This window comes from Salmo salar, chromosome 17, assembly GCF_965601325.2.
Source record: "Salmo salar chromosome 17, fSalSal1, whole genome shotgun sequence".
In the NCBI taxonomy this organism is placed as follows: domain Eukaryota; kingdom Metazoa; phylum Chordata; class Actinopteri; order Salmoniformes; family Salmonidae; genus Salmo; species Salmo salar.
The window spans coordinates 86,009,812-86,081,900 of record NC_138307.1 but is presented as its reverse complement, the minus strand read 5'-3'; the positions used below and the strand labels follow the sequence as shown (position 1 = coordinate 86,081,900).

Genomic DNA, 72,089 nt, shown 5'->3' with positions numbered 1-72,089 from the left:
AGCATATAATGTCACAAAAACCAAAACCACAGCTAAATGCAGCACTAACCTTTGATCTTCATCAGATGACAAACCTAGGACATTATGTTATACAATACATGCATGTTTTGTTCAATCAAGTTCATATTTATATCAAAAACCAGCTTTTTACATTAGCATGTGACTAGCATGTGACTAGCATTCCCACCGAACACTGCCGGTGAATTTACTAAATTACTCACGATAAACGTTCACAAAAAGCATAACAATTATTTTAAGAATTATAGATACAGAACTCCTCTATGCACTCGATATGTCCGATTTTAAAATAGCTTTTCGGTGAAAGCACATTTTGCAATATTCTCAGTAGATAGCCCGGCATCACAGGGCTAGCTATTTAGACACCTAGCAGGTTTAGCACTCATCAAAGTCAGATTTACTATAAGAAAAATGTTATTACCTTTGTTGTCTTCGTCAGAATGCACTCCCAGGACTTCTACTTCAATAACAAATGTTGGTTTGGTTCAAAATAATCCATCGTTATATCCAAACAGCGGCGTTTTGTTCGTGCGTTCTAGACACTATCCTAAAGGGTAACTAAGGGTGACCAGCATTGCGCAATTCGTGACAAAAGAATTCTAAATATTACATTACCGTACTTCGAAGCATGTCAACCGCTGTTTAAAATAAATTTTTATGCCATTTTTCTCATAAAAAAGCGATAATATTCTGACCGGGAATCTGCGTTTAAATAAACAGACAAAAGAAAAGAAAGCATTCGGTCGACGCGGGCGCGCGCCTAAGCCCATAGTACTCTGAGTGGCCACTTGCCAAAAGCGATAAAGTGTTTCAGCCAGAGCCTGCCTCGATATCGTTCAACTTTTTCCCGGGCTCTGAGACCCTATGGAAGACGTAGGAAGTGTCACGTTATTGCACAGATCCTGAGTCTTCAATAAAAAGAGCCAAGATGAAACACTACTTCTCAGACAGGCCACTTCCTGCTTGAAATCTTCTCAGGTTTTGGCCTGCCATAGGAGTTCTGTTATACTCACAGACACCATTCAAACAGTTTTAGAAACTTTAGGGTGTTTTCTATGCAAAGCCAATAATTATATGCATATTCTAGTTACTGGGCAGGAGTAGTAACCAGATTAAATCGGGTACGTTTTTTTATCCAGCTGTGTCAATACTGCCCCCTAGCCCTAACAGGTTTTAACTGCCTTGTTCAGGGGCAGATTTTTACCTTGTCAACAGATTTTTAACCTTGTCAGCTCAGGGACTTGATCCACCAACCTTTCGGTTACTGGCCCAACACTCTAACCACTAGGTTACCTGCCGCCCAACTTTAGCCAGTTAGCCTGGGTGCTTGGTTGGGACAAGCATGCATTGGCAGGCAAGCAGCAGAAGGACGAGGAGGCTACAATTCCCCGTTGCTTATCAGTGCAGGTTTGACGACCAACTCGCTGAAACAGTTTGAGAGGGTTTATCTAATGTTCCTCCATTAGATTTGAGATAATCTTGCTCTGACTAGCATTAGTTGTTGATCTTGTTGTCGATGTGCATATAGGAAAAGATAGCCTACTTTGTCATGATTGTTTGATCAACAGGACTATAAAAGTTCCCAAATGTAAGAGGACTCCCATGGTATTTACATATTTACAGAAATCCATTCAGGTGTATTTTGTGGCTTTTGGTGAATGTGTTCTATTGACCTAAAGTCGCTCTGTTGCTACTTCCTGTAAACACACAGTCCAGTTCATAGTGAATGATGACAGATCCTACTTCCTGTAAACACACAGTCCAGTTCATAGTGAATGATGGCAGGCCCTACTGCCTGTAAACACAGTCCAGTTCATAGTGAATGATGACAGGCCTGTGTGCAAATGGCATGTTTGTATATAGTCCTACTGTAGTTCTGATTGGCTATGGTGCACCAGTCTGCATAGACTCTGGTCCTGGACAAGAAATATGGTTTATTTACTGCAGTGTCTAATAAATTGTCCAAACGCAAGTCCACTTTCCCACTCTATATTGCTATGGAATTTTCACAAATGACTTACTATACATAATTCCCAAACATTCTATGAATTTATGAAACCGTGAAAATTACCAAATCTAAGTGCTCTCTTGTCAGAAATTCCTGGGTTGTAAATGAACAGATTTTAATATGATTTCATGTTTCTAAAACGCAGTCAGTTCCACTTTAAACCCAGGAAGCAGCCTTTCAATTTGACATTCACCAGCTTTTCAAGCTTAATACTGTCAAAATATATTTGGGAATTAGCTACCAAAGAATGGAGTTTCTCTGAGCAACTATCGTCATTACTGCCGTCACGACCTTTATGTACTTCCAAATAAGGTCTGAATAAAAAGATGCAAGCAACTGAAAAAATGCCTTGTCTGGAAAGAATCTATATTACGTTCTGGGTAGAGCAGGTGGAATATTATTACATTCTGGGTAGAGCAGGTGGAATATTATTTCGTTCTGGGTAGAGCAGGTGGAATATTATTTCGTTCTGGGTAGAGCAGGTGGAATATTATTTCATTCTGGGTAGAGCAGGTGGAATATTATTTCGTTCTGGGTAGAGCAGGTGGAATATTATTTCGTTCTGGGTAGGGCAGGTGGAATATTATTACGTTCTGGGTAGAGCAGGTGGAATATTATTACGTTCTGGGTAGGGCAGGTGGAATATTATTACGTTCTGGGTAGGGCAGGTGGAATATTACGCTCTGGGTAGAGCAGGTGGAATATTATTACGTTCTGGGTAGAGCAGGTGGAATATTATTACGTTCTGGGTAGAGCAGGTGGAATATTATTACGTTCTGGGTAGAGCAGGTGGAATATTATTACGTTCTGGGTAGACCTGGTGAATTAACTGATTAGATGTTATGTTCCTACACTGTTGTAGGTGATAAAACCGAGATCTTCTTTAATTACGAGATGCTCATGCCTCTGCTCTACCATTGGGAATCGTTGTCACAAAGGCGACAAGCTTAGGTCCAATATAAGCCAATAGAAACGATATCTGGCCATCCAGAAATACGACAATACAGATTTATTTCCCCATTGAAGCGAGCGTGTGGTTTTCGTGACGTTGTCAACTAACCCTAACTATTTGACCGATGTTTGCTGCTCCTCTTTCCTCTTTTATTTCAGCTAGCTATGGCCAGCCTGTCCAACTATGCTGTGCGTATGACACGTCTCAGCGCTCATATGTGATAAAGGAATTTATATGTTTAAAGAAAATGACTAAAGTATTCCACCCTGAAACCATATAACTGTTGTGTAAATGTATGTGAGACTGTTTCTGCTTGGAACAGATTAGCACGTTGTGAAAAAAGTGCCCAAAGGTGGCAGGAACTAAAATATTTATTGATTATTATGTCCACGATAATACATTTAACCTGTTATGGCTAGGGGGCAGTATTTTCACGGCTGGATAAAAAACGTACCCGATTTAATCTGGTTACTACTCCTGCCCAGTAACTAGAATATGCATATAATTATTGGCTTTGGATAGAAAACACTCCAAAGTTTCTAAAACTGTTTGAATGGTGTCTGAGTATAACAGAACTCAAATGGCAGGTCAAAACCTGAGAGATTCCTTTACAGGAAGTGGCCTGTCTGACCATTTCTTGAACTTCTTTGCCATCTCTATCTTTTACAAAGGATCTCTGCTCTAACGTGACACTTCCTACGTCTTCCATGGGCGCTCAGAGCCCGGGAAAAACCTGAATGTCGTCATCCCAGCCCCAGGCTGAAACACATTATCGCCTTTCTCAAGTGGCCGATCAAGGGACTGTGGGCTTAGGCGCGTGCCCTGGCCCCGTCTTTGTGATTTTTTCCTCTGTTTGCCGAAAAGGAGATTCCCGGTCGGAATATTATCGCTTTTTTGCGAGATAAATTGCATAAACATTTATTTTAAACAGCGGTTGACATGCTTCGAAGTACGGTAATGGAATATTTAGAATTTTTTTGTCACGAATTGCGCCATGCGCCCGACCCTGATTTACCATTTCGGATAGTGTCTGGTACGCACGAACAAAACGCCGCTATTCGGATATAACGATGGATTATTTTGGACCAAACCAACATTTGTTATTGAAGTAGCAGTCCTGGGAGTGCATTCTGACGAAGACAACAAAAGGTAATCAAACTTTTATAATAGTAAATCTGATTTTGGTGAAGGCTAAACTTGCCGGGTGTCTAAATAGCTAGCCCGTGATGGCTGGGCTATGTACTTAGAATATTGCAAAATGTGCTTTCACCAAAAAGCTATTTTAAAATCGGACATATCGAGTGCATAGAGGAGTTCTGTATCTATAATTCTTAAAATAATTGTTATGCTTTTTGTGAACGTTTATTGTGAGTAATTTAGTAAATTGTTAGCAAATTCCCCGGAAGTTTGCGGGGGGTATGCTAGTTCTGAACGTCACATGCTAATGTAAAAAGCTGTTTTTTGATATAAATATGAACTTGATTGAACAAAACATGCATGTATTGTATAACATAATGTCCTAGGTGTGTCATCTGATGAAGATCATCAAAGGTTAGTGCTGCATTTAGCTGTCTTCTGGGTTTTTGTGACATTATATGCTAGCTTGAAAAATGGGTGTCTGATTATTTCTGGCTTGGTACTCTGCTGACATAATCTAATGTTTTGCTTTCGCTGTACAGCCTTTTTGAAATCGGACAGTGTGCTTAGATAAAGGAGAGTCTTGTCTTTAAAATGCTGTGAAATAGTCATATGTTTGAAAAATTGAAGTTTTTGTATTTTTGAGGAATTTGTAATTCGCGCCACGCCTATCATTGGATATTGGAGCAGGTGTTCCGCTAGCGGAACGTCTAGATGTAAGAGGTTAACATAACCCCAATGATAGGTTTCAGTCCGTGAATGTAGGACTTGTAAGATGTGTTGTTTTTGACTATGTCCCCCCCTGGTGTGCACTCAGAATGGTGTGTCGTAGGCTCAAAGGAGAGATGAGGAGATGCAGCCCTTGTACACTGAACAAAAATATAAACACAACATGTAAGGTGTTGGTTCCATGAGCTGAAATAAAAGATCCCAGAAATGTTCTATACGCACAAAAAGCTACCTCCGCCTTTGTGCAAGGAGGAGCAGGAGGAGCACTGCAAGAGCCCTGCAAAATGACCTCCAGCAGGCCACAAATGTGCACGTGTCTGCTCAAACGGTCAGAAACAGACTCCATGAGGGTGGTATGAGGGCCCGACGTCCACAGGTGGGGGTTGTGCTTACAGCCCAACACCGTGCAGGACGTTTGGCATTTGCCAGAGAACACCAAGATTGGCAAATTCGCCACTGGCGCCCTGTGCTCTTCACCGATGAAAGCAGGTTCACACTGAGCACGTGACAGATGTGACAGAGTCTGGAGACGCCGTGGAGAACTTTCTGCTGCCTGCAACATCCTCCAGCATGACCTGTTTGGCGGTGGGTCAGTCATGGTGTGGGGTGGCATTTTTTGGGGGGCCGCACAGCCCTCCATGTGCTCGCCAGAGGTAGCCTGACTGCCATTAGGTACCGAGATGAGATCCTCAGACCCCTTGTGAGACCATATGCTGGTGTGGTTGGCCCTGGGTTCCTCCTAATGCAAGACAATGCTAGACCTCATGTGGCTGGAGTGTGTCAGCAGTTCCTGCAAGAGGAAGGCATTGATGCTATGGACTGGCCCGCCCGTTCCCCAGACCAGAATCCAATTGAGCACATCTGGGACATCATGTCTCGCTCCATCCACCAACGCCACGTTGCACCACAGACTGTCCAGGAGTTGGCGGATGCTTTAGTCCAGGTCTGGGAGGAGATCCCTCAGGAGACCATCCGCCACCTCATCAGGAGCATGCCCAGGCGTTGTAGGGAGGTCATACAGGCACGTGGAGGCCACACACACTACTGAGCCTCATTTTGACTTGTTTTAAGGACATTACATCAAAGTTGGATCAGCCTGTAGTGTGGTTTTCCACTTTAATTTTGAGTGTGACTCCAAATCCAGACCTCCATGGGTTGATAAATTGGATTTCCATTGATTATTTTTGTGTGATTTTGTTGTCAGCACATTCAACTATGTAAAGAAAAAAGTATTTAATAAGATTATTTCATTCATTCAGATCTAGGATGTTATTTTAGTGTTCCCTTTATTTTTTTGAACAGTATACTTCCCAAATGCACTGTACTGCTCTGTTCTGTGCTAGCTCTGGTCCTGGGCAAAGCTAGCTAGGTTTGGCTCACACTAGCTCTGGTCCTGGGCATAGCTAGCTGGGTCTGGCTCACACTAGCTCTGGTCCTGTGCATCGCTATCTAGGTTTGGCTCACACTAGCTCTGGTCCTGGGCGTAGCTAGCTGGGTCTGGCTCGCACTAGCTCTGGTCCTGGGTGTAGCTAGCTAGGTCTGGCTCACACTAGCTCTAGTCTGCGCTATAAATTATAAGTTCATAAATGTGCATAAATCAGCATATATTACCTACCAACAATAATTGTAACTCTTGAACTGTTCAAGTTAGATACACTAAAACAACGTTCACAGGTTCAGGCTATCCTAACTTTAAATTCTTTAAAACTTGTATCAAACATAACTATATACATTACCAATCAAGTTTGGACACACCTACTCAAATCAAATCAAAACCTAGGAAGAAACCAAGAGAGGAACCAGGCTATGAGGGGTGGCCAGTCTTCTTCTGGCTGTATGAATGAATGTATACTCATTCAAGGGTTTTTCCCCTGTCAAGAGTGAGCAAAGCTGTCATCAAGGCAAACTACTGGTGGCTAAGGTGGCTACTTTGAAGAATCTCAAATATAAAATCTATTTGTTTAATTACTACATGATTCCATATGTGTTATTTCATAGTTTTGATGTCTTCACTACTATTCTACAAAGAAGATAATAGTAAAAATAAAAAATGTACCTGGAATGAGTAGGTCTGTCCAAATGGTTTGATTGGTACTGTATATGTGCATACATTTCCATGAAATAACTCACCAGCAGGAAGTCTTAAACTGTTCAAGCTAGAAACACCGAAACAGCTTTCATATGTTCCGGCTATTTTAACTTTTCATCTACCTACTTTTTCAACTATAGCCAGTCACCAGAATTACTACTGCAGACACTAATACTACTATAATGTTAATCTACCTACCTTTTCAACTATAACCAGTCACCAGCATTAATACTGCAGACACAAAACCAAACATACTTAAAACTGCTTCGCTTTAAATAGTTATTTAAAACATTTTAAAAACTTCTACCATTACCACGAAATACTTTTAGAGTTAAAGCAAGTCTCATAAATTGTACCTCATGTACATTTTACCATCTATTTATTATTATTATTATTATTACTGCTGTTGAACAAATGTCCAAAAGGTTTTGTCTTTGAGAAGTTAGGAGGGATGTGATGTTCATGTTAAATGGGTGTCTGCCCCCTTTAAGAGCCCCTGAGACTGGGATAAGGGAGAGATGACCAGATAGAGAAACCTGTATTTGCAAACAAAGGACAGAATGTACATTTGATATCTGACTTTTTAACTTACAACAAATAACTTTAACTAGGACCTAAGTTCTCGCCAAGGATTTACTTACTGGTGAAAGAGTTATTTAATATTACACTTGTTGCCAATCCATGGGAGCATCTGCTAAATGACTACATTGTAATGTAAATTTAGTGCTATGTATATTATGTAGGTTATGTATTTGTTGTGTTGTTTCCTGTTTGGTCCCCGAGAAGAGTAGATCATTAGGAATCCTAATTAATGCTAAATATGAGGCCTTATTTGACCTTATTTGGTCATATTTGACCTTATTTGACTCTACTTTCTTATTTGGATGGATACTACATGTACAAGTGGTTAGGGTTGGTTGGTAAAGGACTCTATTTTCAGGTTATTTCTGGTTTGGGTGTGGGTTACCGTGGTGATGTGTGTATATGTCCATGGAGGTACAGTTCAAAGGACTGAGGCTCCTCCTCCTCATTTGACTAGGCGTGCTGATTAGATCCACTAGTTTCATTTGAGATATCTTCATTTGATTGGACATTGCTTCTAGTGTAGCATAAGCTAAATATTTGCTGTCACTATTGGAGGAACAATGCGTTTCAGTTCAAATGTAAAGCAGTTTGTTCTCCTTATCATTGTTGGAATCTTCTTGCTTCTGGGGTATGTGTTTTTCTATATTTTATGTAATTACTATGCATGTGCTATGTGTGTATGTAAATGGTGTTATTTTGGAACAGCTAAATCTGTACTAAATAAATTGAAGTTGAATTAAAGTGATGTTATAGTACAATTTCATGTCAACTAAGTGTACTGAGTAAAGTATACTGACCCACCTAAAAGTGTTTGTAATACCCACCTTATCTACCCACCTTAAACTGTACTTGAAAGATTTTATTTGAGTGTTCTCTATATACAGTCGGTGAATTTGTAGTGGCACTGAAAGATAATTGCAAATAGTAATGTTGCTAGCATATCCCATGTATACTAAAGGTGCACTTTATCTAGCTTTGGTGTACTATGTCAGTATACTTTTCATGGTTGTATTTTTATATACTATGCATGTATTTAATGTTACTTAAATGGTGTTACTTTGGGACACCTACATTTAAAGTAGAATTCAAGTAGTGTTTTTGTACTATTTCATGTCAACTAAGTGTACTTTGCGTGCTAATTTGTCCCACCTTAAAGTATACTTGCAATACCCACCTCATAGAGGATCTGAACCAGAAAAACAACTTCACTGGTTGAAATCATCCTGTGGCATCAATATTAGTCAAACACTGATTCAAGGGCCAAAGTTGACTACAAAGTGTAAATAGCATAATTCTGGTCTTAATAAAGATAGTATCTTCCAAAGATTTGCAATATTTAGGGAAAACTATGATGTTCCTAAATCCTTGCATAATGTCAGTCTCTGTAATAGCGTGTGGTTTCATAGCGTAGTGGGCTGAAATGCTTCCATGACAGACTTGAACTGATTCTCTCCTCTCTCCCCAAAGGTATGTGGTCTTCAACCACTTCAATGAAAGGCAAAACATGTAAGCTCAAGTTTCTGTTAATTTATTACACCCTAATGAAGCTATAATGTGATGTGGATTTTCTGATTGATTCTTATTCACAGGGTTTGGTTTGACACTTCCAAAATACATATCCCAGTTGATGAGGACCAGAGGAACACCAGGTTAGTTGATGTCTGTGCCTCGATCTAGGTTGGGCAAAATTAAAAATGTCGGTGTTCGCTTTAGCAATCTCACTAGTATAAAGACCTCCTCCATTCCTGCCATTATTGAAAGAGATTGTGATACCTCACATCTCAAAATTGGGTTACTTAATGTTAGATCCCTCACTTCCAAGGCAGTTATAGTCAATGAACTAATCACTGATCATAATCTTGATGTGATTGGCCTGACTGAAACATGGCTTAAGCCTGATGAATTTACTGTGTTAAATGAGGCCTCACCCCCTGGTTACACTAGTGACCATACCCCCCGTGCATCCGGCAAAGGCGGAGGTGTTGCTAACATTTACGATAGCAAATTTCAATTTACCAAAAAAAAAACAATGACGTTTTCATCTTTTGAGCTTCTAGTCATGAAATCTATGCAGCCTACTCACTCACTTTTTATAGCTACTGTTTACAGGCCTCCTGGGCCATATGCAGTGTTCCTCACTGAGTTCCCTGAATTCCTATCAGATCTTGTAGTCACAGCAGATAATATTCAAATTTTTGGTGACTTTAACATTCACATGGAAAAGTCCACAGACCCACTCCAAAAGGCTTTCGGAGCCATCATCGACTCAGTGGGTTTTGTCCAACATGTCTCTGGACCTACTCACTGCCACAGTCATACTCTGGACCTAGTTTTGTCCCATGGAATAAATGTTGTGGATCTTAATGTTTTTCCTCATAATCCTGGACTATCGGACCACCATTTTATTGCGTTTGCAATCGCAACAAATAATCTGCTCAGACCCCAACCAAGGAGCATTAAAAGTCATGCTATAAATTCTCAGACTGCCTACCCAAGGACGTCAGAGGACAAAAATCAGTTAACCACCTAACTGAGGAACTCAATTTAACCTTGCGCAATACCCTAGATGCAGTTGCACCCCTAAACTAAAAACATCTGTCATAAGAAACTAGCTCCCTGGTATACAGAAAATACACGAGCTCTGAAGCAAGCTTCCAGAAAATTGGAACGGAAATGGCGCCACACCAAACTGGAAGTCTTCCGACTAGCTTGGAAAGACAGTACCGTGCAGTATCGAAGAGCCCTCACTGCTGCTCGATCATCCTATTTTTCCAACTTAATTGAGGAAAATAAGAACAATCCGAAATTTCTTTTTGATACTGTCGCAAAGCTAACTAAAAAGCAGCCTTCGCAAATGGAGGATGGCTTTCACTTCAGCAGTAATACATTTATGAACTTCTTTGAGGAAAAGATCATGATCATTAGAAAGCAAATTACAGACTCCTCTTTAAATCTGGGTATTCCTCCAAAGCTCCATTGTCCTGAGTCTACACAACTCTGCCAGGACCTAGGATCAAGGGAGATACTAAAGTGTTTTAGTGCTATATCTCTTGACACAATGATGAAAATAATCATGGCCTCCAAACCCTCAAGCTGCATACTGGACCCAATTCCAACTAAACTACTGAAAAAGCTGCTTCCTGTGCTTGGCCCTCCTATGTTGAACATAATAAACGGCTCTCTATCCACCGGATGTGTACCAAGCTCACTAAAAGTGGCAGTAATAAAGCCTCTCTTGAAAAAGCCGAATCTTGATCCATAAATTATAAAAAACTATCGGCCTATATCGAATCTTCCATTCCTCTCAAATTTTTCTGAAAAAGCTGTTGCACAGCAACTCACTGCCTTCCTGAAGACAAACAATGTATACGAAACGCTTCAGTCTGGTTTTAGACCCCATCATAGCACTGAGACTGCACTTGTGAAGGTGGTAAATTACCTTTTAATGACGTCAGACCGAGGCTCTGCATCTGTCCTCGTGCTCCTAGATCTTAGTGCCGCTTTTGATACCATCGATCACCACATTCTTTTGGAGAGATTGGAAACCCAAATTGGTCTACATGGACAAGTTCTGGCCTGGTTTAGATCTTATCTGTCGGAAAGATATCAGTTTGTCTCTGTGAATGGTTTGTCCTCTGACAAATCAATTGTAAATTTCGGTGTTCCTCAAGGTTCCGTTTTAGGACCACTATTATTTTCACTATATATTTTACCTCTTGGGGATGTCATTCGAAAACATAATGTTAAATTTCACTGCTATGCGGACGACACACAGCTGTACATTTCAATGAAACATGGTGAAGCCCCAAAATTGCCCTCGCTAGAAGCCTGTGTTTCAGACATAAAGAAGTGGATGGCTGCAAACTTTCTACTTTTAAACTCGGACAAAACAGAGATGCTTGTTCTAGGTCCCAAGAAACAAAGAGATCTTCTGTTGAATCTGACAATTAATCTGGATGGTTGTACAGTCGTCTCAAATAAAACTGTGAAGGACCTCGGCGTTACTCTGGACCCTGATCTCTCTTTTGAAGAACATATCAAGACTGTTTCAAGGACAGCTTTTTTCCATCTACGTAACATTGCAAAAATCAGAAACTTTCTGTCCAAAAATGACACAGAAAAATGTATCCATGCTTTTGTTACTTCTAGGCTGGACTACTGCAATGCTCTACTTTCCGGCTACCCGGATAAAGCACTAAATAAACTTCAGTTAGTGCTAAATACGGCTGCTAGAATCCTGACTAGAACCAAAAAATTTGATCATATTACTCCAGTGCTAGCCTCCCTACACTGGCTTCCTGTTAAGGCAAGGGCTGATTTCAAGGTTTTACTGCTAACCTACAAAGCATTACATGGGCTTGCTCCTACCTATCTTTCCAATTTGGTCCTGCCGTACATACCTACACGTACGCTACGGTCACAAGACGCAGGCCTCCTAATTGTCCCTAGAATTTCTAAGCAAACGGCTGGAGGTAGGGCTTTCTCCTATAGAGCTCCATTTTTATGGAATGGTCTGCCTACCAATGTGAGAGACGCAGACTCAGTCTCAACCTTTAAGTCTTTACTGAAGACTTATCTCTTCAGTAGGTCCTATGATTAAGTATAGTCTGGCCCAGGAGTGTGAAGGTGAACGGAAAGGCTGGAGCAACGAACCGCCCTTGCTGTCTCTGCCTTGCCGGTTCCCCTCTTTCCACTGGGATTCTCTGCCTCTAACCCTTTTACAGGGGCTGAGTCACTGGCTTACTGGTGTTCTTCCATGCCGTCCATGGGAGGGGTGCGTCACTTGAGTGGGTGTAGTCACTGACGTGGTCTTCCTGTCTTGGGTTGTGCCATGGCGGAGATCGTTGTGGGCTATACTCGGCCTTGTCTTAGGACGGTAAGTTGGTGGTTGGAGACATCCCTCTAGTGGTGTGGGGGCTGTGCTTTGGCAAAGTGGGTGGGGTTATATCCTGCCTGTTTGGCCCTGTCCGGGGGTATCATCGGATGGGGCCACAGTGTCTTCTGATCCCTCCTGTCTCAGCCTCCAGTATTTATGCTGCAGTAGTTTATGTGTCGGGGGGCTAGGGTCAGTCTGTTACATCTGGAGTATTTCTCTTGTCTTATCCGGTGTCCTGAGTGAATTTAAATATGCTCTCTCTAATTCTATCTTTCTCTCTTTCTGTCTTTCTCTCAGAGGACCTGAGCCCTAGGACCATGCCTCAGGACTACCTGGTATGATGACTCCTTGCTGTCCCCAGTCCACCTGGCTGTGCTGCTGCTCCAGTTTCAACTGTTCTGCCTGCGGCTATGGAACCCTGACCCGTTCACCGGACGTGCTTGTTGCACCCTCGACAACTACTATGATTATTATTATTTGACCATGCTGGTCATTTATGAACATTTTAACGTCTTGACCATGTTCTGTTATAATATCCACCCTGCACAGCCAGAAGAGGACTGGCCACCCCTCATAGCCTGGTTCCTCTCTAGGTTTCTTCCTAGGTTTTTGGCCTTCCTAGGGAGTTTTTCCTAGGGAGTTTTTCCTAGCCACCGTGCTTCTTTCACATGCTTTGCTTGCTGTTTGGGGTTTTAGGCTGGGTTTCTGTACAGCACTTGGAGATATCAGCTGATGTACGAAGGGCTATATAAATAAATTTGATTTGATATAAACTGAGAAATTCTCGCAACAAGTCATGGTACTTGATACTTTTAATAAACACTCCTTTCTATTTCCTTAATGTTACCCGTTAGATCATTTTCAGAGATGACATCACTTCTATGGGCTAGGTGGGACGGTAGCGTCCCACTTGCGGGACACAGCCAGTGAAATATCAGGGCGGCAAATTGAAAAACAACAAAATGTAATAATTCAGCTTTCTCAAACATACGACTATTTTAAACCATTTTAAAGATACACGTCTCCTTGATGTAACCACATTGTCCGATTTCAAAAAGGCTTTACAGCGAAAGCAAAACATTAGATTATGTTAGGAGAGTACATAGACAAAAATAATCACAGCCATTTTCCAAGCAAGGACATGTGTCAATAAAACCCAAAACACAGTGAAATGAAGCACTAACCTTTGACGATCCTCATCAGATGACACTCCTAGGACATTATGTTACACAATACATGTATGTTTTGTTCCATAAAGTTCATATTTATATAAAAAAACAGCATTTTGCATTGGCGCGTGACATTCAGAAAATATTTTGCCTCCAATACTGCCTGTGAATCAGCACAGCAATTTACAAAAATTCTTATCATAAACGTTGATAAAATATTAAACTGTTATTCAAAGAATTATAGATGAACATCTCCTTTATGCAACCGCTGTGACAGATTTCAAAAAGGCTTCACGGGGAAAGCACACTTTGCAATAATCTGAGTACTGCGCTCAGAAAAATACACCAGGCTATACAGATACCCGCCATTTTGGAGTCATTTAAAATCATAAATAGCATTAGAAATATTCACTTACCTTTGATCTTCATCAGAAGGCACTTCCAGGAATCCCAGGTCCACAATAAATGTTGTTTTGTTCGATAAAGTCCATAATTTATGTCCAAATAACTCCTTGTTGTTTGTGCGTTCAGTAAGCTATTCCAAATGTAGGAAGCGCACCGAAAATTTCACGACAAAAAGTTATATTTACGTTCGTTGAAACATGTCAAACGTTGTAAAACATCAATCTTTAGGGCCTTTTTAACCTGTTAGGGCTAGGGGGCAGTATTGACACGGCTGGATAAAAAAACGTACCCGATTTAATCTGGTTACTACTCCTGCCCAGTAACTAGAATATGCATATAATTATTGGCTTTGGATAGAAAACACTCCAAAGTTTCTAAAACTGTTTGAATGGTGTCTGTGAGTATAACAGAACTCAAATGGCAGGTCAAAACCTGAGAGATTCCTTCACAGGAAGTGGCCTGTCTGACCATTTATTGTCTTTCTTTGACATCTCATTCCATTACAAAGGATCTCTGCGGTAACGTGACACTTCCCACGGCTCCAATAGGCTCTCAGAGCCCGGGAAAAACCTGAATGTCGTCATTCCAGCCCCAGGCTGAAACACATTATCGCCTTTCTCAAGTGGCCGATCAAGGGACTGTGGGCTTAGGCGCGTGCACTGGCCGCCCCCGTCTTTGTGTTTTTTCCTCTGTTTGCCGAAAAGGAGATTCCCGGTCGGAATATTATCGCTTTTTTACGAGATAAATTGCATAAAAATTGATTTTAAACAGCGGTTGACATGCTTCGAAGTACGGTAATGGAATATTTAGAATTTTTTTGTCACGAAATGCGCCATGCGCACGACCCTGATTTACCATTTCGGATAGTTTCTGGAACGCACGAACAAAACGCCGCTATTCGGATATAACGATGGATTATTTTGGACCAAACCAACATTTGCTATTGAAGTAGAAGTCCTGGGAGTGCATTCTGACGAAGACAACAAAAGGTAATCAAACTTTTGTAATAGTAAATCTGATTTTGGTGAAGGCTAAACTTACCGGGTGTCTAAATAGCTAGCCCGTGATGGCTGGGCTATGTACTTAGAATATTGCAAAATGTGCTTTCACCAAAAAGCTATTTCAAAATCGGACATATCGAGTGCATAGAGGAGTTCTGTATCTATAATACTTAAAATAATTGTTATGCTTTTTGTGAACGTTTATCGTGAGTAATTTAGTAAATTGTTAGTAAATTCCCCGGAAGTTTGCGGGGGGTATGCTAGTTCTGAACGTCACATGCTAATGTAAAAAGCTGTTTTTTGATATAAATATGAACTTGATTGAACAAAACATGCATGTATTGTATAACATAATGTCCTAGGGTTGTCATCTGATGAAGATCATCAAAGGTTAGTGCTGCATTTAGCTGTCTTCTGGGTTTTTGTGACATTAAATGCTTGCTTGAAAAATGGGTGTCTGATTATTTCTGGCTGGGTACTCTGCTGACATAATCTAATGTTTTGCTTTCGTTGTAAAGCCTTTTTGAAATCGGACAGTGTGGTTAGATTAAAGAGAGTCTTGTCTTTAAAATGCTGTAAAATAGTCATATGTTTGAGAAATTGAAGTAATAGGATTTTTAAGGTATTTGAAAATCTCACACTGGCTGTTACGTAGGTGGGACGATTACGTCCCGCCTAGCCCATAGAGGTTAACTTAGAACTTCAATAATATTCCAACCGGACGATTCCAGTGTCTTGAAAAACGTTTTGGAACACAGCTACCTCCTCACGTGAATGAGCGTAATTGTGGCCTGTCATTCTCTCGGTCATCAGACTCCAGGAGGTCTTGATCGCTCTCTGTTGACTGCAAAAGCCTGAAACACGTTCTAAAGACTGTTGACATCTAGTGGAAGCCTTAGGAAGTGCAAACTGAACCCTAAGTCACTGTATACTGAATAGGCCCAGTCTTGAAAAACTACAATCCACTTCCTGGTTGGATTTTTTTTCAGGTTTTTGCCTGCCATATGAGTTCTGTTATACTCACAGACACCATTCAAACAGTATAAGAAACTTCAGAGTGTTTTCTATCCAAATCTACTAATAATATGCATATTCTAGTCTCTGAGCCAGAGTAGTAACCTGTTTAAATTGGGTACGTTTTTCATCCGGCCGTGAAAATACTGCCCCCTAGCCCAGACAGGATAACAGAGATGTACTGTACACAGTTACTAATGGTGAGCACCAATAAGGATGTGAACAAGTCACATTGTGATATTGGTTCATAGTTGCTGTTACCCTACACTATTATGAAAGAGAGCATACATGACTGTTCCTGGAGGAACAAAACCATCTCATAGGCCTTCAACGTAGCATACTTAACGGCCTGCTGATGGGCCATCAACAAGCTTCCCATTGCTTTCAAACTGGTTCAGAGGTTCAACTGGATAAAACCAACAAATTATAGTCCCACTAAGAGCAAACCAACAACCATTAGCTTTGGTTCCAACAAACCCAGACCCATCAGAAAATCCCAACCCCATGACCCAACTAGCAATTTGGATCAGTCTGTTGTTATCACAATGGCATGCATAAAAAAGGGGCATTTTCTTACAGTTTGTTTGCTATAGTGAAATCAAGGTTTGATTATTTGTTCCATAGTATTTTTTCCATTTGTTTTGGTTGTTTTCACTTTGTGAAAAAATGGTTTAACAAACTACAATACTTAATCAAAACCATATGTGTGTATCGGACGTCACACTACTTGCTTAGTGAGTACCAGTTCTTCCTGACTTGGCTCACACTTGGAGCCTGTTGGACGTACTACCAAATTCTTTAAAACAACATTGGAGGCGGCTTATGTTAGAGAAATGAACATTCAATTCTCTGGCAGTAGCTCTGGTGGAGTCAGCATGCCAATTGCACACTCCCTCAAAACATGAGACATCTGTAGCATTGTGTTGTGTGACAAAACTACACATTTTAGAGTGGCCTTTTATTGTCCCCAGCAGAAGGTGCACCTGTGTAATGATCTTTAATCAGCTTCTTGATATGACACACCTGTCAGGTGGATGGATATCTTGGCAAATGAGAAATGCTCACCAACAGGGATGTAAACACATTTGTGCACAACATTTGAGAGAAATAACATTTCTGAGATGTTTTATTTCAGCTCATGAAACATGGGACCAACACTTTACATGCTGCGTTTACTCACTGAGTGTACAAAACATTAAGGACACTGTCTTTCCATGACATAAACTGACAGGTGAATCCAGGTGAAAGCTATGATCCCTTACTGATGTCACTTACTACATCCACTTCAATCAGTGTAGATGAAAGGGAGGAGACAGGTTAAAGAAGGATTTATGACTCGAGAGAATTGAGACATGGATTGCATATGTGTGCCATTCAAAGGGTGAATGGAAAAAACAAAAGATTTAAGTGTCTTTGAACGGGGTTTGGTAGTAGGTGAGAGGCTCACCGGTTTGTGTCAAGAATTGCAACGTTGCTGGGTTTTTCATGCTCAACAGTTTCCAATGTGTATTAAGGTTAAACCATCATGTATTGGTTCTCTCATTGTGTCTGTGAGTAGGCTATCCATGAACTATCCATTAACAATTATGTTTGTTGAAATAAAGTTATGCCGACAGAAAATTCCCAGTTGTCCTAATGGGAAATCAGCATGCAGTTGTCTGGACTTCATAAAATCGATATGACATTGATATCAGTTTGAAAAAAATGCAACTGACATCGATATAGAGTTTCCATATCGGTGCCCATCACTAAGAGCTACACAGATACTGTATGTGTATTATGTATACTGTACAGCCATAGCTGTCATTAATCATTGTACTATGTCTTTCTACTCATACAGCCTGAGTAAGCCCATATTCAGGAGCAGAGTACAGAACATCGTCTCTCCAGAAAGGTGTGTATCAGTATTTTACTGTCCCATCATTCACCATTTGGCTGGCAACCCAAACTCCATGCTCCTGGCCAAACTCTACGCCACGCCCATGGGCGTTAGTTTCTTCACCGCAATGAATCTGGCTCTGAGTACATCAGCAACAATTTCTAGAACAAAACAATTAGTGGAATTTAAATGTAGTTTTTTTTATCCACATGGATGAAAATCTCTTGCACATTTAACTGCCAACCCAGACCCAACCCCTTCCCCTCCCCGAACACAAGGACACAGACAAACAGTTAAATATTCCACCAGACCAGCCATCAAACCGCAGACTCCAATCTCAAGCAGACAAAATCCATTTATCAACAAACAACATGCAAAAAAAAAAACTCTAGATCACCGCTATTCTACACACAGAGACACATACAAAGCTCTTCCTCACCTTGCATTTGGCAAATCTGGCCATAACACCATCCTCTTAATTTCTGTTTATAAGCAAAAACTCAAACAGGATGTACCAGCGATACGGAAGTTGTCCATAGCAAACAGTAAGTTTCAGGACTGTTTTGCACTGATTGGATTATGCATCGACAACGTCGTCCCCACAGTGACCGTACGTACATATCCTAAACAACAGTCATGGATTAAAGGCAACATCTGCAGTAAGCTAAAGGCTAGAGCTACTGCTTTCAAAGAGTGGGACACTAATCCGTAAATCTCACAAAGCCCTCAGACGAACCATCAAACAGGCAAAGCATCAATACAGGATTAAGATTGAATCGTACTACACCGGCTCTGTTGCTCGTCAGATGTGTCAGGGCTTGGAAACTATTACGGATTACAAAGGGAAACCCAGACGCAAGCTGCACCAGTGACGCGAGCCTAACAACCAAGCTAAATGCCTTCTATGCTCGCTTCGAGGCAAGCAACACTGAACCATGAATGAGAGCACCAGCTGTTACGGACAACTGTGTGATTACACTCTCCATAGCCAATGTGAGTAAGACCTTTAAACAGGTTAACATTCACAAGGCTGCAGGACCGGGATGGATAACCACGACATGTACTCAGAGCATGCGCTGACCAGCTGGCAAGTATCTTCACTGACATTTTCAACCTCTCCATATTTATGTGTTCCCTGATGTGGAAGAGCCTGGAGGTCACTGTTAAGATCCTCTTTTTCCACAATGACTTTGACTTTGACTTTGGTTGCCATTTACTTCAAATTCCTTTTTCATGTTACACTTCGTCAATCTTGGAAAGATACATACATTTTGTGGCGACAGGTAGTGGTTAGAGCGTTGGGCCAGTAACCGAAAATGTTGCTAGATCTAATCCCTGAGCTGACAATGTAAAGTTTAGTCATTCTGCCCCTGAACAAGGCAGTTCCTAGGCTGTTCCTAGGCTGTTATTGTAAATAACAATTTGTTCTTAACTGACTTGCCCAGTTAAATAAAGGTTAAATAAAAAAATAAAAAAAATTGTCTTATGTGACATTAGATAGTGTGACAGCCATTTGCTCTGATCTGTCTATTCTGTCGAGATACATAATACAAATGTTGAGTTACGTAGAGTACCAGTTTGGACACACCTACTCATTCCAGGATTTTTCTTTATTTTTACTATTTTCTACATTGTAGAATAATAGTGAAGACATCACAACTATGAAATAACACATATGGAATCAGTTAAGAACAAATGATTATTTACAAGGACATCCTACTCCTTCTTCCCCGTCAGGGAATTGAACCCCGGTCTCCTGTCCGCACTACACAGGGTTTCTTTAGCTAAATAGCCCAGTACTGTACTGCCGACCGTCACGTTGTACAGCGCCACATTTTCCGTTCCATCCTAACAGAAACCCAGAGGTTTTTTCATTTTTCATGGAATAGAAAACACCGTAATATTAATCAAATGAATTACTAATTCAAAAGTTACCAACCCCAAGTCAGTCCTCCACAAACATTTCATCGTTTAATCGTCAAATGATTATAAATGACGTGGCACACGCCGTAGTGTAGACTTTTTGTCTTCCACCAAAACCAATACCAAACCAATCAGGTGGTTGTTTTCGAAGCTTTGGACGTCATTGAACACATGTTTACGATAAAGCGATACAAGCATCGGCACACTGCTTCAAAATAAACTGCTTAGCGATTTCGATGCAGGTGTAACGGTCGTCGTATGAAAGGGACCAAGGCGCAGTGGGTTGAGTGCTCATGTTAACTTTACAAACCTCAATCACTCTAACTTAAAGGGTCTTAACGTAACTAAATCTCACAGCCTCTGGAGAACACACCACTACCTAATTACCAACCCCCCAAATCAGTTCTCCACAAACCTCATGTTTACATCCAAGGGTGAAACCACGTGGATTAAAAAACTACACGGAAATTATACAAATGTTATTATCGCAACCACCCTTATACATTTTTTTTAAAAGCAACCTAGATTAGACTGGGTTGACTGGAACGAACTACAAAAATCTCTGAAACTGGAAACACTTATCTCCCTCACTGGCTTTAAGCACCAGCTGTCAGAGCAGCTCACAGATCACTGAACCTGTACATAGCCCATCTATAATTTAGCCCAAACAACTACCCCTTCCCCTACTGTAATTATTTATTTTATTTATTTTATTTTGCTCCTTTGCACCCAATTATTTATATTTCTACTTTGCACTTTCTTCTACTACAAATCTACCATTCCAGTGTTTTACTTGCTATATTGTATTTACTTTGCCACCATGGCCTTTTTTGCCTTTACCTCCCTTATCTCACCTCATTTTCTCACATTGTATATAGACTTATTTTCCTACTGTATTATTGACTGTATGTTTGTTTTACTCCATGTGTAACTCTGTGTTGTTGTATGTTGTCGAACTGCTTTGCTTTATCTTGGCCAGGTCGCAATTGTAAATGAGAACTTGTTCTCAACTTGCCTACCTGGTTAAATAAAGGTGAAACAAAATAAAATAAAAAAAATGGGCCTTTAATTGCAAAACTATTGAGATCATAATCAGTACAACACATTCCAGCTTGATCTGTATATCTGTAAACATTGAGATCATAATCAGTACAACACATTCCAGCTTGATCTGAATATCTGTAAACATTGAGATCATAATCAGTACAACACATTCCAGCTTGATCTGTATATCTGTAAACATTGAGATCATAATCAGAACCACACAGTCAGGTTTGATCTGTATATCTGTAAACATTGAGATCATAATCAGTACAACACAGTCAGGCTTGATCTGTATATCTGTAAACATTGAGATCATAATCAGTACCACACAGTCAGGCTTGATCTGTATATCTGTAAACATTGAGATCATAATCAGTACAACACAGTCAGGCTTGATCTGTATATCTGTAAACATTGAGATCATAATCAGTACAACACAGTCAGGCTTGATCTGAATATCTGTAAACATTGAGATCATAATCAGAACCACACAGTCAGGTTTGATCTGTATATCTGTAAACATTGAGATCATAATCAGTACCACACAGTCAGGCTTGATCTTGTTCTGTTTCTTTAGTCGTACTGATGTGGTGGCAGTCACCCCATGGTTGGCACCCATCGTCTGGGAAGGAACCTTTGACCCTGACCTCGTCGACATAATCTACAAGTCCATGAACCTCACCATAGCAACCACAGTGTTTGCCGTTGGAAAGTGAGTAGCCTACAACTTTTCCCAAATATTCAAAAGGGAAGTTAAACTATCATTATTTTTACAACATTGAAACTACACTGAGTGTACAAACATTATGAACACGTGCTTTCTCCATAACAGATTGACTAGGTGATCCAGGTGAAAGCTATGATCCCTTATTGATGTCACTTGTTAAATCCACTTCAATCAGTGTAGACGAAGGGGAGGAGACAGGTTAAAGAAGGATTGTTAAGCCTCGACACAATTGAGACATGGATTGTGTATGTGTGCCATTCCGATGGTGAATGGGCAAGACAACAAAAAACCACTCAGTGTATGAGGACCTAACCAGCTAATGTCACATGGCAGGTAATACAATATCATGATGTCATGATTCACAGCTTGGCTAAGATTTGAATAACTGTACTTTGTTTATTTCCTGGTAGACTGTAATTTCTGTTCAGAAACGGTTAAGTAGGTCCTATACAGTCCTATGAGAATGACCATACAGTTACAGAGGGTTTCTGGCATCAGAATCGCAGGAGCCTGATACTGCCATTGTGCACTTGAGCAAGGCACCTTAAACCCTTATGTTATGTACAGGTAACTGACAAAATAGTGGAAAACACTAGTAAATGAGGGATACAAAGTATATTGAATGTAGGTGCTTCCACACAGGTGTGGTTTCTGAGTTAATTAAGCAATGAACATCCCATTATGCTAACGGTCATGTATAAAAAGGCTGGGCTGACCATTATTTCAGTCATTCTTTTTGCTACCATGGCTATGCCCCCAGATCAACAATTTACAGGGCACAAGTGGTCATCTAATGGTTTGATGAGCATGAAAACGATGTAAACCATATGCCAGTCACCAGATCTCAATCCAAATGAGCCTGAGATAGTGTTTCCACCACCATCAACAAAACACCAAATTATCCCTCCGATAGAGTTTCAGACACTTGTAGAATCTTTGCCAAGGTGCATTAGAGCTGTTCTGGTGGCTGTTGGTGGCTGGTGGTGGCCCCAGGTGGCTGGTGGTGGCCCCAGGTGGCTGGTGGTGGCGGCCCCAGGTGGCTGGTTGTGGCGGCCCAATGTGGCTGGTTGTGGCCAAAGGTGGCTGGTGGTGGCCAAAGGTGGCTCGTGGTGGCCCAAGGTTGCTGGTGGTGGCCCAAGGTTGCTGGTGGTGGTGGCCCAAGGTGGCTGGTGGTGGTCAAAGGTGGCTGGTGGTGGCCAAAGGTGGCTCGTGGTGGCCCAAGGTTGCTGGTGGGGCCCAAGGTGGCTGGTGGTGGTGGCCCAAGGTTGCTCGTGGTGGCCCAAGGTGGCTCGTGGTGGCCCAAGGCTGCTGGTGGTGGCCCAACTCTCTTATTAAGTACCCTTTATGTTGATGTTTCCTATATTTTGTCAGTTACCTGTGTGTCTTTAAATTCTGACAGATACGTCCGCTTTCTCCAAGATTTCCTGGAGACAGCAGAGAAGCACTTCATGGTCGACTTCAACGTGCGCTACTACGTTTTCACTGATCGTCCCGATGATGTTCCATCAGTGAACCTGTCCCAGGGGAGACATTTGAGTGTGATCCAGGTCCCAGGTTCAAACCGCTGGCAGGAGATATCAGCCCGGAGGATGGAGATCATCCAGACAGCCATCGAACGTCAGATCAGCAGGGAGGCCGACTACATCTTCTGTCTGGACGTGGACAGCAAGTTCCACGCTCGCTGGGGGGCCGAGTCTCTGGGCAGGCTGGTTGCTGTGATTCACCCATGGTTTTACCAGCAGACCCGTGACCACTTCACATCCGAACGGCGCCCAGCCTCGACAGCCTACATCCCCATGGATGAGGGAGACTACTACTACGCCGGGGCTGTGTTCGGAGGGTCCGTGGAGGATGTGTACACACTAACAAAGGTATGTCGGAACCAGCTTGAAGAGGACGCGAGGAATTCCATCGAGGCTGCCTGGCAGGAGGAGAGTCACCTCAACAGGTACCTGCTTTACAACAAGCCCAGCAAGCTGTTGTCTCCAGAGTACCAGTGGGATGACAAGAAGACCAAAACCAATGAGGTCAAAGTCATTCGCTTCTCTTCCATCGTTAAAAACTATGCTGAAATTCGTCCCAATGAATAGGACTTGGAAGTGGATATTCGACCGGCAGAAGAAAAACGTAATTTAGGCATAGTGCTTGAAATTAATTGATTATGGTTAATGTTAGGTTAAGGTTAAGTTCAGGTATAGTTTCACTGAGGTTTGGGTTAAGGTTAGGGAAAGGCATAAAAGGTGACATTGGGTATCTGTACAGCTGCCTGGCGCCACTCATTTTCTGCCATAAAACTATTATTTTAAATTGTATCAGTTAGTTTGTTGTAGTTTTGGGATAAAAACGTTCTTCCCTTATAAGAAAATATTTGTTTTTTCATTACCTTTTTCATCCTGTATTCTGTAGCCTATCTACTGTGTATGTTGATTACTGGGAACAATCTCAATAAATATATATATTTTTAAAAATATTACGATTGTGTATTTTTCTTGAAATAAATATTTAACCACTTTCAGAATGTTTGTGTATTTCCCTACATGTTATATTTTCTATCACCTAACTAAAAACAACTTTTCCCCTTTGACAAGGATATGAGGTGTATGATTAAAACCTCTTAAGGATCCGCCCCTTTTTAAATTTTAGCCTAAAATGAAGCAAGGATATGCATACTCTTGGTACCATTTGAAAGGAAACACTGAAGTTTGTGGAAATGTGAAAGGAATGTAGGAGAATATAACACATTAGATCTGGTAAAAGATAATACAAAGAAAAAAACAACAACATTTTTTTGTATTTTTTTGGTACCGTCATCTTTGAAATGCAAGAGAAAGGCCATAATGTATTATTCCAGCCCAGGCGCAATTTAGATATTGCCCACTAGATGGCAGCAGTGTATGTGCAAAGTTTTAGTCTGATCCAATGAACCATTGCATATGTTGAAATTTTGTATCAAGACTGCCCAAATGTGCCTAATGTGTTTATTAATAACTATGTTCAAAACTGTGCAGTCTTCTCAAACAATAGCATGGTATTATTTCACTGTAATAGCTTCTGTAAATTGGACAGCGCAGTTAGATTAACAAGAATTTAAGCTTTCTGCCAATATCAGATATGTCTGTGTCCTGGGAAATGTTCTTGTTAATTACAACCTCATGCTAATCACATTAGCCTACGTTAGCTCAAACATCCCTCAGGGGACCCACCAATCCTGAAGTAGTTTTAACAGCACTATCATCAAGGCAGGTCCTACAGGCTCTAGTTGTGTTGTACCTGGACTACTGTTCAGTCTTATGGTCAGGTGCCACAAAAAAGGACTTAGGAAAATTGCAATTCGTTCAGAACAGGGCAGCATGGCTGGCCCTTGGATGTACACAGAGAGCTAATATTACTAATATGCATGTCAATCTCTCCTGGCTCAAAGTGGAGGAGAGATTGACTTTGTCACTGCTTGTATTTATGAGAGGTATTGACATGTTGAATGCGCCGAGCTGTCTGTTTGAAGTACTGGCTCACAGCTCGGACACCCATGTATACCCCACACGACTTGCCACAAGAGGTCTCTTCACAGTCCCCAAGTCCAGAACAGACTATGGAAGGCACACAGTACTAAATAGAGCCATGACTACATTCCACATCAAGTAACTAATGGAAGCAGTAAAATTAGATTTAAAAAACAGAAAAACAAACACCATATGGAACAGTGGGGACTGTGAAGCAACACAAACATAGGCACAGACACATGCATACACACACACTCGTTAGCATATGCACTATACACACATGTACATAATGGATTTTGTGGTAATGTTTTTGAAATTGTATAAACTGCCTGAAATTTGCTGGACCCCAGGAAGCGTAGTTGCTGCCTTGGCAGCAACTAATGGGGATCCATAATAAACCCCAGGAAGAGTAGCTGCTGCCTTGGCAGGAACTAATGGGGATCCATAATAAACCCCAGGAAGAGTAGCCGCTGCCTTGGCAGGAACTAATGGGGATCCATAATAAACCCCAGGAAGAGTAGCTGCTGCCTTGGCAGGAACTAATGGGGATCCATAATAAACCCCAGGAAGAGTAGCCGCTTCCTTGGCAGCAACTAATGGGGATCCATAATAAACCCCAGGAAGAGTAGCTGCTGCCTTGGCAAGAACTAATGGGGATCCATAATAAACCCCAGGAAGAGTAGCTGCTGCCTTGGCAGGAACTAATGGGGATCCATAATAAACCCCAGGAAGAGTAGCTGCTTCCTTGGCAGCAACTAATGGGAATCCATAATAAACCCCAGGAAGAGTAGCCGCTGCCTTGGCAGCAACTAATGGGGATCCATAATAAACCCCAGGAAGAGTAGCTGCTGCCCTGGCAGGAACTAATGGGGATCCATAATAAACCCCAGGAAGAGTAGCTGCTTCCTTGGCAGCAACTAACTGGGATCCATAATAAACCCCAGGAAGAGTAGCTGCTGCCTTGGCAGGAACTAATGGGGATCCATAATAAACCCCAGGAAGAGTAGCTGCTGCCTTGGCAGCAACTAATGGGGATCCATAATAAACCCCAGGAAGGAGTAGCTGCTGCCTTGGCAGGAACTAATGGGGATCCATAATAAACCCCAGGAAGAGTAGCTGCTGCCTTGGCAGGAACTAATGGGGATCCATAATAAACCCCAGGAAGAGTAGCTGCTGCCTTGATAGGAACTAATGGAGATCTATAATAAATACAAATACACTATATATAGTGCATTGGAAAGTATGCAGACCCCTTGACTTTTTCCACATTTTGTTACGTTACAGACTTATTCTAAAAAGGATTTAAATCGTTTTTTCCCCCTCATCAATCTTCACATAATACCGCATAATGACAAAGAAAAAACTGGTTTTAAGATATGTTTGCCTTAGTACAGATACATAAGCATATATTTTGAAAAGGTACACATCAAATCAAACGCATACACATGGTTAGCAGATGTTAATGCGAGTGTAGCAAAATGCTTGTGCTTTTAGTTGCGACAGTGCAGCAATATCTAACAAGTAATATAACAATTCCACAACAACTACCTAATACACACAAATCTAAGTAAAGGAATGGAATAAGAATATATACACATATAAAAATATGGATGAGCAATGACCCAGCGGCAAGAATAGAATACAGTATATACATATGAGATGAGTAATGCTTATAATGTAATCTTAACATCCTTATCATTTATCGCCCTCCAGGTTCCCTTGGAGAGTTCATCAATGAGCTTGACGCCTTGATAAGTTCCTTTCCTGAGGATGGCTCACCTCTCACAGTTCTGGGTGACTTTAACCTCCCCACGTCTACCTTTGACTCATTCCTCTCTGCCTCCTTCTTTCCACTCCTCTCCTCTTTTGACCTCACCCTCTCACCTTCCCCCCCTACTCACAAGGCAGGCAATACGCTTGACCTCATCTTTACTAGATGCTGTTCTTCCACTAATCTCATTGCAACTCCCCTCCAAATCTCCGACCACTACCTTGTATCCTTTTCCCTCTTGCTCTCATCCAACACTTCTCACTCTGCCCCTACTCGGATGGTATTGCGCCGTCCAAACCTTCGCTCTCTCTCTCCCGCTACTCTCTCCTCTTCCATCCTATCATCTCTTCCCTCTGCTCAAACCTTCTCCAACAATCTCCTGATTCTGCCTCCTCAACCCTCCTCTCCTCCCTTTCTGCATCCTTTGATTTTCTCTGTCCCCTATCCTCCAGGCCGGCTCGGTCCTCCCCTCCTGCTCCGTGGCTCGACGACTCACTACGAGCTCACAGAACAGGGCTCCGGGCAGCCGAGCGGAAATGGAGGAAAACTCGCCTCCCTGCGGACCTGGCATCCTTTCACTCCCTCCTCTCAACATTCTCCTCTTCTGTCTCTGCTGCTAAAGCCACTTTCTACCACTCTAAATTCCAAGCATCTGCCTCTAACCCTAGGAAGCTCTTTGCTACCTTCTCCTCCCTCCTGAATCCTCCTCCCCCTCCCCCCCCCCTCCTCCCTCTCTGCGGATGACTTCGTCAACCATTTTGAAAAGAAGGTTGACGATATCCGATCCTCGTTTGCTAAGTCAAACGACACTGCTTGTCCTGCTCACACTGCCCTACCCTGTGCTTTGACCTCTTTCTCCCCTCTCTCTCCAGATGAAATCTCGCGTCTTGTGACGGCCGGCCGCCCAACAACCTGCCCACTTGACCCTATCCCCTCCTCTCTTCTCCAGACCATTTCCGGAGACCTTCTCCCCTTCCTCACCTCGCTCATCAACTCATCCTTGACCGCTGGCTACGTCCCTTCCGTCTTCAAGAGAGCGAGAGTTGCACCCCTTCTGAAAAAACCTACAGTCGATCCCTCCGATGTCAACAACTACAGACCAGTATCCCTTCTTTCTTTTCTCTCCAAAACTCTTGAACATGCCGTTCTTGGCCAGCTCTCCTGCTATCTCTCTCAGAATGACCTTCTTGATCCTAATCAGTCAGGTTTCAAGACTGGGCATTCAACTGAGACTGCTCTTCTCTGTGTCACGGAGGCTCTCCGCACTGCTAAAGCTAACTCTCTCTCCTCTGCTCTCATCCTTCTAGACCTATCTGCTGCCTTTGATACTGTGAACCATCAGATCCTCCTCTCCACCCTCTCCGAGTTGGGCATCTCCGGCGCGGCCCACGCTTGGATTGCGTCCTACCTGACAGGTCGCTCCTACCAGGTGGCGTGGCGAGAATCTGTCTCCGCACCATGCGCTCTCACCACTGGTGTCCCCCAGGGCTCTGTTCTAGGCCCTCTCCTATTCTCGCTATACACCAAGTCACTTGGCTCTGTCATATCCTCACATGGTCTATCCTATCATTGCTATGCAGACGACACACAATTAATCTTCTCCTTTCCCCCTTCTGATAACCAGGCGGCGAATCACATCTCTGCATGTCTGTCAGACATATCAGTGTGGATGACGGATCACCAGCTCAAGCTGAACCTCGGCAAGACGGAGCTGCTCTTCCTCCCGGGGAAGGACTGCCCGTTCCATGATCTCGCCATCACGGTTGACAACTCCCTTGTGTCCTCCTCCCAGAGTGCTAAGAACCTTGGCGTGATCCTGGAAAACACCCTGTCGTTCTCCACTAACATCAAGGCGGTGACCCGATCCTGTAGGTTCATGCTCTACAACATTCGCAGAGTACGACCCTGCCTCACACAGGAAGCGGCGCAGGCACTTGTCATCTCCCGTCTGGATTACTGCAACTCGCTGTTGGCTGGGCTCCCTGCCTGTGCCATTAAACCCCTACAACTCATCCAGAACGCCGCAGCCCATCTGGTGTTCAACCTTCCCAAGTTCTCTCACGTCACCCCGCTCCTCCGCTCTCTCCACTGGCTTCCAGTTGAAGCTCGCATCCGCTACAAGACCATGGTGATTGCCTACGGAGCTGTGAAGGGAACGGCACCTCCATAACTTCAGGCTCTGATCAGGCCCTACACCCAAACAAGGGCACTGCGTTCATCCACCTCTGGCCTGCTGGCCCCCCTACCTCTGAGGAAGCACAGTTCCCGCTCAGCCCAGGCAAAACTGTTCGCTGCTCTGGCACCCCAATGGTGGAACAAGCTCCCTCACGACGCCAGGACAGTGGAGTCAATCACCACCTTCCGGAGACACCTGGAACCCCACCTCTTTAAGGAATACCTAGGATAGGATAAAGTAATCCTTCTACCCCCCCCCCCCCCTTAAAAGATTTAGATGCACTATTGTAAAGTGGTTGTTCCACTGGATATCATAAGGTGAATGCACCAATTTGTAAGTCGCTCTGGATAAGAGCGTCTGCTAAATGACTTAAATGTAAATGTAAATGTAATGCAAGATATGTAAGCATTCTTAAATTGACATTATTAAAGTGACTCGTGATCCATTTACTAAAGCGGCCAATGATTTCAAGTCTGTACACAAATGCTCGTTTATGGTACCACCACAGTGACAAAGCCGTTTGTTCCTTTCAGTGGCAAAAATATACCTCTTAAACAGTGGCGGAAACAGTGGCGGTCGGCGCCGTTTAAGACGAGGGAGGATGATCATTTGTTTTATGAGCATGGCCTTGTTTCTATAACAGTATATTGGATTACTGTCATTCATATTCCATTCACTCAGCTCAATGTAACATGGATAGGTTTAGGCTACTACGTGATACTCCATGTCACACCTACTCCTCCCTCCCTCCAGCGTGTGACGTCGCCGGTCTACCGACCACCGGTCCTGGCAACCCACATTGCGCACACCTGGCAACCATCGTTAAGCACACCTGGACTTCATCGCCACCCTGATTACTCATATGTATAGCCCTCTGTAGCCTCAGTCATCAGACAGACTTGGTTTAGGTTACGTTCAGTACACTTCTCCTGTTTTGTATTTTCTTCATTTATCTCATCTTCTGCACCTGCTTCCTGACTCCCTGCGTATATGTTACACTCAAATTGTCCCTGCACACATCATAAGGTTGCTACAACCTAGCCTATGAATGAAAGTTTACAATGTAGGTGAAGAGGTCGAGAGAATTTGGAGTAACCAAGGTGACAGACAGTGACACATTCAATATCGCTTTGCACACTCTTTCCTGCATCTAGTTGAAGCTGATCTAGGGTGTAATCATTAGTCCAACAGTTGCAAATTAAAGTTTGTATTGGTCGAATTCAGGTATGTTTATCCCCGTTCCGTTTGCTTCTATTTAAGAATCTTTTTCAACAGAATCGGAGAAATGAATACACCCCTAAACAAAGTTCACTTTCATAGCAGCCACATTGTATTCATTCTCGCATCTATGTGCTAACCTCCTCTCATCTTCTCCCTTCACTTGTGGACATCAGCTGTATATGATAAGGTGAAAAAAACTTTCCAAACCAGACAATATGATAATCGCTACACACAGCCCACATCGTTGTCACCTTATTAGCTAACGTAACGTCATAGTCAACACATCTAATATAACTAACGACTTAGTAATCTTGCAACAATCATGCAGTAGCATTACAGTGTACAGTCAGTAAGAAGTTTAGCACTTACACCGGCAGGCCCCTGTGCAATACATTTGGAAAACAAAAAGCTTACCTTGAGTTCCAGTGTTGTGTTGAATAGTCATAGCCAGCTAGCTAACATAGCATCCCTCTTTTTGAGCAGGGTGTCTGAGTACGTTAAACTAGCTAGCTACATTTGCTATCTTAGTAAGTGGAACTGAAAGTCTCTCTCTCATGCTTCTCCTTAATTTTGGAAGAAATGTATTTGTTGAAACTATTGTCTTTCTCTCTCTTTGAGTCAACTACTCACCATATTTTATGCACTGTAGTGCTAGCTAGCTGTAGCTTATGTGTTCAGTACAAGATTAATTATCTGACCCTTGGATTGGGTGGACAACATGTCATTTCATGCTGCAAGAGCTCTGAAGGGTTGGAGGACGTCTTCCGGAAGTTTTCATAATTACTGTGTAAGTCTATGGAAGGGGGTTAGAACCATGAGTCTCCTAGGTTTTGTATTGAAGTCAATGTACCCACCATTGTGCTACCCTACAGAGTGCTGTTGAGGCTACTGTAGACCTTCATTGCAAAACAGTGTGTTTTAATAAATTATTTGGTGACATGTGAATGCATTTACTATAGTTTATCTAAAAATGATAACTTTTATAAATGTTTTTAAAAAATCATGAAATTCACTGAGGAGGACGGTTCTCTCCTTCCTCCTTCTGAGGAACCACTGCAGTCTGAAAAGGTTTTGGATTTTGTTTAACACTGTAGGATGAAAAGCCTTCCCACTGGGCACAGGCATCAGTTCAACGTCTAATATTGATTTATATTATTGGATATAGGTTAAAAGGTTACAACATTCCTTAACTTTTTACAAATCCAATCAGGTTTCCACATTGATTCAACGTCATCACATTTATTTATTTTGTTGAATTGACGTGGAAACAACGTTGATTTAACCCGTTTTTTTTGCCCAGTGGGTTATTTGTTGAATTGACATGGAAACAACATTGATTCAACCAGTTTTTTGCCGAGTGGGTCATTTGCAGATTTCCCAGGGTGCCTTTCAAGTACATGTTTGTGTTACCAGTACCACCCATGAGTGTGTTTGCATTCAAAGGCTTTCAGTCCTGTAGCCTTCACCAAGTTTGAGCCTAATTTAATATTGCATGATTCAATTCTTTATAACAATACATGACATACTGTATGTTGCCCTAAGACTGGTGTAGACTTCTTACTCAGAATGCTTTACAGCTGTAATAGCTGCCAAAGGGTCTTCTACCAAGTATTCACTCTTGAGGTGTGAAGACAAACACAATCAAGACATCTTCATTTTAAATTTGTTATTTTGTGTGGCTCTGTAGGGAAAAAAAATCTAATTTAATCCCTTTTTAGATTTAATTTCACGGCAGCAAAATCTGACAACTGTGGTGTGTACACTTTCACTAGGTACTGTAGGTCTATGGTGCAGCTATTACTGACAGGCACGAGGAGAGAGAGAGAGAGAGAGAGAGAGAGAGATCCTACTGGACCGCAAGCTAATAGTGTTAGTCAAATTATGTTTTTATTCATAGCTGGGCCCGAATACGATAGGTGCAAGACGATTTACACGCAAGAGGAGGGAGAAAGGGTGAAATTGATCGATGGCCCGGGGGATAATCTGCCCAAAATTTTGGGTGGACATTCTCGGAATGTTAGCTCAGCTGCGGCAGCTTGAACCGGTCCGCCACTCCCCTGAAACTCTCCTGCCTCAGGGAGGACTACACCCTATTTTCGTCCACCTCTGTGAGGCACTAGAGGAGCCAAGCCCTCACACAGTATCTGCAACAAAATAAGAAACTGTTAGCTCGGTCTTTCAGCTAAAAACACTCAACAATTTTGAGGAATCTGTTATTCATTGGTGTTGTTGCATTACTGGACAATTGCAATGCAAAATCTGCCAGTAGAGCATCAGTAGCCTATTGATAGGCAGCTTACATAGGTTTACGTTGCAGAATATCTTTAATAGTATAACTTATGAGGATGGTGTTACTAAATTAATGAATAAATTGGTAAATTATTGGTAAATCATAACTTTCTACATCTGGACATTGAAATATGTATTTACCTTTATTTTCATATTCACTACCGTTCAAAAGTTTGGGGTCACGTAGAAATGTCCTTGTTTTTGGAAGAAAAGCTCATTTTTGGTCCATTACAATAACATGAAATTGATCAGAAATACTGTGTAGACATTGTTAATGTTGTAAATTACTATTGTAGCTGGAAACATGTTATTATTTATGGAATATATACATAGGCGAATTGAGGCCCATTATCAGCAACCATCACTCCTGTGTTCCAATGGCACGTTGTGTTCGCTAATCCAAGTTTATCATTTTAAAAGGCTAATTGATCATTAGAAAACCCTTTTGCAATTATGTTAGCACAGCTGAAAAACTGTCATGTTGATTAAAGAAGCAATAAAACTGGCCTTCTTTAGACTAGTTGAGTATCTGGAGCATCAGCATTTGTGGGTTGGACTACAGGCTTAAAATGGCCAGAAACAAAGAACTTTCTTCTGAAACTCATCAGTCTATTCCATGTGAGAAATTGCCAAGAAACTGAGGGGTACGCTCTGTGTCTTCTGTCAGAGCAGGAGATGTGTTGTTAGAACTAGCAGGATGTTGATGTGATTCTAGTCTGTCAGAAAAGGAGATGTGTTGTTAGAACTAGCAGGATGTTGATGTGATTCTAGTCTGTCAGAACAGGAGATGTGTTGTTAGAACTAGCAGGATGTTGATGTGATTCTAGTCTGTCAGAACAGGAGATGTGTTGTTAGAACTAGCAGGATGTTGATGTGATTCTAGTCTGTCAGAGCAGGAGATGTGTTGTTAGAACTAGCAGGATGTTGATGTGATTCTAGTCTGTCAGAACAGGAGATGTGTTGTTAGAACTAGCAGGATGTTGATGTGATTCTAGTCTGTCAGAGCAGGAGATGTGTTGTTAGAACTAGCAGGATGTTGATGTGATTCTAGTCTGTCAGAGCAGGAGATGTGTTGTTAGAACTAGCAGGATGTTGATGTGATTCTAGTCTGTCAGAACAGGAGATGTGTTGTTAGAACTAGCAGGATGTTGATGTGATTCTAGTCTGTCAGAACAGGAGATGTGTTGTTAGAACTAGCAGGATGTTGATGTGATTCTAGTCTGTCAGAACAGGAGATGTGTTGTTAGAACTAGCAGGATGTTGATGTGATTCTAGTCTGTCAGAACAGGAGATGTGTTGTTAGAACTAGCAGGATGTTGATGTGATTCTAGTCTGTCAGAACAGGAGATGTGTTGTTAGAACTAGCAGGTTGTTGATGTGATTCTAGTCTGACTGATAATGAGAGTGGGCAGGGCTGATGCTTTTAGGACACACCCACTAGTGTAGAGAGGACGATATGGGCTGGCCGCTGTTCTGCAGTACCTTATGCTTTCCTCATCTCTTCCCCTCACATCATCTCATTTCACTCCTCCTGCTCCTCAACAGTGACTAATCCAAGCCAGAAGCAGGTAGAAAAGAGCAGATGTTCTGAGGTATCCTACCAGGACCGAGCTACTACTACTGTCACTGTGTTACTAGCTAGCTCAGGTACTTTCATCATTCTCTGATCTATGTACAGGTAATGTACTACGTTACAGATGGAGCTGCTCTGTTATGTCATGTTAACTTATGTCACTTAAAAGTTGTGTTATGTTTTGTCATGTTATGTTACGCAATATCATATTAAATTAAGTTATGTTAAATGCATAATGTACGATTCTAGCGCAATGACTGGAAGTCTACAGGTACATTTGCAATGCTACCGTACCTGGAGACTTCCAGTCATTGTGCTAATGCTAGATAGCATTTGCTCGTGAAACAACCACTACCTTCCTTCATAATGCACACAGAGACGTTAAAATGGTATTCATGATCCCTTTAACACTATTAAAGGTTATTAAATGTAAAGCTAAGTTGTTATGTAATATAATATCATTGTTTCCTCTGTAGATCGGTTGGTAGGATGTCTCTGCTGCTTTGTTGGGCAGTGATGGCTCTGCACCTCGCAACAGGCAAATATAAAAGTTGAAACTTGAAATGAAACAGTGTGTGTGTAAATAGTTTAATTCAATGATAAAGAACACCCTCTGTGTTCTGTAATTAAAAAACCATGTAACCTTTATTTAACTAGGCAGGTCAGGTAACTCTTTATCCACAATATAGCAGGTGGTGTAAAGCCATAACACATACGTTTTTCCAGTATCAGACTTTGATTGATAATGTCAAAGGCCACACTGAAGTCTAACAAAACAGCTCCCACAATCTTTTTATCATGATTTTCACTCAGCCAATCATCAACCATTTTTGTAAGCGTCGTACATGTTCAATGTCCACCTCTATAAGCATGCTGAAAGTCTGTTGTCAATTTGTTAACTGTAAAATTGCATTGTATCTGGTCAAACACAACTCTAAATGCTATAAAGTATTTGAGGTGCTACTTGGTCTAGCTTAGTTTGCACTTTTGGGATTATTCCATTAATTGCTTTAATGTACCAGGTAAACTAAGTCAACCACAGCTCTTTAACAGTACATACTGTCGGTGTGTGTAGTTGTTGTTCCAGGGGTGGATGCTGCCTCGGGGGTGGTGAACACTACAGAGGAGGAGGTGGAAGGGGTGGACTCCCAGTCACCATGCCCAGCCGGGTGGCATCAGAATGAGCATCGCTGCTTCTCCTTCTACCCCGTCTGGGCCACCTGGGCCACTGCAGAGGTAACACTTGTAACAGGGAGAGACAATTACTAATTACTACTACTATTTCACAACCATTGATACTTCAAGACTAGCAAGCACACATTTACTTCAGGAAATGTCAATTTCTAGCCTGCATTGATCTTTGCTCCCTGAGGTAATGCCTGGGCTTTAGCTCAGCGGGCTAACAGTGTTTTCTGGCTGTCCCTCTAGTCGTACTGCTCCCAGCACAGAGGGAACCTGGTGTCGGTTCACAGCCCTGGTCAACAGATGTTTGTCCAGGATCTGGTCAGGAGACACACATACCAGCCGGTCTGGATAGGAGGCTACGACGCAGCTCAGGTAAACTGGGTCAATAATTCATCAGTCAGTCAGTCTGTCAATCAATCTGTCAAATGTCTACAGGTTACACAGGAAAAGCTCAATGTACTTTCTGTTTAAAAACAAAAAGAGTGCAACCAATCAATGTTTTTCTGTGATAAGGAGGGGATGTGGCTGTGGAGTGACGGCTCAGCTGTTGACGTTTTTACTGGGAGGAGGATGAGCCCAGTAACTCTGGACAGGGGGAGAACTGTATGGAGCTACACACTGGAGGTACACACACACACACACACACACACACACACACACACACACACACACACACACACACACACACACACGCACACACACTCTGAGCACATTGAAATAACTGAAGTGTGATTTGTTGTTGCCTTGACAACAGGTGGGCAGGGCTGGAATGACGTGTCCTGTGGAGAGCTGAGGTTCTATGTGTGTTCTATGGAGACAAGGTAGCAGGACAACACTGTCTTGTATCTGGACATGTTCTTACAGAGACCATATTAACACTAAATTACATTCATGTATTTTTTTTCATTTTCTTTTAGATCTGGTTTAGCAGCATTACCAAGTCAGAAAAAAGCACACGAGAGAGGTAGGAATTGTTTTGTCCCATTGCCTAGGCTTGACAGATGAAGAGATCAAGAAGTTTCTGATGTCTGATAGTGGTTAGTTACAGGTGCAGCTCCTTGTTGAATGGCACTCTGACATTAAGAAGATGACAGCTGTCTGATGATTAATGACACTTGTGAACGCATTTCCCTTTAAAACGTGTTGACCAGTCTGGAATTGTTTTTAAACTATTAAGCTTTTTTTCCTCCTAGAAAATCTCTTCCTCTTTAATGGGATATCTTCAACATTATAAAGCTCCCTTTATTTAAATCTCCCATTTTAAATCTGACTTCCAACATTCTGTTCACTCAAAACAATGTGACTTTGACACTAATCAGCTATTTTGACCCCTTTCCCAGTAGCTTCGACAAAAACGTAGAGCATATTATTAGTCTACTCTGCTATTCAAATCTAAAATTAGAACAGAAATAACTTTTACCAGTCAAACTATACAGCTGTTTTGGTAACTGCATCAACTAGTTTAATGTAGCTAACTTCCTACTGTTGAATTAACTGCTATAGAACTAGTTTAATGTAGCTAACTTCCCACTGTTGAATTAACTGCTATAGAACTAGTTTAATGTAGCTAACTTCCCACTGTTGAATTAACTGCTATAGAACTAGTTTAATGTAGCTAACTTCCCACTGTTGAATTAACTGCTATAGAACTAGTTTAATGTAGCTAACTTCCCACTGTTGAATTAACTGCTATAGAACTAGTTTAATGTAGCTAACTTCCCACTGTTGAATTAACTGCTATAGAACTAGTTTAATGTAGCTAACTTCCTACTGTTGAATTAACTGCTATAGAACTAGTTTAATGTAGCTAACTTCCCACTGTTGAATTAACTGCTATAGAACTAGTTTAATGTAGCTAACTTCCCACTGTTGAATTAACTGCTATAGAACTAGTTTAATGTAGCTAACTTCCCACTGTTGAATTAACTGCTATAGAACTAGTTTAATGTAGCTAACTTCCCACTGTTGAATTAACTGCTATATAACTAGTTTAATGTAGCTAACTTCCCACTGTTGAATTAACTGCATCAACTAGTTTAATGTAGCTAACTTCCCACTGTTGAATTAACTGCTATAGAACTAGTTTAATGTAGCTAACTTCCCACTGTTGAATTAACTGCTATAGAACTAGTTTAATGTAGCTAACATCCCACTGTTGAATTAACTGCTATAGAACTAGTTTAATGTAGCTAACTTCCTACTGTTGAATTAACTGCTATAGAACTAGTTTAATGTAGCTAACTTCCCACTGTTGAACTAACTGCTATAGAACTAGTTTAATGTAGCTAACTTCCCACTGTTGAATTAACTGCTATAGAACTAGTTTAATGTAGCTAACTTCCCACTGTTGAATTAACTGCTATATAACTAGTTTAATGTAGCTAACTTCCCACTGTTGAATTAACTGCTATAGAACTAGTTTAATGTAGCTAACTTCCCACTGTTGAATTAACTGCTATAGAACTAGTTTAATGTAGCTAACTTCCCACTGTTGAATTAACTGCTATAGAACTAGTTTAATGTAGCTAACTTCCTACTGTTGAATTAACTGCTATAGAACTAGTTTAATGTAGCTAACTTCCCACTGTTGAATTAACTGCTATAGAACTAGTTTAATGTAGCTAACTTCCCACTGTTGAATTAACTGCTATATAACTAGTTTAATGTAGCTAACTTCCCACTGTTGAATTAACTGCTATAGAACTAGTTTAATGTAGCTAACTTCCTACTGTTGAATTAACTGCTATAGAACTAGTTTAATGTAGCTAACTTCCTACTGTTGAATTAACTGCTATAGAACTAGTTTAATGTAGCTAACTTCCCACTGTTGAATTAACTGCTATAGAACTAGTTTAATGTAGCTAACTTCCCACTGTTGAATTAACTGCTATATAACTAGTTTAATGTAGCTAACTTCCTACTGTTGAATTAACTGCTATATAACTAGTTTAATGTAGCTAACTTCCCACTGTTGAATTAACTGCTATAGAACTAGTTTAATGTAGCTAACTTCCCACTGTTGAATTAACTGCTATAGAACTAGTTTAATGTAGCTAACTTCCCACTGTTGAATTAACTGCTATATAACTAGTTTAATGTAGCTAACTTCCCACTGTTGAATTAACTGCTATAGAACTAGTTTAATGTAGCTAACTTCCCACTGTTGAATTAACTGCTATAGAACTAGTTTAATGTAGCTAACTTCCCACTGTTGAATTAACTGCTATAGAACTAGTTTAATGTAGCTAACTTCCCACTGTTGAATTAACTGCTATAGAACTAGTTTAATGTAGCTAACTTCCCACTGTTGAATTAACTGCATCAACTAGTTTAATGTAGCTAACTTCCCACTGTTGAATTAACTGCTATAGAACTAGTTTAATGTAGCTAACTTCCCACTGTTGAATTAACTGCATCAACTAGTTTAATGTAGCTAACTTCCCACTGTTGAATTAACTGCTATATAACTAGTTTAATGTAGCTAACTTCCCACTGTTGAATTAACTGCTATAGAACTAGTTTAATGTAGCTAACTTCCCACTGTTGAATTAACTGCTATAGAACTAGTTTAATGTAGCTAACTTCCCACTGTTGAATTAACTGCTATAGAACTAGTTTAATGTAGCTAACTTCCCACTGTTGAATTAACTGCTATAGAACTAGTTTAATGTAGCTAACTTCCTACTGTTGAATTAACTGCTATATAACTAGTTTAATGTAGCTAACTTCCCACTGTTGAATTAACTGCTATAGAACTAGTTTAATGTAGCTAACTTCCCACTGTTGAATTAACTGCTATAGAACTAGTTTAATGTAGCTAACTTCCTACTGTTGAATTAACTGCTATAGAACTAGTTTAATGTAGCTAACTTCCCACTGTTGAATTAACTGCATCAACTAGTTTAATGTAGCTAACTTCCCACTGTTGAATTAACTGCTATAGAACTAGTTTAATGTAGCTAACTTCCCACTGTTGAATTAACTGCTATATAACTAGTTTAATGTAGCTAACTTCCCACTGTTGAATTAACTGCATCAACTAGTTTAATGTAGCTAACTTCCCACTGTTGAATTAACTGCTATAGAACTAGTTTAATGTAGCTAACTTCCCACTGTTGAATTAACTGCTATAGAACTAGTTTAATGTAGCTAACTTCCCACTGTTGAATTAACTGCTATAGAACTAGTTTAATGTAGCTAACTTCCCACTGTTGAATTAACTGCATCAACTAGTTTAATGTAGCTAACTTCCCACTGTTGAATTAACTGCATCAACTAGTTTAATGTAGCTAACTTCCCACTGTTGAATTAACTGCTATAGAACTAGTTTAATGTAGCTAACTTCCCACTGTTGAATTAACTGCTATAGAACTAGTTTAATGTAGCTAACTTCCTACTGTTGAATTAACTGCTATAGAACTAGTTTAATGTAGCTAACTTCCCACTGTTGAATTAACTGCTATATAACTAGTTTAATGTAGCTAACTTCCCACTGTTGAATTAACTGCTATATAACTAGTTTAATGTAGCTAACATCCCACTGTTGAATTAACTGCTATAGAACTAGTTTAATGTAGCTAACTTCCCACTGTTGAATTAACTGCTATATAACTAGTTTAATGTAGCTAACTTCCCACTGTTGAATTAACTGCTATAGAACTAGTTTAATGTAGCTAACTTCCTACTGTTGAATTAACTGCTATAGAACTAGTTTAATGTAGCTAACTTCCCACTGTTGAATTAACTGCTATATAACTAGTTTAATGTAGCTAACTTCCCACTGTTGAATTAACTGCTATAGAACTAGTTTAATGTAGCTAACTTCCTACTGTTGAATTAACTGCTATAGAACTAGTTTAATGTAGCTAACTTCCTACTGTTGAATTAACTGCTATAGAACTACTTCAATGTAGCTAACTTCCCACTGCTGAATTAACTGCTATAGAACTAGTTTAATGTAGCTAACTTCCTACTGTTGAATTAACTGCTATAGAACTAGTTTAATGTAGCTAACTTCCCACTGTTGAATTAACTGCTATAGAACTAGTTTAATGTAGCTAACATCCCACTGTTGAATTAACTGCTATAGAACTAGTTTAATGTAGCTAACTTCCCACTGTTGAATTAACTGCTATAGAACTAGTTTAATGTAGCTAACTTCCCACTGTTGAATTAACTGCTATAGAACTAGTTTAATGTAGCTAACTTCCCACTGTTGAATTAACTGCTATAGAACTAGTTTAATGTAGCTAACTTCCCACTGTTGAATTAACTGCTATAGAACTAGTTTAATGTAGCTAACTTCCCACTGTTGAATTAACTGCTATAGAACTAGTTTAATGTAGCTAACTTCCCACTGTTGAATTAACTGCTATAGAACTAGTTTAATGTAGCTAACTTCCTACTGTTGAATTAACTGCATCAACTAGTTTAATGTAGCTAACTTCCCACTGTTGAACTAACTGCTATAGAACTAGTTTAATGTAGCTAACTTCCCACTGTTGAATTAACTGCTATAGAACTAGTTTAATGTAGCTAACTTCCCACTGTTGAATTAACTGCTATAGAACTAGTTTAATGTAGCTAACTTCCTACTGTTGAATTAACTGCTATAGAACTAGTTTAATGTAGCTAACTTCCCACTGTTGAATTAACTGCATCAACTAGTTTAATGTAGCTAACTTCCCACTGTTGAATTAACTGCTATAGAACTAGTTTAATGTAGCTAACTTCCTACTGTTGAATTAACTGCTATAGAACTAGTTTAATGTAGCTAACTTCCTACTGTTGAATTAACTGCTATAGAACTAGTTTAATGTAGCTAACTTCCCACTGTTGAATTAACTGCTATAGAACTAGTTTAATGTAGCTAACTTCCCACTGTTGAATTAACTGCTATAGAACTAGTTTAATGTAGCTAACTTCCCACTGTTGAATTAACTGCTATAGAACTAGTTTAATGTAGCTAACTTCCCACTGTTGAATTAACTGCTATAGAACTAGTTTAATGTAGCTAACTTCCCACTGTTGAATTAACTGCATCAACTAGTTTAATGTAGCTAACTTCCCACTGTTGAATTAACTGCTATAGAACTAGTTTAATGTAGCTAACTTCCCACTGTTGAATTAACTGCTATATAACTAGTTTAATGTAGCTAACTTCCCACTGTTGAATTAACTGCTATATAACTAGTTTAATGTAGCTAACTTCCCACTGTTGAATTAACTGCTATAGAACTAGTTTAATGTAGCTAACTTCCCACTGTTGAATTAACTGCTATAGAACTAGTTTAATGTAGCTAACTTCCTACTGTTGAATTAACTGCTATAGAACTAGTTTAATGTAGCTAACTTCCCACTGTTGAATTAACTGCTATAGAACTAGTTTAATGTAGCTAACTTCCCACTGTTGAATTAACTGCTATAGAACTAGTTTAATGTAGCTAACTTCCCACTGTTGAATTAACTGCTATAGAACTAGTTTAATGTAGCTAACTTCCCACTGTTGAATTAACTGCTATAGAACTAGTTTAATGTAGCTAACTTCCTACTGTTGAATTAACTGCTATAGAACTAGTTTAATGTAGCTAACTTCCCACTGTTGAATTAACTGCTATAGAACTAGTTTAATGTAGCTAACTTCCTACTGTTGAATTAACTGCATCAACTAGTTTAATGTAGCTAACTTCCCACTGTTGAATTAACTGCTATAGAACTAGTTTAATGTAGCTAACTTCCCACTGTTGAATTAACTGCTATAGAACTAGTTTAATGTAGCTAACTTCCCACTGTTGAATTAACTGCTATAGAACTAGTTTAATGTAGCTAACTTCCCACTGTTGAATTAACTGCTATAGAACTAGTTTAATGTAGCTAACTTCCCACTGTTGAATTAACTGCTATAGAACTAGTTTAATGTAGCTAACTTCCCACTGTTGAATTAACTGCTATAGAACTAGTTTAATGTAGCTAACTTCCCACTGTTGAATTAACTGCTATATAACTAGTTTAATGTAGCTAACTTCCTACTGTTGAATTAACTGCTATAGAACTAGTTTAATGTAGCTAACTTCCCACTGTTGAATTAACTGCTATAGAACTAGTTTAATGTAGCTAACTTCCCACTGTTGAATTAACTGCTATAGAACTAGTTTAATGTAGCTAACTTCCCACTGTTGAATTAACTGCTATAGAACTAGTTTAATGTAGCTAACTTCCCACTGTTGAATTAACTGCTATAGAACTAGTTTAATGTAGCTAACTTCCCACTGTTGAATTAACTGCTATAGAACTAGTTTAATGTAGCTAACTTCCCACTGTTGAATTAACTGCTATAGAACTAGTTTAATGTAGCTAACTTCCCACTGTTGAATTAACTGCTATAGAACTAGTTTAATGTAGCTAACTTCCTACTGTTGAATTAACTGCTATAGAACTAGTTTAATGTAGCTAACTTCCCACTGTTGAATTAACTGCTATAGAACTAGTTTAATGTAGCTAACTTCCCACTGTTGAATTAACTGCTATAGAACTTTTAGAATGTTCTAATTAAGACTGATTATGCATTATGCTAATTTTAACATCTCTAACCCACTTACCTGTGGTAGCAGTTCTACAGGAAGAGAGAGACTGCAGATTCTTTCAAACAACAATTTTATAAGATTTGCAAAAATGAAGCAATCAACCATCACCAAGAATTGTTCAGTTGAAAACTTAACAAACGTAGTCGGGTCTCTGCTTTTATAGAAGAATACATCATTCTTGTGTCCGTGGCAGTTAGCAGATAGTGTGTAAAAGGTCATTAGTTGTCTGTGCAGATTGAAGATAGCACGAGGTTGATAGTCCGAGGGCTCAACCGTCTAACTGCATTCAGAACAACAACAAAAAATGAAATAAAATATAATGTTATTGGTCACATACATGTGTTTAGCAGATGTTATTGTGGGTGTAGCGAAATGCGTGTGCTTCTTGTTCCGACAGTACAGCAATATCTAACATTTATCTACCACTACTATCTACCAATATCTAACAAGTAATATCTAACATTTATCTACCACTACTAATATCGACCATTATCTACCAATATCTAACAAGTAATATCTAACATTTATCTACCACTACTAATATATACCAATATCTAACATTTATCTACCAATATCTAACACGTAATATCTAACATTTATCTACCACTACTAATATCTACCAATATCTAACAAGTAATATCTAACATTTATCTACTACTACTAATATCTAACATTTATCTACTACTACTAATATCTAACATTTATCTACCACTACTAATATCTAACAAGTAATATCTAACATTTATCTACTAATATCTATCTACTCGTACTACCCACTGAACGCTACTATCAACTATTTCTTCAACAGTCACTCCCTCTACTAAACCAGCCAAATAAAATGTAACACTAACAAACTTCTAAACTACTTCCATTAGATGCACCATATCCCTGTGGATCAGTTGGTAGAGCATGGTGTTTGCAATGGTGTTTGCAACGCCAGGGTTGTGGGTTCGATTCCCATGGGGGGCCAATACAGGAAATAAAGAAATAAAAATGTATGAAATGAAATGTATGCATTCACTACTGTAAGTTGCTCTGGATAAGAGCATCTGCTAAATGATGTAAATGTAATCATATTTCCTCCCTAAATAATATCCTAAAACTTTTCTAATTCCTTATGAGTGGAAGTGTAGTAGTCTGACTATAGTTGTTAGTGATGAAATATGTGACCTAACTGCCCCACACTCCAAAGTAATAAGATTCACATAGTAGTCCATCAAAGTAAACAGACCAGATATTGGTGTATTTGTTATTATTTTTGACTATATTTCATTACTTTGCTTAAATAAAGCGTTTTAACATTTGTTCCACTGCCACAACAATACTTGTTGAGTTAAAGCAACCCCACAGGTTACCTTCATGGAAAATGACTATCTAGTTACTTATTTTCTTACTCACATTGGTGCTATTTTCACAAGTATGTGTGGAATTTTCAGAACTCTTAGTACAAAACTCCAAACTGGTAACAGTTGCAATGCAGCCAGTCTTCTATTCAAAACCTTTTTATAGAGCATCCATTTTTGTTTGGAGACATCTCTCACCACACAACCATTGATCCAAAATATATGTTTACAGTAAAATACAATGAGAACATTGATTTAATCACCAAAACATAATGACATTTTCTCAACTTAGGGAGTAAACATTATTTATAATAATGTCACATGGCGAAAATCAAATCTCTCTGAAATGAAAATGGATGGCCCTCCCTTCAGCAAAATATATTTTCCGCTTGAAAATAAAAAAAACTGAGGCAAGCTATTTCACCCCCTGGAGTTGATTGACGCACCGGTCCATCAATTGAAGTTACATAACAAAAAAAATCACATCAAACACTCTGGCTTTCTTAAAGCATTCTATTCATCAGCAAGCTGACCAGACTGTTGTAGATAGTGGCAGAGCCTGTTATTTAGAATGCAGCAATACAATTTACACACAGTGCTAATGGGACCAATCCCTCTATGGTTCAATGTGATTTTAGGGTCCTTTTTGGAGGATTTTTGGAACGGCTTGATTATGGATTTGTACTAAACAGAAGGAATAATGCCTGTCTCAAAACACGCCTGGAAGAGTTCAAATAGTATATGGAATAGTCTTTGGGAAATTAAGACATAAATGTATTGTTCCGATATCATTACAACATAGGTGTACTGTAATCAGATGATACAAATTAAATGAATGAATGAAAGAAACAAGGTTTAGCAGGCGTTAGTTAGCATCAAGCCTGTCTGGAGCATTTGGCCATAGGTTCTCATCCACATCACAGTAAATGCACCTGGTGAAAAACATTTTTGGAATTGCAAATAGAAGCCTGATATAGTTTTTATTATTTTCTACATTGTAGAATAATAGTGAAGACATCAAAACTATGAAGTAACACATATGGAATCATGTAGTAAGCAAAAAAGTATTAAGCAAATCCAAATATATTTTAGATTCTTCTAAGTAGCCACCCTTTGCATTGATGACAGCTTTGCAAACTCTTGGAATTCTCTTAACCAGCTTCACCTGGAATGCTTTTCCAACATTCTTGAAGGAGTTCCCACATGTGCTGGGCACTTGTCTGCTTTTCCTTAAATCTGCGGTCCAACTCATCCCAAATCATCTCAATTGGGTTGAGGTCAGGTAATTGTGGAGGCCAGGTTATCTGATGCAGCACTCTATCACTCTCCTTCTTGGTCAAATAGCCCTTACACAGCCTGGAGGTGTGTTGGGTCATTATTGTCCCACTAAGTTCACACCAGGGATGGAGCATCGCTGCAGAATTATATGGTAGCCATGCTGGTTGAGTTTGCCTTGAATTCAAAATAAATCACTGACAGTGTCACCAGCAAAGCAACCCCACACCATCACACCTCCTCCTTCATGGTGGGAACCACACATGCGGAGATCATCCATTCACCTACTCTGCGTCTCAGATACAAGGCGGTTGGAATCAAAAATTGGGGCTCATCAGAACAAACAACAGATTTCCACCGGTCTAATGTCCATTGCTCGTGTTTCTTGGCCCAAGCAAGTCTCTTCTTATTGGTGTCCTTTAGTAGTGGTTTCTTTGCAGCAATTCGTCCATGGAGGCCTGATTCACTCAGTCTCCTCTGAACAGTTGATGTTGAGATGTGTCTGTTACTTGAGCTCTGTGAAACATTTATTTGGGCTGCAATTTCTGAGGCTGGTAACTCTAATGAACTTATCCTCTGCAGCAGAGGTAACTCTGGGTCTTCCTTTCCTGTGGCGGTCCTCATGAGAGCCAGTTTCATCACAGAGCTTGATGCTTTTTGCGACTGCACTTGAAGAAACTTTCAAAGTTCTTGAAATGTTCCACATTGACTGACCTTCATGTCTTAAAGTAATGACTGACTGTCGTTTTTCTTTGCTTATTTGAGCTGTTCTTTCCATAATATGGACTTGGTCTTTTACCAAATAGGGCTATCTTCTGTATAGCAGCCCTACCTTGTCACAACACAACTGATTGGCTCAAACGCATTAAAAAGGAAAGACATTCCACAAATTAACGTTTAACATGGCACACCTGTTAATTATAATGCATTCCAGGTGACTACCTCATGAAGCTGAATGCCAAGAGTGTGCAAAACTGTCATCAAGACAAAGGGTGGCTACTTTGAAGAATCTCAAATATCAAATATATTTTGATTTGTTTAACACTTTTTTGGTTACTACATGATTCAATATGTGTTATTTCTTAGTTTAGATGTTTTCACTATTATTATACAATGTGTAAAATAGTAAAAATAAAGAAAATCCCTGGAATGAGTAGGTGTGTCTAAACTTTTGACTGGTACTGTAGTTCTGGATTGATATCATTAAATGTATTTCATTGTATTTATGTATCGTGTCTTGTGTGGCTTAATTAGTATGAGCATGGCACTAGCAACACCAGAGTTGTGGGTTTTGATTCCCACTGGGGTCACATACCAAAACTTTGGATAAAGCACCTGCTACATGAATGGCATATATTAGAGTGATAGTAAAATGTATTTTAACAAATGAGAAGAGAATCATATCTTAAGTAAAGTGAGGGTTGCATTGTGAAAAGCAATTTCTTTATATGAACATGTATTGCAATGTGAAACATGTATTTCTAGATGAAACACTACGTTTTGGTGAAAAAGTGTCTGTATGATTTTGTGTGTTGTAATAGTCAATTGAAAATGTACTCAGAGTTTTGAAACAACTGTCTTTTTGATGATCTGTTTTGGATTTTGTACTAATCGTTGCTAAAATGTACCACATACTTGTGAAAACTGCACCAAAGCAATACAAACAAAAATATATTTCTCTCTCTCTCTCCCCTCCCTCCCCCAGAGCTGGTTGAAGAGGTGAGTATTTATGACGTCCTGTGGGAGACCAGTGAGAGAGTAGCAGATGAGACCCTCGACACCGCCTTCCTCAGAGGGATGTATTCCAGACGTCTGCCTGCCCACTGCTATGCTGACTTCTGCCACCAGGAGCTGCTATACCTGGACAGAGTCATCACCATGCTGCAGGTGACAAGAAAATAAATTTAATAGAACGAATATCATAAAGTTTTACTTACTATGACTGTGATACGTGGTTGTCATCGCTAGCTATCTTAAGATAAGTTGCTCTGTGTGTGTAAATGTGTGTATGCGTGTGTGCGAGCCAGGTGCTGATCAGAACAGTCCAGGGTCCTCCAGACATCATGCAGTTTCTCCAGAGAACACATCAACGCTACCAGGAGTCTCTGAAGGAGGCCCAGAACCAAACTCCACCACACCTGGTAAGAAGCTGTTATAACAATCACCCTTAATATATAATTTAAGATAATATATCTAATTATACAATTTAAAATAATATATCTAATTATACCATTCTTAAGATAATATATCTAAATATACAATTTAAGAAAATATATCTTAATATACAATTTAAGATAATATATATTAAAAAAATAATTTAAGAGGACTTAAAAGCAACTGGAACGTAGATGATTTATCAATTTAATAAACCTACCATAAATGTTTTCAATGACCCTTATTTAACCTTTTTTGTTTTGGTTAAATTCAAGTTTAATTTTGGTTACCCAAGTTTTGGTGTATGTAGACACACCGCCAAAAGGTAAATCAATAATATCTTCTATCTTTTCCCTTTTTGACTCCCTTTAGATCATTCAGTTCAGTTCATAGTCTTTTAGCGTTACAATTATATTTCCCTAAATTGGAATTTAGTTTGTTTATAGCTAGGTTTCCAGCCAATTGGTGACAGATTTTCATGGGAATATTATAAAATCTTCATATAATCAATATGCCATTTCAGAGATTCCTTTAAGAAAATTTGGTGCCGGACAACATGATAGGGAAGATTTTAATTTACCAGATATTTGAGAAACCCATATGCATTCAGATCCAACCTGGTGCTGCCAGAGGGATGTTGGCCAAATGAGCCACATTTACGTTGTAACGGCTGTCTACGGAAGAAGTGGACCAAAATGCGGCGGAGTTAGGGTTCGTCATTTTTAATGTTACGAACACTATGCAATTAACAAAACAACAAAACTGACAGCCAACACAGTCCTGTCAGGTGCAACAACAGTGACAAGCACAATTACCCACACCACACAACGGAAACGTAGGCAACTTATGTGTGACTCCCAATCAACCACAACCCTCTACAGCTGTGCTTGATTGGAAGTCACACGGCCAAAATTAAATGAAACAATAAAACACTCACTCCCTTCTGCCACGTCCTGACCCAACTACACCCTCTACTGGTCAGGACGTGACAGTACCCCCCCCCCTCAAGGTGCAGACCCCGGGATGCACCTAAAAAAAGGAAAACACAAAAAAAATCCCCAACAAAAAGGAACACCTAAACAATAAGGGAGGGAAGGGAGGGTGGCTGCCGTCACCGACGGCACTGTGCTACACCCTCCCTCCCCAACCCACCTATCCTGGAGGTGGCTCAGGTGCAGGACGTGGACCTCGCTCCACCTTCGGCGTCGCCCACTCTGTTGGCGCCGATCGCTGCGCCGGGCAGACGGGCCACTCGGGCTGACCCTGGCAGACGGACCACTCGGGCTGGGCCGGAAGGCATGCGGGCCACTCGGGCTGGGCCGGAAGGCATGCGGGCCACTCGGGCTGGGCCGGAAGGCATGCGGGCCACTCGGGCTGGGCCGGAAGGCATGCGGGCCACTCGGGCTGGGGGAGGCGGGGCGGGGGAGGGGGCAGGAGGACCACTCGGGCTGATCCTGACAGGCCGGGCACCCTGGCAGATCAGGGCAGGCGGGCAACTCTGGCAGAACAGGGCAGTCCGGCCACTCTGGCAGAACAGGGCAGTCCGGCCACTCTGGCAGAACAGGGCAGTCCGGCCACTCTGGCAGAACAGGGCAGTCCGGCCACTCTGGCAGAACAGGGCAGTCCGGCCACTCTGGCAGAACAGGGCAGTCCGGCCACTCTGGCAGAACAGGGCAGTCTGGCCACTCCGACGACTGTTGACTGGCGGGCAGCTCCGACGACTGTTGACTGGCGGGCAGCTCCGACTCAGGATTCACCAGGCTGGGGAGACATAACGGAGGCCTGGCTTGAGGAGGTGGCACAGGAGTGACCAGGGTGGAGAGACCCACTGGAGGACCGGTCCGTGGAGGAGACACGGGCTTGACCAGGATAGGGAGATCCACTGGAGGACTGTCCGTGGAGGAGACACGGGCTTGACCAGGATAGGGAGACCCACTGGAGGACTGGTCTGTGGAGGAGACACGGGTTTGACCAGGATAGGGAGACCCACTGGAGGACTGGTCCGTGGAGGAGGCACGGGCTTGACCAGGATAGGAAGACATGCAGGAGGCTTGGTTCTGGGCGTAGGTACAGGATGTGCAGGGCTGGGAAGACATGCAGGAGGCCTGTTTCTGGGCGCAGGCACAGTCTTTACCAGACAACCAGCACGCACCTCAGGACGAGTATGGAGAGCTGCCTCAGGTGACATCATACCCACGACACGCTCATTAGGGCGAATACCGTACTTTATGCACCACACTAGCAGCTCTCTCATCTCTCTCTCTCCTAATTTTCCCATTAACCCCGTCACAGTCTCTGTCTCATATCCCTCGCTCACCTCCAATGTCATCCCGACTGGCTCTGGTTCCGACCTCAGCTCCACCGACTGTCCCGTGTGCCCCCCCCAAAAAAAATTATTGGGGCTGCCTCTCGCGCTTCCTAGCCAACCGTGTTCCAGCGTAACATTCCCGATGGTTCCTCTGTCCAGCTGCCTCCACTCTCCTGAGTGCCTCCACCTGTTCCCATGGGAGGCGATCCCTTCCGGCCAGGATCTCTTCCCAGGTGAAGGCTCCCTTGCCGTCCAGGACGTCCTCCCATGTCCATTGTTCCCTTTTTCTCTCCTGTGGCTTCCTCCTCTTCTGCTGCTTGGTCCTTTGGTGGGTGGTTCTGTAACGGCTGTCTATGGAAGAAGTGGACCAAAATGCGGCGGAGTTAGGGTTCGTCATTTTTAATGTTACGAACACCATACAATTCACAAAACAACAAAACTGACAGCCAACACAGTCCTGTCAGGTGCAACAACAGTGACAAGCACAATTACCCACACCACACAACGGAAACGTAGGCAACTTATGTGTGACTCCCAATCAACCACAACCCTCTACAGCTGTGCTTGATTGGAAGTCACACGGCCAAAATTAAATGAAACAATAAAACACTCACTCCCTTCTGCCACGTCCTGACCCAACTACACCCTCTACTGGTCAGGACGTGACATACGTGCCCTAAAAAACTGCTATAATAAATTACAAAACACTATTACATTTGTTTCCATGTGTAGTATACACAAAACTTTATAGACATTTTCTTTATTGGTCTTTAGGCTACTTCCCTAAAACAACAATTGTCCACTATAGGACAATTGCATACTGCAGTTGAAGTTGGAAGTTTACATACGCCACCAAGGTTGGAGTCATTAAAACTCATTTTTCAACCACTCCACAAATTTCTTGTTAACAAACTATAGTTTTGGCAAATTGGTAAGGACATCTACTTTGTACATGACACAATTAATTTTTCCAACAATTGTTTACAGACAGATTATTTCACTTATAATTCACTGTATCACAATTCCAGTGGGTCAGAAGTTTACATACACTAAGTCAGTCCTTCTCATATAGTGGGGCGCGCCCCCTGGAGGACCTCGAGGCGATGCCAGGGGGGGAACATGCTTTTTTTTGCCGCAGGGAGTAGGGTTTTTTTGCACCGAACAAGAGCACGCAGCACAGAGCAGGAGATATGAAGTGCAGATAACAAACCCTTAAGAGACACCATGGAAAAATATTTAACAGGGATGAAAAGAAAGGCGGAGAGAGACGGAGATAATGAGACAAACGTAAGTCTCCCGAAAGCTAAGACGAGGAAATATGACGAAGCGTATGTAGCGCTTGGCTTCACTGTGACTACGGTGGGAGACGAGGAAAGACCGGTATGTTTACTGTGTCTAAAAATGTTGGTAGCGGACAGCATGAAGCCAAATAAATTAAGGCGTCACTTAAAGACATTTCACCCCAATCACACTGATAAGCCGCTTGAGTTTTTTTCAGCGAAAACGTGCCGAATATTGCCAACAATCGTCCCGCTTTGTGAATGCTACTTCAGTAAACCAGCGAGCACTGTTAGCATCATATAAGGTGGCGTACCAAATTGCTCAGTGCAAAAAACCCCACTCCATAGCAGAGGAGCTGATACTGCCTGCAGCATTAGACATGGTCTCTGTCATGCTGGATGACGCAAGTGCTGCAAAAATAAAAACTATCCCTCTGTCCAATGACACTGTCGCCAGACGTATAAATAACATTGCTAACGATCTTAAAGAACAGCTGGTAGATAAACTCAAAGACAAACGTTTTACCTTACAGTGAAGCAACTGACAGCAACAAAGACTGTTTGTTTATTGCTTATGTACGTTTTGACATGACAAACTCCCGGTGTGAGGATCTACTTTTTTGTAAATATGTCAGAGACAGAGCCACAGCTGAAGAGCTATTCAAAATGCTGGACTGCTATCTGTGAGGAGATGGGAGCTGAACATCAAGCTGTGCTGTTTCACAGTGAAGCAAGGTGGCTGTCACGAGGAAAAGTCTTGTCCCGAGTTTTTGAGCTCAGAGAGCAGATAAGAATGTTTTCGGAGCAGGAACACAAGTATGACCTCGCAGAAAAATGTAGTGATGAGAACTTCCTGCCAAACTGGCCTACCTGAGTGACATATTTGGAAAGCTAAATGAACTAAATCTACTGCTTCAAGGGAAAGATAAACACCTCCCTCAGGTCACAGACAAGATCAGCTCTTTCACTCGAAAGCTTGCAATGTGGGGCAGGCGACTTGATGAAGGAAATACTGATTCATTCGAGAACCTGCATGAATTTGTTGACACTACTGACTATGATGCCACCTCAGTGATTCCAGAAATTAAGGAGCATATTTCATCACTGATGGGATTCTTTAATCTAACCACACTGTCCGATTTCAAAAAGGCTTTACAACGAAAGCAAAACATTAGATTATGTCAGGAGAGTACCCTGCCAAAAATAATCACACAGCCATTTTCAAAGCATGCATATATGTCACAAAAACCAAAACCACAGCTAAATGCAGCACTAACCTTTGATGATCTTCATCAGATGACACTCCTAGGACATTATATTATACAATACATGCATGTTTTGTTCAATCAAGTTCATATTTATATCAAAAAACAGCTTTTTACTTTAGCATGTGATGTTCAGAACTAGCATACCCACCGCAAACTTCCGGTGAATTTACTAAATTACTCACGATTAATGTTCACAAAATACACAACAATTATTTTAAGAATTATAGATACAGAACTCCTTTATGCAATCGCGGTGTCAGATTTTAAAATTGCTTTTAGGCGAAAGCACATTTTGCAATATTCTGAGTAGATAGCCTGGCCATCACGGCTAGCTAATTTGACACCCACCAAGTTTGGCCCTCAACAAACTCAGATTTACTATTAGAAAAAGTGGATTACCTTTGCTGTTCTTCGTCAGAATGCACTCCCAGGACTTCTACTTCAACAACAAATGTTGTTTTGGTTCGAAATATTCCATATTTATATTGAAATAGCTCCGTTTTGTTCGTGCGTTGAGGTCAGTATCCAAAGGGTGACGCGCGGGCATATTTCGTGCCCAAAAAATTCAAAATATTCCATTACCGTACTTCGAAGCATGTCAAACGCTGTTTAAAATCAATTTTTATGCGATTTTTCTCATGAAATAGCGATAATTTTCCAACCGGGCGACGTTGTATTCGTTCAAAGAGAGAAAGAAAAAAATGTAGTCCTCTCGTGCACGCGCGCTCCAGTGTCAGTGTTCCCAGCCTGACCACTCACAAACACTGCTGTTTTTCGCCCAGAGACTGCAGAGCTCTCATTCCACTTTCTGGCGCCTTCTTAGAGCCAATTGAAGCCTTAGAAAATGTCACGTTACAGCAGAGATGCTGTATTTTTGATAGAGATGCCCAATAAAGGTCAACAAATTGTCAGACAGGGCACTTCCTGCATGGTATCTTCTCAGGTTTTGGCCTGCCATATGAGTTCTGTTATACTCACAGACACCATTCAAACAGTTTTAGAAAATGTAGAGTGTTTTCTATCCAAATCTACTAATTATATGCATATTCCCATTTCTGGGTAAGAGTAGTAACCAGTTTAAATGGGGTACGTTTTTTATCCGGCCGTGAAAATACTGCCCCCTAGCCCCAACAGGTTAACACTTTTTTGGTTACTACATGATTCCATATGTGTTATTTCATAGTTTTGATGTCTTCTCTATTATTCTACAATGTAGAAAATAGTACAAATAAAGAAAAACCCTTGAACGAGTAGATGTGTCAACTTTTTACTGGTACTGTATGTATAGACATATATTATTTAGATATACATACATACATACATACATACATACATACATACATACATACATACATACATACATACATACATACATACATACATACATACATACATACATACAGTTGAAGTCGGAGGTTTACATACACCTTAGCTAAATACATTTAAACTCAGTTTTTCACAATTCCTGACATTTAATCCTAATGAAAATTCCCTGTCTTAGGTCAGTTAGGATCACCACTTTATTTTAAGAATGTCAAATGTCACAATAATAGTAAAGAGAATGATTTATTTCAGCTTTTATTTCTCCTCTGAACAGTTGATGTTCTGATGTGTCTGTTATTTGAACTCTGAAGAATTTATTTGGGCTGCAATCTGAGGCTGGTAACTCTAATAAAGTTATCCTCTGCAGCAGAGATATATCTGGGTCTGTAGATAGCTCCACACTGATCTGGTACTGGTACTCCCTGTATATAGATCCATTCTTGTTTATTGTATTTTATTCCTCCTTTTACTTTCATTTCTGTTATTATGTTTTAACTGTGGATCATTGGGAATGCTCTTAAGCATTTCACGGTAAAGTCAACACCAGTTGATTTCAGAGCCTGTAACAAATAAAATGTAAATTAGATTTTGCTTCTCCTTTTACTCCTCCTCCATATCCTCCTCCTCATTCTTCTCCTCTACTTCCATCTCCTCCTCCTCTTCCTCATCCTCTACCTCCATCTCCTCTTCCTCCTCCTCCTCCTCTTCCTCCTCCTCTACTTCCATCTCCTCCTCCTCTTCCTCCATCTCCTCCCCTCATTCTTCTCCTCTACCTCCATCTCCTCCTCCTCGTCCTGCTCCATATCCTCTTCCTCCTCATTCTTCTCCTCTACCTCCATCTCCTCCTCCTCCTCCTCCTCCACCTGCCTACAGAACCGGTCCTCCATCCAGCCCTCTGCAGCCGTGTTTCAGTACCTTCACACCTTCCATAACCACATAGTAAACTCCCTGTCTCTCTTCCTCCTCCTCCTCCTCCTCCTGCCTACAGAACCTGTCCTCCATCCAGCCCTCTGCAGCCGTGCGTCAGTACCTCCAGAGCTTCCATGACATTGTGAATGAGGAGCCCATCTACTGGCTGGTGTCTCTGCTGCCCAGAGCCCTGCTAAGACCTTTCCTGGCAAAGAACCTGCCCCTGGGAGAGAGGACCAGACCAGGCCCCAGGCCCTGCCTCTACCCCGGGCTAAACCTCTTCCCATGCCCCTGCTACCAGTTGGGGGAAGAAGACATGAAGTCAGACCAGAGGAACCAGAAGGACGAGTCAGGGACATATTACAGGTATATTGAGGATATTATAATGTATTACAACTGATACAATATAATGTATGCTGATTGATATTGATGATATGAGGTATGCTGATTGATATTTATGATATGAGGTATGCTGATTGATATTGATGATATGAGGTATGCTGATTGATATTGATGATATGAGGTATGCTGATTGATATTGATGATATGAGGTATGCTGATTGATATTGATGATATGAGGTATGCTGATTGATATTGATGATATGAGGTATGCTGATTGATATTGATGATATAAGGTATGCTGATTGATATTTATGATATGAGGTATCTTGAGGTTTATAGCCTATGGAAGTTTATAGTGTCTCAAGTCCACGTTGTTGTGTTTAATCTTGTCAAGTGTGGTGATATTGTGGAGTGACTCTTTTCTAACCTGTTTCTCTCTCCAGGCCTCTACTGGAGAAGTACCAGGATGTGATAGATGTCTATAAGGCTGTCAACATCTTCAGAGTCCAGATGATCAACGAGAAGGCTCTATTCACCTCAAGGTGCAGTTAGCCTATCCAAGTCTACAGTTAGCATGATCCTGCTAACTAGGTTTACAGTTAGCCAGATCCTGCTATCTAATTCTACAGTTAGCCTGGTCCTGCTATCTAATTCTACAGTTAGCCTGGTCCTGCTACCTAATTCTACAGTTTGCCTGGTCCTGCTATCTAATTCTACAGTTAGCCTGGTCCTGCTATCTATTTCTACAGTTAGCCTGGTCCTGCTAACTAAGTTTACAGTTAGCCTGGTCCTGCTGACTAAGTTTACAGTTATCCATGTCCTGTTTTCTAAGTCTACAGTTAGCTTGGTCCAGCTAAACAAGTCTTGCCAGGTCTCCCTCTCAAAACAGGCTCTCAACCCTACGGATCTCTTTAGCCTGGGCACCAATCTATTTTGTGATAACATTCTACTCCTTGTCAACATAATTTGGTATATGACATGGAGTACAAGAAGTGTAATCCCAACTAGCGCATTTGGTTTATTGAAAGTTGTGGGAACATGCATGTTTGGTTTACCATTGGTTCTAGGGAGGAAGTCATAACTTTACTGACTGGTAAAACGGAGCGTTTTTTAAACATTCTGAAAACAGAAGTGAAAACTTAGCCTGTTCTGGGAACATTAAGTTTAAGGTTGCAGGGAGGTTTCTGAGAACGTCTTACTATGCTTCCAGGGAGGTTCAGAGAACGTCTAACTATGGCTCCAGGGACGTTTCTGAAAACATCTAACTATGGCTCCAGGGACGTTCTGAGAACGTCTTACTATGATTCCAGGGAGGTTCTGAGAACGTCTTACTATGGTTCCAGGGACGTTCTGAGAACGTCTTACTATGGTTCCAGGGACGTTCTGAGAACGTCTTACTATGCTTACAGAGAGGTTCTGAGAATGTCTAACTATGGCTCCAGGGAGGTTCTGAGAACGTTCCCTGAAAGTTTTCCTGGGAGGTTTTTTTAACGCTCAGAGACAGAATTATAGGTTATTTTTACTTTTTTTTTAAACTTCCTTAAAACCTTCACTGAATGTTTCAATAATACTTTTAATAACAGTGTTATCTTTTTTGGCTTAACTTTTTTAAAGTCCAAGCACAAATAGGACAAGGGGCTCAACTTTATGAGCTAGCTGGGATGTTAGCACAAAACAGGTCTGGATTTCAGGCTCTCAGTGAAACACTACAGTAGAACACGTGTATCACATTAACCAGGTGATCTCTGTATTAACCTCTTATGGCTAGGGGGCAGTATTTTCATGGCTGGATAAAAAAACGTACCCGATTTAATCTGGTTACTAATCCTACCCAGTAACTAGAATATGCATATACTTATTATATATGGATAGAAAACACCCTAAAGTTTCTAAAACTGTTTGAATGGTGTCTGTGAGTATAACAGAACTCAAATGGCAGGTCAAAACCTGAGAGATTCCTTTACAGGAAGTGGCCTGTCTGACCATTTCTGGAACTTCTTTGCCATCTCTATCTTTTACTAAGGATCTCTGCTCTAACGTGACACTTCCTACGTCGTCCATAGGCGCTCAGAGCCCGGGAAAAACCTGAATGTCGTCATCCCAGCCCCAGGCTGAAACACATTATCGCCTTTCTCAAGTGGCCTATCAAGGTACTCTGGGCTTAGGCGCGTGACCTGGTCGCCCCCGTCTTTGTGATTTTTTTTCCTCTGTTTGCCGAAAAGGAGATTCCCGGTCGGAATATTATCGCTTTTCTACGAGAAAAATTGCATAAAAATTGATTTTAAACAGCGGTTGACATGCTTCGAAGTACGGTAATGTTATATTTAGATTTTTTTGTCACGAATTGCGCCATGCGCACGACCCTTCTTTACCATTTCGGATAGTGTCTGGAACGCACGAACAAAACGCCGCTATTCGGATATAACGATGGATTATTTTGGACCAAACCAACATTTGTTATTGAAGTAGCAGTCCTGGGAGTGCATTCTGACGAAGACAACAAAGGTAATGAAACTTTTGTAATAGTAAATCGGAGTTTGATCAGGGCTAAACTTGGTCGGTGTCTAAATGGCTAGCCGTGATGGCTGGGCTATCTACTGAGAATATTGCAAAATGTGCTTTCACCGAAAAGCTATTTTAAAATCGGACATATCGAGTGCATAGAGGAGTTCTGTATCTATAATTCTTAAAATAATTGTTATTCTTTTTGTGAACGTTTATCGTGAGTAATTTAGTAAATTCACCGGATGTGTGCGGGGGGTATGCTAGTTCTGAACGTCACATGCTAATGTAAAAAGCTGGTTTTTGATATAAATATGAACTTGATTGAACAAAACATGCATGCATTGTATAACATAATGTCCTAGGGTTGTCATCTGATGAAGATCATCAAAGGTTAGTGCTGCATTTAGCTGTGGTTTTGTTTTTTGTGACATTATATGCTACCTTGAAAAATGGGTGTCTGATTATTTCTGGCTTGGTACTCTGCTGACATAATCTAATGTTTTGCTTTCGCTGTAAAGCCTTTTTGAAATCGGACAGTGTGGTTAGATAAAGGAGAGTCTTGTCTTTAAAATGCTGTGAAATAGTCATATGTTTGAAAAATTGAAGTTTTTGTATTTTTGAGGAATTTGTAATTCGCGCCACGCCCATCATTGGATATTGGAGCAGGTGTTCCGCTAGCGGAACGTCTAGATGTAAGAGGTTAATGTTAAATACCTCTGTGATGTTCATCTCTGTATTACTAGCTGGCAGCGTAATATAACTGACGTCATATATAATGTTGTCTCCAGCTGGAGTGTCCTAATACTTTTAATATCAAATAAATTCTATAAATCAATGAATATCTGATGTAATCTAATCCGTCTGTGTAATATTATCCTAGTTGGTTTCCCACTGGTGACGAGGAGGAAGTGGAGGATCAACCCAACCTGTGGTCTGTGGAGTCTGGACCTGACGTTAGCGTGAGTGACGTATTTACTTATGACATGTTTATCTTGTATTGAAATCAGTCGAGGATTGTGTACGACTGATAATGTGACTGTTTTTCTTTTCAACATTTACTTGTATTTTCTAACACACTGACCCTCTCCCAAAACAGTTATTCTTTGCAAAACTCCCAATTTAGACCAGCCCACTGGGCTTAATAATGGACCAGCCCATCTGGCCCCAAACTATCCTATGGCCAGTCAGTATTTGGTTCGTAGTGACTCTATCGAGACAGCTATGTCATGAGAGCCTTTCAGATAAGATGTGTTATCGTTCTTTGGTCTTGTTTGTCCTGTCCCTTAAATCTGTTTGTTTCTGTCTCTCTTCTCTAGGTGAAGTTGTAGCAGTGCAGCTGTAGAATACAGGGAGCTGTGTGTGTTTGGCTGTGTGTGTTGGCTTTCACACTGGGCAGGACTGTTCCTCTTGTCAGACATATTCCAATATGACTCTATGTTTGAAACTTCTCCCAAACAACTACTGTTTAAACTGTATTAATGCAATAACAGAATGAATGAACACATCTAATAATTGTCAACAAAGGAGCTACAATAAAATAAAAAACATTTAGATAATAAAATCAAAGAATGAAACTGTGTGAACTGTAAAACGGTATTTTCTTATGGATATTGCATTATGAATATTACAGTTTGCTGTGCTCTTCCACAATCAGAAGAATTGCTCTGGCTAGCAAATAAACAGATGGTATTGCTTCCAAGAATTGACCAATCAGAAAAAGCTAAGGTTGCCCGACAGGCACTTGGCCAATATTTCAATTCTCCATTGTATAAACTATTGTATTTTTTCTGTGTGCATGTTTTATATTCATGTTGGTTCCACTGATTTCAAACAATTAGACAATAGTTGTCCTTATCACGCCTAATTTCTGTGTCTTTAATTATTTCCTGGATTTACAAGCAAAACAACTTGGCTAACATTATGGTTTCTATGTAAACCTGTTCTTAAATGAATAGATCAAACCCTTTCTCTTTGGGAAGTACCAAACGTAACTCCTGTTAACACTTTCACCCTTCTGGGTATAACGTGTGAAGTTCCAATCCTGACGAGTGGACTGAGAAAAATAGAGGGTTTTATATCAGAATTTATGGTCTGGATGACGATGACAGATTTACATGGCGAGGATAGTTAGAAACCTGATGTTTTCTCCTGTCAGATTTACATGGTGAGGATAATTAGAAACCTGATGTTTTCTCCTGTCAGATTTACATGGTGAGGAGCGAGGATAGTTAGAAACCTGATGTTTTCTCCTGTCAGATTTACATGGTGAGGATAGTTAGAAACCTGATGTTTTCTCCTGTCAGATTTACATGGTGAGGAGTGAGGATAGTTAGAAACCTGATGTTTTCTCCTGTCAGATTTACATGGTGAGGAGCGAGGATAGTTAGAAACCAGATGTTTTCTCCTGACAGATTTACATAGTAAGAAAAATTAAGCATAAAATCAATGGTTCTAGAGTGAATACAGCAGCTGATGTCAGGATTCCATTCCAGGTCGGCGTCTGTGAGTGTGTCATTGTTGGTAGAACATGAGCTCCGAATTTGCTCCAATTATTAATTATTGGTAGCGCAACCACTACCTCCAAAAGTGTGTGCGTGTGCACGTGCGAAAGAATGTAAGGTATATGTTTGAGTTTGTGCGTGTGAGTGAGTGGCTATACCAGTGTCTTCTTACCTGCTCCTGTATTACTGATGGGTAGATGGACAGTCATCTCTGTTTCCCTATCTCTCTCCCTCTCTCTCCAAGACTGGTGATAGATAGTTGGATATAATTTTTTTCATAAAAACATAGGTCCTTTTTTCTCAATTTCCGCATGACAGGCGTGCCCTATGTAAACTGCCTGTTACTCAGGCCCAGAAGCCAGTATATGAATATGATTGGTACCATTGGATAGAAAGCACTCTGAAGTTTGTAGACATTTTAAAATAATGTATGAGACTATAACACAATAGATATTGTTGGTGAAAATCCAAAGAAAAACCAACCCAGATTTCTTTTTTGTTGAGAGCCAATGCTCATACAATGGAAAGTATAGGGGCATATCCAAATCCAGCTCCCAGATTGCAATTCCTATGGCTTCCACTAGATGTCAACAGTCTTTGTTCAAGGTTTAGGCTTGTTTCTTCCAAAACGAGGAAGAATTTTGAGTTTTAGTACTGGGACACAGACTTGGAAATTCGTGTATGCGCACGCAACGAAGAGGATGGGCACCTGCTAATATCGCTTTCCTATTGAACATACTTCTTTCCAAATGAAATATTATAGTTTATTTACATTTTAGGGTATCTGAGGATTTAATAGAAACATATTTTGACTTGTTTTAAATAAGTCTAGCGGTAGCTTTTTGGATTGATTTCTCTGCATGTTGAAATAGTGGATTACTCAAATCGATGCCGCCAACTAAACTGACTTTTTGGGATATAAAGAAGGATTTTATCAAACAAAACAACACTACATGTTATAGCTGGGACCCTTTGGATGACAAATCAGAGGAAGATTTTCAAAATGTAAGTGAATATTTAATTGCTACTTGTGAGTTTATGAAACCTGTGCTGGTGGAAAAATATTTTGATGTGGGGCGCCGTCCTCAAACAATTGCATGGCATGCTTTTGCTGTAATGGCTACTGTAAATCAGACAGTGCAGTTAGATTAATAGGAATTTAAGCTTGTAACCAATATTAGACACTTGTATGTTCCTAAATGTTTAATATCCATCATTTTTATGATTATGTATTTGAATTGCGCACCCTCCAGTTTCACAGGGATGCCTAGCCTTAAGAAGTTTTAATGAGTAAATTCATTTATTTCATCCTTCCACCAGATCATACTCTGACTGTACAAAACTTTAGGAACACCTTACTAATGTTGAGTTGCACCCCCTTTTGCCATCAGAACAGCCAACAATTGTCGGGCGCAGACTCTACAAGGTATCAAAAGCGTTCCACGGGGATGCCGGCACATGTTGAGTCCAGTGCTTCCCACAGTTGTGTCAAGTTGGCTGAATGTTCTTTGGGTGGTGGACCATTCCTGATACACACGGGAAACTGTTGGGCATGCAAAACCCAGCAGCGATGCAGTTCTTGACACAAACACCTTCTATCACACCCAGTTCAAAGGCACTTAAAAATGTTGTCTTGCCATTCACCCTCTGAATGGCACACATACACAATCCATGTCTATATACATATTTTTAATTTGTTTAACACTTCTTTGGTTACTAAATTATTCCATATGTGTTATTTCAAAGTCTTGATGTCTTCACTATTATTCTACAGTGTAGATAACAGTACAAATAAAATAAAGAATAAAGAAAAACCGATGAACGAGAAGGTGTGTCAACTTTTGACTTGGACTGTATATATATATATATATATATATATATATACACTGCTCAAAAAAATAAAGGGAACACTTAAACAACACATCCTAGATCTGAATGAAAGAAATAATCTTATTAAATACTTTTTTCTTTACATAGTTGAATGTGCTGACAACAAAATCACACAAAAATAATCAATGGAAATCTAATTTATCAACCCATGGAGGTCTGGATTTGGAGTCACACTCAAAATTAAAGTGGAACACCACACTACAGGCTGATCCAACTTTGATGTAATGTCCTTAAAACAAGTCAAAATGAGGCTCAGTAGTGTGTGTGGTCTCCACATGCCTGTATGGCCTCCCTACAACGCCTGGGCATGCTCCTGATGAGGTAGCGGATGGTCTCCTGAGGGATCTCCTCCCAGACCTGGACTAAAGCATCTGCCAACTCCTGGACAGTCTGTGGGGCAACGTGGCGTTGGTGGATGGAGCGAGACATGATATCCCAGATGTGCTCAATTGGATTCAGGTCTGGGGAATGGGCGGGCCAGTCCATAGCGTCAATGCCTTCCTCTTGCAGGAACTGCTGACACACTCCGGCCACATGAGGTCTAGCATTGTCTTGCATTAGGAGGAACCCAGGGCCAACCGCACCAGCATATGGTCTCACAAAGGGTCTGAAGATCTCATCTCGGTACCTAATGGCAGTCAGGCTACCTCTGGCGAGCACATGGAGGGCTGTGCGGCCCCCCAAAGAAATGCCACCCCACACCTTGACTGACCCACCGCCAAACCGGTCATGCTGGAGGATGTTGCAGGCAGCAGAACGTTCTCCACGGCGTCTCCAGACTCTGTCACGTCTGTCACGTGCTCAGTGTGAACCTGCTTTCATCTGTGAAGAGGACAGTGCGCCAGTGGCGAATTTGCCAATCTTGGTGTTCTCTGGCAAATGCCAAACATCCTGCACGGTGTTGGGCTGTAAGCACAACCCCCACCTGTGGATGTCGGGCCCTCATACCACCCTCATGGAGTCTGTTTCTGACCGTTTGAGCAGACACATGCACATTTGTGGCCTGCTGGAGGTCATTTTGCAGGGCTCTGGCAGTGCTCCTCCTGCTCCTCCTTGCACAAAGGCGGAGGTAGCGGTCCTGCTGCTGGGTTGTTGCCCTCCTACGGCCTCCTCCACGTCTCCTGATGTACTGGCCTGTCTCATGGTAGCGCCTCCATGCTCTGGACACTACGCTGACAGACACAGAAAACCTTCTTGCCACAGCTCGCATTGATGTGCCATCCTGGATGAGCTGCACTACCTGAGCCACTTGTGTGGGTTGTAGACTCCGTCTCATGCTACCACTAGAGTGAAAGCACCGCCAGCATTCAAAAGTGACCAAAACATCAGCCAGGAAGCATAGGAACTGAGAAGTGGTCTGTGGTTTCCACCTGAGAACCATTCCTTTATTGGGGGTGTCTTGCTTATTGCCTATAATTTCCACCTGTTGTGTATTCCATTTGCACAACAGCATGTGAAATTTATTGTCAATCAGTGTTGCTTCCTAAGTGGACAGTTTGATTTCACAGACGTGTGATTGACTTGGAGTTACATTGTGTTGTTTAAGTGTTCCCTTTATTTTTTTGAGCAGTATATATATACACACACACACACACACACACACACACACACACACACACACACACATATACACACATACACACACATACATACACATACATACATACATACATACATACATACACACACACACACACATATACACACATACACACACATACATACATACATACATACATACATACATACATACATACATACATACATACATACATACATACATACATACATACATACATACATACATACATACATACATACATACATACATACATTTGAAGTCAGAAGTTTGCATACACCTTAGCCAAATACATTTAAACTCAGTTTTTCACAATTCCTGACATGTAATCCAAATACAAATTCCCTGTATTAGATCAGTTAGGATCCCCACTTTATTTTAAGAATGTGAAATGTCAGAATAGTAGTAAAGAGAATAATTTATTTCAGCTTTTATTTCTTTCATCACATTCCCTGTGGGTCAGATTACATACACTCAATTAGTCCTTGGTAGCATTGCCTTTAAATTGTTTAACTTGGGTCAAACTTTTTGGGTGGCCTTCCACAAGCTTCCCACAATGTTGGGTGAATTTTGGCCAATTCCTCCTGACAGAGCTGGTGTAACTGAGTCAGGTTTGTATGCCTCCTTACACGCACATGCTTTTTCAGTTCTACGCATACATTTTCTATGGGATTGAGGTCAGTGATTTGTGATGGCCACTCCAGTACCTTGACTTTGTTGTCCTTAAGCCATTTTGCTAAAACTTTGGAAGTATGCTTGGGGTCATGGTGTTCTTTGGCTTGCAAGCCTCCCCCTTTTTCCTCCAAACATAAAAATGGTCATTATGGACAAACAGTTCTATTTCTGTTTCATCAGACCAGAGGACATTTCTCCCCATGTGCAATTGCAAACCGTAGTCTTGCTTTTTTATGGTGGTTTTGGAGCAATGGCATCTTCCTTGCTGAGTGGCCTTTCAGGTTATGTCGATATAGGACTTGTTTTACTGTGGATATAGATGCTTTTGTACCTGTTTCCTCCAGCATCTTCACAAGGTCCTTTGCTGTTGTTCTGGGATTGATTTGCACTTTTCGCACCAAAGAACGTTCATCTCTAGGAGACAGAACGCATCTCCTTCCTGAGCGGGATGACGGCTGCATGATCCCATGGTGTTTATACTTGCAAACTACTACAGTGAGGGAAAAAAGTATTTGATCAATCAATTTATAACATTTTTGACATGCATTTTTCTGGATTTTTTTGTTGTTATTCTGTCTCTCACTGTTCAAATAAACCAACCATTAAAATTATAGACTGATCATTTCTTTGTCAGTGGGCAAACGTACAAAATCAGCAGGGGATCAAATACTTTTTTCCCTCACTGTGTATATATATATATATATATATATATATATATATATATGGGGAGAACAAGTATTTGATACACTGCCGATTTTGCAGGTTTTCCTACTTACAAAGCATGTAGAGGTCTGTAATTTTTATCATAGGTACACTTCAACTGTGAGAGACGGAATCTAAAACAAAAATCCAGAAAATCACATTGTATGATTTTTAAGTAATTCATTTGCATTTTATTGCATGACATAAGTATTTGATACATCAGAAAAGCAGAACTTAGTATTTGGTACAGAAACCTTTGTTTGCAATTACAGAGATCATATGTTTCCTGTAGTTCTTGACCAGGTTTGCACACACTGCAGCAGGGATTTTGGCCCACTCCTCCATACAGACCTTCTCCAGATCCTTCAGGTTTCGGGGCTGTCGCTAGGCAACACGGACTTTCAGCTCCCTCCAAAGATTTTCTATTGGGTTCAGGTCTGGAGACTGGCTAGGCCACTCCAGGAACTTGAGATGCTTCTTACGGAGCCACTCCTTAGTTGCCCTGGCTGTGTGTTTCGGGTCGTTGTCATGCTGGAAGACCCAGCCACGACCCATCTTCAATGCTCTTTCTGAGGGAAGGAGGTTGTTGGCCAAGATCTCACGATACATGGCCCCATCCATCCTCCCCTCAATATGGTGCAGTCGTCCTGTCCCCTTTGCAGAAAAGCATCCCCAAAAAATGATGTTTCCACCTCCATACTTCACGGTTGGGATGGTGTTCTTAGGGTTGTACTCATCCTTCTTCTTTCTCCAAACACGGCAAGAGGAGTTTAGACCAAAAAACTATATTTTTGTCTCATCAGACCACATGACCTTCTCCCATTCCTCTTCTGGATCATGCAGATGGTCATTGGCAAACTTCAGACGGGCCTGGACATGCGCTGGCTTGAGCAGGGGGACCTTGCGTGAGCTGCAGGATTTTAATCCATGACGGCGTATTGTGTTACTAATGGTTTTCTTTGAGACTGTGGTCGCAGCTCTCTTCAGGTCATTGACCAGGTCCTGCCATGTATTTCTGGGCTGATCCCTCACCTTCCTCATGATCATTGATGCCCCACGAGGTGAGATCTTGCATGGAGCCCCAGACCGAGGGTGATTGACCGTCATCTTGAACTTCTTCCATTTTCTAATAATTGCGCCAACAGTTGTTGCCTTCTCACCAAGCTGCTTGCCTATTGTCCTGTAGCCCATCCCAGCCTTGTGCAGCTCTACAATTTTATCCCTGATGTCCTTACACAGCTCTCTGTTCTGGGCCATTGTGGAGAGGTTGGAGTCTGTTTGATTGAGTGTGTGGACAGGTGTCTTTTAAACACGTAATGAGTTCAAACAGGTGCAGTTAATACAGGTAATGAGTGGAGAACAGGAGGGCTTCTTAACCTCTCTCGGGTATGTGGGACGAAATCGTCCCACCTAGTCAACAGCCAGTGGAATCGAGTGGCGCGATATTCAAAAACCTTAAAAATGCTATAACTTCAATTTCTCAAACATATGACTATTTTACACCATTTTAAAGACTCCCGTTAATCTAACCACATTGTCCGATTTCAAAAAGGCTTTACAACGAAAGCAAAACATTAGATTATGTCAGGAGAGTACCCAGCCAGCAATAATCACAAACCCATTTTTCAAGCTAGCATATAATGTCACAATAACCAAAACCACAGCTAAACTTCCGGTGAATTTACTAAATTACTCACTATAAATGTTCACAAAAAACATAACAATTATTTGAAGAATTATAGATGCAGAACTCCTTTATGCAATCGCGTGTCAGATTTTAAAATAGCTTTTCGGTGTAAGCACATTTTGAAATATTCTGAGAAGATAGCTCGCCATCACGGGCTAGCTAATTTGACACCCACCAAGTTTGGCGTTCACTAAACTCAGATTTACTATAAGAAAAATTGGATTACCTTTGCTGTTCTTCGTCAGAATGCACTCCCAGGACTTCTACTTCAACCACAAATGTTGTTTTGGTTCAAAATAATCCATAGTTATGTTCAAATATCCTCTGTTTTGTCCGTGCGTTCAGGTCCCTATCCGAATGGTGACCTGCGGACCCATGTCGTGACAAAAAAATTCAAAATATTCCATTACCGTACTTCGAAGCATGGCAAACTCTGTTTAAAATCCATTTTTATGCGATTTTTCTCGTAAAATAGCGATAATATTCAGACCGGGAGACGTTGTTTTCGTTCAAAGACAGAAAGAAGAAAATGGTGTCTTCATGTGCACACGCGCGCCCGTGTCATTGTTCTCAGATCGACCACTTTCCAAATGCGCTACTGTTTTTCAGCCAGGGACTGCAGAGTCATCATTCCCCATTCTGGCGCCTTCTGAGAGCCTATGGGAGCCTTAGAAAATGTCACGTTACAAGCAGAGATCCTCTGTTTTCGATAAAGAGGCTATAGAAGGCCAAGAAATGGTCAGAGAGGGCACTTCCTGAATAGAATCTTCTCAGGTTTTGGCCTGCCATATGAATTCTGTTATACTCACAGACACCATTCAAACAGTTTTAGAAACATTAGGGTGTTTTCTATCCAAAGCCAATAATTATATGCATATTCTAGTTACTAGGCAGGAGTAATAACCAGATTAAATCGGGTACGTTTTTTTATCCGGACGTGAAAATACTGCCCCCTACCCAAGAGAGGTTAAAGAAAAACTAACAGGTCTCTGAGAGCCGGAATTCTTACTGGTTGGTAAGTGATCAAATACTTATGTAATGCAATATAATGCAAATTAATTACTTAATAATATCCTGTTGGGGCTAGGGGGCAGTATTTTCACGGCCGGATGAAAAACGTACCCAATTTAAACAGGTTACTACTCTGGCCCAGAAAATAGAATATGCACATTATTAGTATTATTATTATTATTAGATTTAGATAGAAACCACTCTGAAGTTTCTAAAACTGTTTGAATGGTGTCTGTGATTATAACAGAACTCATATGGCAGGCAAAAAACCTGAGAAAAATTGAATCAGGAAGTGGGAGAAATTAGAAATGTAGTTTTTCTTTTGAATCCCTTGAAAAACTACAGTGACATAGGATTTACGTTGCACCTCCTAACTCTTCCATTGGCTGTCAACAATCTTTAGGAACTGATTTCATCCGTCACCTGTTACCGGGCAGAAAATTGTGGCTCAGTCAATCACTGGCCAGTCTGAGGACAGGTGTCTTATGACGCGCGTGCACTTGGCTTCGTTGTTTTTTATTTTTCTTCTGGGATGAATACCTATTGCCCGGTTGTAAAATTATCGCAATTTTACGTAAAAAAATACCCTAAAGGATTGATTGTAAACATCGTTTGACGTGTTTCTACAAACGGTAATGGAACTTTTGACAATTTCGTCTATGGATTTGCGTCCACACCACATGGCATTGTAAAGTGTTCTGGATGGGTCAACAAAACGGACGTATTTGGACATAAATTATGGACTTTGCAGAACAAATGAACCTTTCTTGTGGAAGTGGGTGCCCTTCCGAGTGCATTCCGCCGAAGATCAGCAAAGGTAAGAAAATATTTTGAACATATTTTTAGAGATTTGTCGACGCCGTGGTTGTAGGCTAACTATATAGCTTAGCATTGAAGGCTAAGTTCTGTACTCAGAATATTGAAAAATGTGCGTTTTCCGTAAAGTTATTTTGAAATCTGACAAAGTGGTTGCATAAAGGAGTAGATTATCTCTCGGAAAAGTGGTGCGTGCATATGTATTCACCCCCTTTGCTATGAAGCCCCTAAATAACATCTGGTGAAACCAATTACCTTCAGAAATCACATAATTAGTTAAATAACGTCCACCTCTTTGCACTCTGAGTGTCACATGATCTCAGTATATATACAGACAGATCTATATACAGATATATAGAGATCTTCTGAAAAGCCCCAGAGTCTGCAACACCACTAAGCAAGGGGCACCACCAAGCATGCTACACCATGAAGACCAAGGAGCTCTCCAAAGTGGTCAGGGACAAAGTTTTGGAGAAGTACAGATCAGGGATGCGTTATAAAAAAATATCCAAAACTTTGAACATCCCACGGAGCACCATTAGATCCATTATTAAAAAATGAAAAGTATATGGCACCACAACAAACCTGCCAAGAGAGGGCTGCCCACCAAAACTCACGGACCAGGCAAGGAAGGCATTAACCTATATGGGCTAGGTGGGACGCTTGCACAGTCTAATTTTAAAATCTGAGCTTTAGTCCTGGTTGGTTCAGTTCCTCTTGGACCTGGACTGGTTATTTTATGATTAGAGGTTGGATCCTGCGTCCCCCAATTCAACTTCTAATTTAGTCTTTATTGCGATCTGAATAAGTAAGTTTCCTTTTGAAAACACAACTTTTTTTTTTTTATGAAATGTACAGTGCGATTTGAGAGCTTTTGATTGGGTCGTAGTCCTGTTGAATATTTGTGTCGTTGTCCCTGCGGGTTTGTAAGTCTCATTGTAATTGATAAGTTGTATGGAATGTACCTCTTTTTTCCCCCTTTGACAAACTTTGTCTAATCAATACAATATTTAGGATTTCTGCTGTAACGTGACACTTCCTACGGCTCCCATAGGCTCTCAGAAGGCGGGAAAAAGCTGAATGATGTCTTTGCGGCCCCTGGCTGAAAAACATTAGCGCCTTTGGTAGGTGGTCTATCAGAGGACAATGAGACTGAGGCGCGTGCACGAGGCGACCCCATGTTTTTATTTTCTCTCTCTTTGAACGTAAACAGGGTTTCCCGGTCGGAATATTATCGCTTTTTTTACGAGAAAAATGGCATAAAAATTGATTTTAAACAGCGGTTGACATGCTTCGAAGTACAGTAATGGAATATTTAGAATTTTCTTGTCACGAAACGCGTCGGGCGCGTCACCCTTCTTTACCTTTCGGATAGTGTCTTGAACGCACGAACAAAACAGAGGATATTTGAACATAACTATGGATTATTTTGAACCAAACCAACATTTGTTATTGAAGTAGAAGTCCTGTGAGTGCATTCTGACGAAGAACAGCAAAGGTAATCACATTTTTCTTATAGTAAATCTGACTTTGGTGAGGGCTAAACTTGGTGGGTGTCTAAATAGCTAGCCCGTGATGGCTGGGCTATCTACTCAGAATATTGCAAAATGTGCTTTCACCAAAAAGCTATTTTAAATCGGACATAGCGATTGCATAAAGGAGTTCTTTATCTATAATTCTTAAAATAATTGTTTTGTTTTTTGTGAACGTTTATGGTGAGTAATTTAGTAAATTCACCGGAAGTGTGCGGTGGGTATGCTAGTTCTGAACGTCACATGCTAATGTAAAAAGCTGGTTTTTGATATAAATATGAACTTGATTGAACAAAACATCCATGTATTGTATAACATAATGTCCTACGATTGTCATCTGATGAAGATCATCAAAGGTTAGTGCTGCATTTAGCTGTGGTTTGGGTTTATGTGACATTATATGCTAGCTTGAAAAATGGGTGTGTGATTATTTCTGGCTGGGTACTCTCCTGACATAATCTAATGTTTTGCTTTCGTTGTAAAGCCTTTTTGAAATCGGACAGTGTGGTTAGATTAACGAGAGTCTTGTCTTTAAAATGGTGTAAAATAGTCATATGTTTGAGAAATTGAAGTAATAGCATTTCTAAGCTTTTTGAATAACGCGCCACGGTATTCCACTGGCTGTTGAGTAGCCCATAGAAGCCCATAGAAGTTAATGGACCCCAGGAAGAGTAGCTGCTGCATGTTCAGTAGTTAATGGACCCCAGGAAGAGTAGCTGCTGCATGTTCAGTAGTTAATGGACCCCAGGAAGAGTAGCTGCTGCATGTTTAGTAGTTAATGGACCCCAGGAAGAGTAGCTGCTGCATGTTCAGTAGTTAATGGACCCCAGGAAGAGTAGCTGCTGCATGTTCAGTAGTTAATGGACCCCAGGAAGAGTAGCTGCTGCATGTTCAGTAGTTACTGGACCCCAGGAAGAGTAGCTGCTGTATGTTCAGTAGTTAATGGACCCCAGGAAGACTAGCTGCTGCATGTTCAGTAGTTAATGGACCCCAGGAAGAGTAGCTGCTGCATGTTCAGTAGTTAGTGAACCCCAGGAAGGGTAGCTGCTGCATGTTCAGTAGTTAATGGACCCCAGGAAGAGTAGCTGCTGCATGTTCAGTAGTTAATGGACCCCAGGAAGAGTAGCTGCTGCATGTTCAGTAGTTAATGGACCCCAGGAAGAGTAGCTGCTGCATGTTCAGTAGTTAATGGACCCCAGGAAGAGTAGCTGCTGCATGTTCAGTAGTTAATGGACCCCAGGAAGAGTAGCTGCTGCATGTTTAGTAGTTAATGGAACCCAGGAAGAGTAGCTGCTGCATGTTCAGTAGTTAATGGACCCCAGGAAGACTAGCTGCTGCATGTTCAGTAGTTAATTAACCCCAGGAAGAGTAGCTGCTGCATGTTCAGTAGTTAATGGACCCCAGGAAGAGTAGCTGCTGCATGTTCAGTAGTTAATAATGGATTGGGCGGATGTGACACCAGCATCTTCCTCCTGAATCCTCCTCACGATGGTTGCAGAAGCTGGAGTCCTTGGGATATGTTGCCTCCTCTGGATTTGAGGTCTTACCAATGCCATGCCCAACTCCTCGAGAAAGAGCCGTCTCCTCTGGATCTTCCATCTGTTCCAATCTGGGTACAACGCCATCCAGATGACAAATGTGTTGTTCACCGAGATGTCCAAGATGTTGGAGAATATCACAAGTGGCCAGCGTAGGGTTCTTCTTTTGCAGCTGTAGCCAGTCACCATCTTGTCCAAATTTTCCTCCCCTCCTTTTCTGGCATTGTGATCCATTATGATTTCGGGTTTTTTATGTTTCTGGCCACAAAATCTGTCATTCTGCCCCTGAACAAGGCAGTTAACCCACTGTTCTCCGGTATGCCATCATTTGAAAATTAGAATTTGTTCTTAAATAAAGGTTAAATACATTTTTTTACATAAAATTCTCCCATCGCTATGCAGCATACTCACGAGTACCACATTTTTGCTTTTCTTTGGCACGTAGGACACTAGGGACATGTCGGACATGACACAAACTTAGAGGAATTGATAGGCCTGTTCCATTTATTCAACAGCTGAGGTGGGAGCTCTGGCTTGTTTTTTCATACTGTTCCTACCATCGTCAGCATCCTCTTGAGGAGCTCCTGTCCCATCTTT

General features: G+C 41.0%; 2 protein-coding genes across 6 annotated transcripts; both read left to right on the top strand.

Annotated features, from left to right (window-relative positions):
- The first annotated feature begins 7,589 nt into the window (after positions 1 to 7,589).
- Positions 7,590 to 24,020, top strand: LOC106591072 (globoside alpha-1,3-N-acetylgalactosaminyltransferase 1). The gene is made up of 6 exons (XM_082963359.1): positions 7,590 to 8,146; positions 8,986 to 9,024; positions 9,108 to 9,167; positions 17,824 to 17,971; positions 21,318 to 21,541; positions 22,956 to 24,020. Exons 1-6 carry the CDS (start codon positions 8,079 to 8,081, stop codon positions 23,644 to 23,646), a joined length of 1,230 nt encoding a protein of 409 aa, XP_082819485.1. The 5' UTR covers positions 7,590 to 8,078; the 3' UTR covers positions 23,647 to 24,020.
- A 9,964-nt stretch (positions 24,021 to 33,984) lies between these two features.
- Positions 33,985 to 59,140, top strand: LOC145861445 (uncharacterized). 5 transcript variants are annotated; one of them, XM_082964328.1, is made up of 13 exons: positions 33,985 to 34,160; positions 34,563 to 34,624; positions 35,174 to 35,322; positions 35,515 to 35,643; positions 35,785 to 35,895; positions 36,026 to 36,092; positions 36,189 to 36,235; positions 47,178 to 47,359; positions 47,500 to 47,613; positions 54,794 to 55,080; positions 55,500 to 55,598; positions 58,442 to 58,520; positions 58,878 to 59,140. In XM_082964328.1, exons 5-13 carry the CDS (start codon positions 35,877 to 35,879, stop codon positions 58,887 to 58,889), a joined length of 906 nt encoding a protein of 301 aa, XP_082820454.1. In that variant the 5' UTR covers positions 33,985 to 34,160; positions 34,563 to 34,624; positions 35,174 to 35,322; positions 35,515 to 35,643; positions 35,785 to 35,876; the 3' UTR covers positions 58,890 to 59,140. The 5 variants fall into 5 exon arrangements, with proteins under 5 accessions (XP_082820454.1, XP_082820453.1, XP_082820456.1 ...); XM_082964327.1 differs by having other exon boundaries at positions 35,162 to 35,322; XM_082964330.1 differs by having other exon boundaries at positions 33,985 to 34,191.
- Positions 59,141 to 72,089: the final 12,949 nt, after the last annotated feature.

Coding starts and splice junctions, on each gene's coding strand:
- LOC106591072 (XM_082963359.1), top strand. CDS start 8,079: ATGCGTTTCAGTTCAAATGTAAAGCAGTTTGTTCTCCTTATCATTGTT. Junction 8,147..8,985: donor GGAATCTTCTTGCTTCTGGG/GTATGTGTTTTT, acceptor CTCTCCCCAAAG/GTATGTGGTCTTCAACCACT. Junction 21,542..22,955: donor ACAGTGTTTGCCGTTGGAAA/GTGAGTAGCCTA, acceptor AAATTCTGACAG/ATACGTCCGCTTTCTCCAAG.
- LOC145861445 (XM_082964331.1), top strand. Junction 47,614..54,793: donor ACCAAACTCCACCACACCTG/GTAAGAAGCTGT, acceptor TCCTGCCTACAG/AACCTGTCCTCCATCCAGCC. Junction 55,081..55,499: donor GAGTCAGGGACATATTACAG/GTATATTGAGGA, acceptor TTCTCTCTCCAG/GCCTCTACTGGAGAAGTACC.